The sequence below is a fragment of the Camellia sinensis genome, chromosome 9 (assembly GCF_055761805.1).
Source record: "Camellia sinensis isolate YWXY chromosome 9, ASM5576180v1, whole genome shotgun sequence".
Classification (NCBI taxonomy): domain Eukaryota; kingdom Viridiplantae; phylum Streptophyta; class Magnoliopsida; order Ericales; family Theaceae; genus Camellia; species Camellia sinensis.
The window spans coordinates 146,765,118-146,837,206 of record NC_138969.1 but is presented as its reverse complement, the minus strand read 5'-3'; the positions used below and the strand labels follow the sequence as shown (position 1 = coordinate 146,837,206).

The window sequence follows — 72,089 nt, the reverse complement described above, 5'->3', positions numbered from 1 at the left end:
TTTGATAATGCATGGATTTCTTATATGTACTTATTATTGATATTTGAGGGCCATGGACCACAGGGAAGAAAATAAAAATTAATGTGAGAAAGTTTAAAAATGTGAAATTTATTGCAAATTAGTATTATATATATGAAAAGTATTATGTGAATTAGTGATATATATTATGTAGATGCTTCATAATTGTTCAAAATTATTATTCTTCAATCAACTAACAAATTAAAACCACTCAAACTGCGGTTTGATTATTTACCAATCTGTCATTCTTGAATTGGTTTATAACTTTACCATCAAACCACACCGAACTGAATCATATTTGTATTCAAATCACATTTGTAAATATGAATTTAAGAATAAAATTAAATATAAATGTAATATGACAAAATAGTTATTGATATCAGATCAACTTAATTTTTGACAAATATATTATACTTGATATATTGTAAAATGTAAGCAATTTAGGTTATTCAAAATAGAACCAGAAGTAGCCCAAACCGCGGCAGCACAACAGTGACTACGTGATGTATAGTAGCCACTTGATTCCCATTTGTTAAATGGGAAATGATTTGTAGCCCTAAAAACCTCACCCCTAATCCCCCTAATTTCCATTTTTGGCAACTTTTTCCTTTTTTTTTTTTTTTTTTACTTAATATGGAAATTAGGGGGATTAGGGGGATGTTTTTTAGGGGGATGTAGCATGACCCTTGTTAAATATGCTATTTGTTATTTAATTTTTAGGGAGTAGCTTCCCTCCAGTTGTAGATCAGACTGGAAGGTGTTGTTGGGCCTGTGGGGGTCCACTATGGGTCCTATTTCGATAATCCGAATTGTCAATGTATAGAACTCGTTGAGTACTATATATCTGTGAAAAATCACGTTGGTCGGATATCGATAGCAATGTGATCAAATCAATTTTCTAAAAAAAAAAAATGAACAGTGAACAAATTAACGGTTGATAGAAACCTGATCCGATGAGATAACTATCGATATTCGATCAACGTGATTTTTTACAGGCGTATAGTACTCGACGAGTTCTACACATTGAACGGTTCGGATTATCAAAACGGGACCCGTGGTGAGCCCCCACGAGCCCAACATCACCCTCCAGTCCGATCTCGGACTAGAGGGAAGCTGCTTCCTAATTTTCATAAGGTTAATTAGTGAAAAGTCTCTACTTATGGGACCATATGTTATTTGATTTAAGACTTAATTTTTTTTGGTGATAAAGACTCGCGTCATCGGTGGCCTGATAAAGTCACTCAAAAGTTGTTGCCACCGCCAACTAGAAGTGGACGGATAGGTGACATTAGATAGATAGGTGATACATATACAAATAACTGACATTTTGACAAAATAAATAAATAAGTTTTGGACACGTAAATGTCTTTTTAGACAGATCAATAATTTTTTGGCCCCAAAAAATTTAGCTATCGACCCAAAAATATTAGAAACAAACCTCCAGTACCCATTTTTATGCGGAACAAGTTTCTCTCCGGTCCACAAAGAGGATTGAACGGTACTGTTGGGTCGGTGAGGCCCACCACATAGCCCATTTCGATAATCCAAACGGTTCAATGTATAGAGTTTGTTGAGTACTTTATCTCTATAAAAAATCACATTAATTGGATATCGATAGCCCCTTAATCATATATATTTTTGCAACAATTTATTTTTAAAATTATATTAGCCATTGAAAAAAAATATGATCTGGTCAAAGGGCTATCGATATCTAATCAACTTATTTTTTTCACAGGGATAAAATATTCAACGAGTTTTACACATTTAACAATTCAGATTATTAAAATAAGGCCTATGATAAATCTTACAGATCTAATAATACTGTCTAATTCCCTTTATAAATTGGAGAGAAGTCTTATCCTTTTTATATTATTACTACTTTAATTGGATCAATTTATAATCAGCATTGATTCAATGCTCTAAATTTGCAACATTAATGTCAACTCTTATGAGCTAGTAGTACAAGAAAAAAAAAATAGATACCAAACTATCACATCGATAATGAAATCCACTTATTAGAGCTCCGTTAGAGCTCATTGTTTACTGGCTGTGAACATTTTTCATTTATAATTGACACTCTGTTCAACCTTGAAACTATGGCACTATTATGTGATGTGACAATGTCAAATTATAATATCGCTTTTTTCTATTTCATCCCACCAATTTGTTTGATCTTTTTGTGTTAACACCATACACTGAAATGGTAAATATTCAGAAAAGTGTCCAAATTTTAATTTTACGTGCAAATTAGATTATTTATTGTGAGTTAACTTCAGAATTAATTTGATCCTTTGAACACTTAAGTATATTTTCTGAGTATGTAATATTTTAAAAGAAAAAGAAAAAATCTAAACTACTCTCCAAGAATTGTATATGCATTATGAAAAATGTCATACATAAAATAAAGTTCTTATTTTATTTTTATCAATAAACACAAAAGTATGTATCCTACATGCTATTTTTGTGTCTACTAATATATATATATATATATATATATAATTTTGTAAGAAATTTATTTATGTTTATCGATTTCATTACTCATGCATCCTCAAAATTACTAACAATAATGTGAATTATTACTTGTTAATTTTTTTATTGATTTAAAAATCAAACACATAATACTCAAATCATGTATACTAATAAATAAAGTAAAGGCCATAGTTAGGAGTGAATATGGTTTGGATTGATTCAATTTAAGAAAAAATCAGGATTAATCTGTTGTCTACGATTCCATAAAAATTGAAATCAAATCAATCCACTTAAATAATGAAACCAATTCGAACCAAATCATTTAAACATAGTTTGACTTAGTTTGGAACCTCCGTTTCACATTCAAAAAAAAAAAAGCATTACTTCAACAAAAACAAAAACAAAAAGCATATAACATTTTCAAAAAAAATCAACTTATCATAAATTGGTCAACATTAGTCTTCTCATGATTCTTCAAAACATTACTTAAACAAACATAATATCTAGTAAATAAACATATTGTTCAACATGTAGCGAGTATAAAACTTCTATCAAACAAATATTTTTTCGGGGCAACAACAATTACAAAACTAAAATTATGCTAAATAATTAAAACAAAAAGCAACAAGAATAGCATCAGTGTTTTATATATAAGAGGGTAGGATTGCATGTATCGGTGTATATAGTATGTATATGGTTTAAGTTATATATGGTCTAATTCAGTTCAAATCCAGAACCGTGAATTCAAATCCAGAACCGATTTGCGGAGACCTGTTCCCTAATTTTCCAAACCAAAACTGAACCACGGATTCAAAACAAAGTCCAAACTTTGGACTGGACAAGTTTGGATTATGGATTTTTCGGATTCCTTACTCAACCCTAGCCACAGTTGTCACAATTTGTGTTCATGTTTAGTGAATTTTTTTTTTCATATTTTAATTAATTTTTTTTGTACTTTTAGTTGTCCCTAATCTAGATACATCTATAAAATAAAATAAATTGATTAAAATATTAAAACAATTTACTAAAAATAAATGAAAATTTGAATAAAAAATTGTGTACATTTTTGTTCGGATTTTCATTTGTTTATATTTTTTTTATAGTTCGTAATTGTTTTATTTTATTTTTTTGGATAAATTACATTTACCTCCCCTGAGATTTCTGACAAATATAGGGACCTCCCCTGTGGTTTAAATAATTACAGTAACCTCCCCTGCTTTACTTGACAATGCCAAGATTTCCCCCTTCTATCAAATTGTTCCAAACGGTGTTACTTTTTGTATAGTAAATTACCTTATTGCCCTTCCTTTTAAAATATTAAAAAATGTTTTTGGATTGGAGGACAGGTTTGGAAGAAACAAACAGTGTTTGGAACAATATTTTTAGATTTATTTTTTTAAAATATTAAAAAATGTTTTAAAAAATTATTTTTTTATTTTAAATATATAACTTTTACTTAAATATTTTTAAATATTTTATTTTATTTCGTAAATATTTTAATTTTTTTAATTTTAATATTTTAAACTCAAAACACAATTTCACACTCAAATCGTAACCAAACACATAATTTAAAACTCAATTCAAAAATTATTTTCAAACCTCATAACCAAACACATAACTCGACACTCCACACTACTCTCAAAACTTTACACTCAAATCATAACCAAACACATAAAAAAAAGTTGAAATATTTAAAAATATATTTATAAAATAAAATAAAATATTTTAAATAAAAATTATATATTTAAAATAAAAATAATAAAAATTTTAAATTTTTTTAATATTTAAAAAATATATTTAACATAAGTTTGTGTTTGGTTATGAGTTTTGAAAATAATTTTTGAATTGAGTTTTGAGTTATGTATTTGGTTAAGACTCTATGAGTTTTGAAAAGATTTTTGAAAATTTCTAATTGGAATTGTGATTCTAAAAGAGAACCAAACATGTTTCTAAAAAAAATCTTTTTTCAAAGCATATTTTTACTCAAAACTCAATTCAAAAATTATTTTCAAAACTCATAACCAAACACAAACTTAAAACTCAATGCAAAACTCTTTTCAAAATTCAAAACCAAACTTTTTCAAAAACTCTATTTTAAAAAAAAAATATCAAAAAAAATTTATTTTATTTTTTAAAATTATTTTTAGACTCATGATTTGAGTGTGGAGTCATATTTTGAGTTATGAGTTTTGAAAAGAAAAAATTTGTTTGGTTTTAAATTTATTTTTTTACGGTAGATATTTTATATTTTAAATATTTATTTATTTATTTAAATGTGCATTATATTTCATACATCCATGTGTTGTATTTTTTTCAATATTTTAAATATATTTTTTAAATATTAAAAAAATTAAAATTTTATTTTTTTTATTTTAAATATAAAGTTTTATTTTAAATATTTTATTTGATTTTATAAATATATTTTTAAATATTTTAATTTTTTTGTTATGCGTTTGTTTACAATTTGAGTGTAATAATTTTTGAATTGAGTTTTGAGTTGTGTTTGGTTACGATTTGAGTGTGAAGTTGTATTTTGAGTTTAAAATTAAAAATTTAAAATATTTACAAAATAAAATAAAATATTTAAAAATATTTAAATAAAAATTATATATTTAAAATAAAAAATAATTTTTTAAACATTTTTTAATATTTTTAAAAAATTAATCCAAAAATACTGTTCCAAACACTGTTTGTTTCTTCCAAACCTGTCCTCCAATCCAAAAATATTTTTTAATATTTTAAAAGAAACGACAATAAGGTAATTTACTATAGAAAAAGTAACACCGTTTGGAACAATTTGATAGAAAGGGGGAATCTTGACATTGTCAAGTAAAGCAGGGGAGGTTACTATAAATATTCAAACCACAGGAGAGGTTCCTGTATTTGTCAGAAACCTCAGGGGAGGTAAATGTAATTTACCCTATTTTTTTTTTAGTTTTTAGATGAATCTAATCTTGATTTATCTACAAAGTAAAAAAAATTGACTAAAGTATGAAAAAAGTTCAGTAAAAATAAATGAAAACCCATTTAAAAATAATTTATAAACATTCAAACTAAACAAACACTTTGTATTTCCAAAATGCCTCCAATTTTTCTGCCTGTTTGGTATGATTTTTCAAAAACTATTTGTTAGATTTTTGTAATTAACAATCCGTGTAACAAAATTCCTTATAGTTGTAATTTTATTTGCTATTTTGTTTCAGTGGGGATGTAAGTATTTAGATGCGAATCCAACTTGAATTATGCTTATGCAGAGGAGTTTATGATCTTGAGTTTTTTTTTATGTTTGTTACTTCGTTAACTATGTATGAGAATCAAGCTGCCTAGTCAGCTCGCGGGGGTCGAGGGGGTAGTGCCCCATGGCAGGGTCGAGGGGCAGCACCCTTAAAGCAAAAAATACAGTCAAGTTGTTTGACCGCTCAAGCGGTAATTTGTTCGCTCGAGCGGTGAAAAAGAACATCCAGTATCTCTGTCTGCAAACTGAATTTCTAGGAAAGATGTTTCACCACTCGAGTGGTGAAATATATGCTCAAGCGATCGGCCCATATGTTTTGTACCACTTTTACTCACACCGTTCGAGTGGTGAAATGTGCGCTTGAGCAGTTTTCGCGATCCTGTTTACTATAAAATACGCCGTTTGCTGCTTTTAGGGTTCAAGCTATCCAAATTCTGGGAGAGTAGAGCTACCAAGGTTTTCTATGTTGGAGGCTATTTTTATAAGTGTTCTCTTGATGATTTGAGAGTGATCGGTGAATCTACGAGTTTCATATTGACATCATCAAATGATTTGTCTTTATTCTTTTATTCACAAAGAGAAAGGTGTTCTTCAATAGATTTCGAAAAAAATAGGCCTGAAACTTTGGTAGATTCTGAAGTGGCTCATCGTTGTGGAATCAACATTAGCATTGTACATTCAACGTTGGGTAAGACAATTCTGTTGTAAAGACGGTGGTGGAAGAGACACATGGGGTTTGGTTCAATTTGGTCGTGGATTCGTTAGATAATTGAGAATACTCTTATATAATTTTTATTTTTATTTTTTTTTGTCTTCTTAATGAAGTGTTTTGTAATTTTAGCCTGTGATTTTTTTATCACAATTTGAGGCACTCCAATTGTGATTTTTTCCACATTAAATCGTTGTATCAATTTGTTATTGGTTGTTTGATTGGGATTGATATTCACAATTTAAAATTGAAATATAATCACAAATCAATAGTGTATTTCGGGATTTTAGATTTTTCACTATTTTTCAATGATTTTTTGTTCGTGTTTAGTTAATTTTTTCCCTTCATATTTTAGTTTAATTTTTGTACTTTTTGGTTGCACTTAATCTAGATATATCTAAAAAGTAAAACAAATTCACTAAAATATTAAAAAAATTGACTAAAAATAAATGAAAATTCAAATAAAAATCTGTGTATTTTTGTTTAGAATTTTATTTGTTTTTATTGATTTTTTTTTATATATTTAGTGAATTTTTTTTAAAAAAAAACTTTTTAGATGCATCTAATCTTGATATATCTGCAAAGTTTAAAAAAAAAAAATGATTAAAGTATAAAAAAAGTTCAGGAAAAATAAACAAAAGCCCTTTTAAAAATAATTTCTAAAATTCAAACCAAAAAACAAACACTTTGTATTTTCCAAAATGCATCCAACTATAGTAATTGCTTTAAACTTAGTCTCTTATATCCAATTGCTTCATAAATCTAACTGCTTCAAAACCATAATTATTAATGCAATTACAAATGACCAATGCTCTAATGCTATGTTGACTTAAAATTTTATTAACAATTCTAATAGGGTGCGTTTGTTTTTAGAGGCAAAATAGAGGGTATTATTAGTGAAGGAACTATTAGTAAAGAGATTGTTAGTGAAGAGACTGCTAGTAAGGAAACTAAGCCCCTGTTTGTTTAGAGAGTTAGAGGGGAGATTGAGATTGGTAGTGCGGTGGGACCCACTAATATTGTGTTTGTTTTGAGAGATGGGAAGGGGATTGATAGTGAGTTTCGGATTAGGATGGGCCTCCCCAAGGGGATTTAGATGGGCCTCCAGGACTTGGTATTAGAAAAATAGTCTTGCGGACTAGAAATTTTTTATTTTTATTATTTTTTATTTTATTTTTTACATGTTGGGCATTTTTTTTAAACATTAATGTTTAATTTTTTGTATTTTTTATTAAGTAAAAATCATTATTTTATTTGTTTTATTTTTTTCTGAATTTTTTTTTTATTTTTATTTTTAAAATTTTTTTACATGTTGGGCATTTTTATTAAAACATTAATGTTTAATTTTTTTGTATTTTTTTTATTATTTTATATAAAAATAATTTGACAATCCCTACACTAACAACTAAATTTTTTATTTTTATTTTTATTTTTTAAAATTTTTTTACATGTTGGGTATTTTTATTAAAACATTAATGTTTAATTTTTTTGTATTTTTTTATTATTTTATATTTATTTTATATAAAATAATTTGACAATCCCTACACTAACAACTATCATCAAAACAAACACAATTTTACTTAATCTCATCACTATCAATCCCCTTACTAACAATCCCCCCACTATTAATCCTCTCACTATCAATTTCCTCTATTCTATCTCTGAAAACAAACGGGGCCTAAGAAAAAATTATATTTGTTTGATAACCAATGGACTAGTAATAGTTCATGTTTGTTTTGAGAGATAGGAGTGTGATTAATCATGTAAAATTACACAAATATCCTTAGGGTGTGTTTGTTTGGACGGACTAGATAAGGGGGAATTGTAATCCATCGGACTATTAGTCCCAAGATACATTGTCCCCGGACTATTTGGTTGGACTGGATTTGTATCCTATGTTTGTTTAGTCATGGGATTATATGTCTGGATTGGACTATTTTTAGGGAATCCAATGTTTAGTTAGACAGACTAGATAAGGATAAATGTTCAAAAGACTATTTTACCCTTGTAATTTATAATTTTTATTTAATATATAATTTTAAATTTGTAATCTATAATTTATAATTTAACAACACTAAAAAAATTTAATTTATAAGGCCATAATTTTTAATTTATTATTTCAATTAAATTAAATTTATAATTTATAATTTATATCTTTTATTTAATATATAATTTTAAATTAACAACACTAAAAAAATAATTTTATTTCATATGTAAATTTAATTTTTTAACAACACTAAAAAAAATTTAATTTATAAGGCCATAATTTTTAATTTACTATTTTTAAATAAATTTAATTTATAATTTATAATTTATAATTTATATTTAATATATAATTTTAAATTAACAACACTAAAAAAATAATTTTATTTACTATGTAAATTTAATTTTTTAACAACACTAAAAAAATTTAATTTATAAGGCCATAATTTATAATTTATTATTTTTAATTAAATTTGATTTATAATTTATAATTTATAGTTTAAATTTTTTATTTAATATATACTTTTAAATTAACACTAAAAAAATAATTTATAAATGTTGAAAAGACTATTTTACCATTTTCTAATTGTTTACTAAGTAATAGCATGGAGAGTAAAATGGACATTTCACAAAATAATCTCATTTTTTATCCCACGCCCCCCCATGGGATAGGAAGGTCCCATATTTGTGGAACTAATAGTCCGGAGCAAAAATTTTCAAACAAACAACGGACTATTATTGTAACGCCCTCAAAATAACAACATTAAACCCATCAGATAAGACAAGCATTTACATATTAACTAACCACATTCCTTTATTTCATTGAGTTTCATTACATAAGTATTACATGTTAACATCAAAACAAAATGCCCTACGGGCTTACAGCTTTCCAAGTTAACACTTGGTTTCAACAAAAGAGTACTAACTCGTTTACACATTAAGCCCTTGGCTTGAAGTTACATGTAATACATCAAAAGTAAAACAACTACACTATGCCCGCCTCTAGCCTTCCAAGCTATGTCCTTGGAGGTGGCATGCTTCCTGTACCTGAAAATGATATTCCCATATAGGGTGAGCCACAGCCCAGTAGAAATACACTAAACCAACCATGGACAATGACTAAAACATTAGCAATTGATAGTTGGTCACCACTGATTCAATCACATAAATTACATATTTATGTCAACGACTTACAAGTCCCAATTACTTTTCATTTTCCCTTTTTCAACAGATAAGCATGCTAGCTCTATCATCATTTCCACAGATATGTATAAAAACTATATCTCACATTCAGATAAGCATAAAAGCTATATCCACATTCTCAACAGATATGTATATCAACAATATCCACAGATAAGCATACAAGCTGTATCCATACTTCACAACAGATATGTATATCAACAATATCCACAGATAAGCATACAAGCTGTATCCACACTTCATACTTCACAAAGATAAGCATATGAGCTCTATCTTCACTTCTCTAGACAAGCATATGAGCTCTGTCTACGGAGTACATCCCCTATCTCCTCCAAATACCTATCCGGTTTAGAGGTCCATCCCCTATCTTCCCCTAAACCGCGGAGTACATCCCCTATCTCCTCCTCTACACATAACATATATAAACACATTGGTTCTATATACAATCACACAATACAAACAATTAATGTATTCTAGCAACTGTCAAGTTCCATAACACATTCCATTGATTAGTTTCAGTTTGCCTAATCAACATACATTGTCTACAACAATCACGACTATCCTCCCCCGATAGCCCAAAGCAGTTATTTCTAAAACAGAAAATAAATGCACAAATGGATATTCAATCAACATTTCATTTCCTCATTTCTCATCAATTAATTATCCCAATTAATTAAACAATGTAATTAGGCCATTTTCCATAATTACCATTTCAACCCTTAGGTCCCATTTTCATCAATGATCCAACAATCATTCCATTTTCTTCATGCCAAACATGCATCTAGGTTTATTATGAATGAAACCCCAACCTTTGTAAAATTACACAAAAGCCCCAAACTTTCACAAAATTACTAAACCAAGCCCAACATCTCAAAATACCAAAATTTAAAGACAAAACCCATAGAGAGGAGTAGGTTATCCCTACCTCAAATTCGGAGCCCCAAAGGAGATGAAGACCAAAACCAAAATGCTCCAAACCTCAAAATTTTCAGATTAAAATGAAGCCCTCGACGATCAACAACTTTTTTGTAAAGGCCAAAGGTGAGTAGATCACTCCTACTAGATCAAAACCTAGAGAGAAGGTAGTATCTAGAGTGAGAGGCTCAACAATGGTGATTTTGGAAAAGTAAGAGAGAGAAGAGAAAGCAAAAAGTGATTTGGAAAGTCACAACTTCGGGTCTTTAACCCAGGTCTACGCTCGAGCGTAAAACACCCCGCTCGAGCGGCCACTCACAGACTTACGCTCGAGCGGCCAACCTCCCGCTCGAGCGCAGAATGCACTCGCTCAGCACTTTTGCAGAAACAGACCTACGCTCGAGCTCCCAACCCTACGCTCGAGCTCACAACACTGCACAACAAGATACTGGATGGATGTATTCCCCGCTCGAGCGCCAACACCTCCGCTCGAGCGTACAGGCCAAAAATCTGGGCAACTAGTTTTGGTTTCTAAACTCAACCAACCTGAAACAAACCTGCCCAACACATCCCATAACTCAAATACTAAGTAAAAGGATGCAAACAAGATGATAGACAACTACCAACATCCACAGACACATGTCCGGATCACTATACAACAAGGGTAAACCCGGGATCGCTATAACCTCCCCCCCTTAAAGAATTTCGCCCCCGAAATTAAGCACAAGTTGCAAAACAAGCTTTCCTCCATTTTAAATAGTGTTACACTAGAACAGTCAACAATTCGACCCATTACCGGTCATCCCATCCCTTTAACAAGAGACATATCACAATATGTAAACAACATATGTACTTTCAACATGCATCAACATTATGCACTATCCTTCCAATTTTAACAATATATTCAACAGATATAATGTTACATTCAACTCCCATATGAGGCAAGTTCCAAAACATACCTTCAATAAACCAAACATTTTCAATGTTTCACAACTTAAGACATATATAAAAGCTCTTAAGTTCAACAAAATGTAAAATTCAAATACAAGATCACATATCAATAAACAAGTCCGGATATTTCTCTCGGACTTCCAACTCACGTTCCCAAGTGGCTTCCTCCACTCCGTGATGTTTCCACAAGACTTTCACCAAAGGAATGGTCTTGCCACGCAGGACCTGATCCCGCCTATCCAAGACCCGAACCGGTCTCTCCTCATACGAGGCATCCTCATCTACCTCTAAATCAGTCCAATCCAACACATGTGATGGATCTGGCTCATACTTCCGAAGCATACTCACATGAAACACGTCATGCACTCCGGACAACTGCGGCGGTAAGGCTAACCGATAAGCAACCTCACCTATCCTCTCAAGGATCTCAAAAGGACCAATAAACCGAGGGGATAACTTCCCACTCTTCCCAAACCTCATCAAACCTCGCCTAGGTGATATCTTCAGAAAGACATGATCACCTACCTCAAACGCCAAAGGCCTCCTCCTACGGTCGGCATAACTCTTTTGTCGACTCTGGGCTGTATCAAGCCTCCTACGGATAAGCTCAACTTTCTCCGTCGTCTCCCTAACCAACTCCGGACCCAACAAAGGTGCATCACCCACCTCGGCCCAACACACTGGAGACCTACACGGTCGGCCATACAAGGCCTCAAACGGTGCCATACCGATGCTAGACTGAAAACTGTTGTTGTAGGCAAACTCTACCAATGGCAAGTGCCTCTCCCACGTCCCACTGAAGTCCAGGACACAACCCCGAAGCATATCCTCGAGGATCTGAATAGTACGCTCGGACTGCCCATCAGTCTGAGGATGATAAGCCGTACTAAAGGTCAACTTAGTGCCCAAGGCACTCTGCAAACTCTGCCACAACCTAGCAGTAAAACGAGGATCTCTATCTGAGACGATCGTCACTGGGACCCCGTGCAATCTCACTACATCCCGAATATACAAATCGGCAAGATGATCTACCGAATCTCTCACGCGCATAGGAATAAAGTGCGCCGACTTAGTCAACCGGTCTACAACCACCCAAATAGCATCACTACCCCGCTGAGTCCTCGGAAGACCTACAACGAAGTCCATAGTGACATGCTCCCACTTCCACTCGGCAATAGGCAAGGGTTGCAACAAACCCGCTGGCCTCTGATGCTCGGCCTTCACTTGCTGGCAAGTAAGGCACTTCGATACGAAAACAGCCACATCTCTTTTCATACCCCGCCACCAAAACTGGCGACCCAAATCCCGATACATCTTAGTACCTCCCGGATGCACCGCAAGGCGCGAATGGTGAAACTCTCGGAGTACCTCCTCTCGGCAAGCCTCCGGTACAAACAAACGGTCTCGGTATCTCACACTCAGGTCGGGATACACCGTCAAACCCTTCTCAACTTTCCCACTGGAGATCTTCTCTCGGAGGGATTCTACCTCAAGGTCACCTCTCTGTGCCTCTAACACTCTAGTCACAAGTGTAGGCTGCGCAACAACAGAAAACAAGGCCGCAGCCTCAACAGATTCGCCCAGTAGCAAATCAAACTCGCCAAGTGCTCCCAACATCACCCATTCCCGGATGGCTATACAAGCTACATCACTAATGGTTTTCCTACTAAGGGCATCGGCCACAACATTGGCCTTTCCCGGATGATAATGCAACTCAAAATCATAATCCTCGATGAACTCCATCCATCTCCTCTGCCTCAGATTCAAGTCTCTCTGTGTAAACAGATACTTCAAACTCTTGTGATCCGAGAATACCTCGAATCTCTCACCATAAAGGTAGTGCCTCCAGATTTTCAAGGCAAAAATCACTGCTGCTAACTCTAGGTCGTGTGTGGGGTAATTTTTCTCGTGTATTTTCAACTGACGTGAGCCATAAGCTACCACTTTCCCCTCTTGCATCAACACACAACCCAAACCCTCTCGTGAGGCATCACAATAAACCGCATAACCCAACCCTCTCTCCGGAATAATCAACACCGGAGCGGTGGTCAATCTAACTTTCAACTCTTGGAACGACTTTTCACAAGTCTCACTCCACACAAACTTGACTCCCTTCCGAGTCAGTCTAGTCAACGGTGACGCTAACCTGGAGAAATCTTTCACAAACCGACGGTAATACCCAGCTAATCCCAGAAAACTGCGGATCTCAAACACACTCTTAGGCTGTGCCCAATCTTGCACTGCCTCAACCTTGGATGTATCAACAGACACCCCTTCCCCGGATACCACATGGCCTAAGAATTTGACTTCCCTCAGCCAGAACTCACACTTCCCAAACTTGGCATACAGCCTATGGGCTCTAAGTAACTCAAGCACCACTCTCAAGTGTTCCTCGTGCTCTTCCTCAGAAGACGAATAGATAAGGATGTCGTCCACGAAGACAACCACAAATCGGTCTAAGAACTCCCGGAAAATCCGGTTCATCAAGTCCATAAAGACTGCCGGTGCATTGGTAAGCCCGAATGGCATCACCAGAAACTCGTAATGGCCATACCGCGTACGGAATGCCGTCTTAGGAACATCTTCCTCCCTGACCCTCAACTGATGGTAACCCGATCTCAAGTCTATCTTAGAGAAACAACGGGAACCCTTCAACTGGTCAAACAAATCATCTATACGGGGCATAGGATACTTATTCTTAACCGTAGCCCGATTCAACTTCCGGTAGTCTATACACAATCTCAAGGCACCATCTTTCTTTTTAACAAAGAGGGCCGGTGCTCCCCACGGTGAAACACTAGGGCGAACAAAGCCCTTATCAAGCAATTCCTGGAGCTGAACTTTCAACTCAACCAACTCTGCTGGAGCAAAACGGTAAGGTGCCATAGAAATCGGCGCCGTACCAGGCACTAAATCAATAGAGAACTCTATCTCTCGGTGAGGTGGCAAACTAACAAGATCTTCGGGAAAGACATCCGAATACTCACAAACCACCCTCGGTAACACAACCTGGGTCTCACCACTCTCACCACTCTCAAAACTAGCAAGTAGACTACTAAGCTCACTTCGCCCTCGCGAATCATACCCCGGTGGCAAAACACTACCAACCCGGTCTCCCAAGAAATGGAACCATTCCCCGCTCAAGGTACACAATGTAACCCTCTGGCGGTAGCAATCAATAACAGCCCGGTATGACGATAACCAGTCCATACCCAAAATAACATCAAAACCCTTCATGGGCATGACAACAAACGGAAAAGGAAGCCTATAGTCGGCGACCTCTATATCACATCCTCTAACACCCTGTTTCAGAATCAACTCACCACCCAAAGGTGATACCACACAAATAGGAGATGCTAACTGTGCTAACTCCAATTCCAAAACAGATGCAAATGCAGCAGATACAAAAGAATGAGATGCACCCGTGTCTATCAACACATTAGCAACTGAGTTGCAAAACAGAAAGTACCTCTCACTACTGATGGAGCCGGTACTAAATCCTGCGCGGTAACAGCATACACGCGCCCCGTAGGCCCCTGGTCTACCTGCTCACCTCTCGGAGCAAAAGACTGCTGCACAGACTGGGATGACGAAGCTCCCGGATTGGCCCTCGAGGCCTGCACAGACTGAGCTGGCTGGAAACCCTGCGTCTGCCTAGAACCAGACGCTCCCGAAGTGGCACTCAACTGTGGGCAAAACCTCTTCATGTGCCCAGGTTGTCCACACTGATAACAAATCAAGAGCTGCCCCCTGCCCAAACTCTGACTCTGCGGTCTAGCTGAAGAAGAAGCAGCTTTCTGACCCCCACCCTTCTGCGGGCAAACAGAAACCTTGTGACCCAGCTGGCCACACTTGTAACAAGTGAATTCTCCCTGACTGCCTCTCCCCGAGCCTACACTAGGCACTGGAAAGGTCGATCTAGAGACTGCACCCTGAGACTGCTGAGGGTTATAACCCTTCTGTCTCCTGCCATCACTCTGACTATCCTGGCTCCTCTTGGAGCCTCTCTGACTCTCATCCTCCTCCTGCATCATAAGCTCCATATGAGCTGCAGCATCCACTAGGTGTCTATACTCTCGAATATAAGACCCACCAATTCTCAACTTGAGGCCCCGCCTCAACTTCCGCTCAAACTCATAGCAACGGCGTTCCTCAGACGCCACCAGTTCTGGTGCAAACCTAGACAGACTGGTAAAAGTAGCCTCAAACTCGGCCACTGACAAGCCCTGCTGATTAAGCCGGCTAAACTGATCCCTCAGCTTTTCCCTAGCTGCTGCTGATAAAAACCTCTCCTGAAAAGCATTCACAAACGCCTCCCAAGTCCCACCAACACGAGCCTTCTCGTATTTCCACCATTGACCCGCATCTCCCTTCAGTTGGAAAGATGCCAAGGTCACTTTCAGTGCTCCGTCCTCGATGCCAAGCATCTCAAACGTCTTCGTTGTCTGTTCGAGCCATTCATCTGCCTTAAGCGGCTCTTTAGGATCCCCGATAAACTCGTCCGGATTACACCGGAAGAATTCCCTCTTCAAGAAAGAAGGCCCTGCCTCAGCTGCCTGATTCCCAGCTCTAAGAATACCCAAAGCTCCTGCTATCTCTCTGGCCAAGGCACCCATAGCCTGCTGACCCACTGGCTCGGCCACATTGGCCTGCCCAACTCCCTCCTGCACTGCCGGAATCTCACCCTGTAACGGTACTTCCTGCCTCGCAGGTCTACCACGCCTAGCACCTCTTCCTCGTCCTGACATCCTAATAAAGGCAACACAGAACGTTAGCACATTCATAGGTGTGCCGAAACTAAACACTCACGTCCTAATGCATGGACAAGTGTAATTCACTCCACATAAGCACATAAACACATAAGCACTTACGAATTTCATTTCCGGATAATGATAGTCCCAAGACGTTACTAGAGTTCCGGTTAGAAATAGCATTGATCAAGTGCCTTTCCAACAAGACTCCCAGAAACTCAAGGATCCAATCAACATCCTAGAAATTAAATCCCATACCCACATAGTCACATAAGCATGTTATCACTTAAGCACATAGCATATGATACCACATCTAAGTCTCTATCAAGCGAGACAAACCCATTGTGATCCTAATCACTTCCCACGTACCCAAAGTATTCGAACCCGGTACGCTCTGATACCAAGTTGTAACGCCCTCAAAATAACAACATTAAACCCATCAGATAAGACAAGCATTTACATATTAACTAACCACATTCCTTTATTTCATTGAGTTTCATTACATAAGTATTACATGTTAACATCAAAACAAAATGCCCTACGGGCTTACAGCTTTCCAAGTTAACACTTGGTTTCAACAAAAGAGTACTAACTCGTTTACACATTAAGCCCTTGGCTTGAAGTTACATGTAATACATCAAAAGTAAAACAACTACACTATGCCCGCCTCTAGCCTTCCAAGCTATGTCCTTGGAGGTGGCATGCTTCCTGTACCTGAAAATGATATTCCCATATAGGGTGAGCCACAGCCCAGTAGAAATACACTAAACCAACCATGGACAATGACTAAAACATTAGCAATTGATAGTTGGTCACCACTGATTCAATCACATAAATTACATATTTATGTCAACGACTTACAAGTCCCAATTACTTTTCATTTTCCCTTTTTCAACAGATAAGCATGCTAGCTCTATCATCATTTCCACAGATATGTATAAAAACTATATCTCACATTCAGATAAGCATAAAAGCTATATCCACATTCTCAACAGATATGTATATCAACAATATCCACAGATAAGCATACAAGCTGTATCCATACTTCACAACAGATATGTATATCAACAATATCCACAGATAAGCATACAAGCTGTATCCACACTTCATACTTCACAAAGATAAGCATATGAGCTCTATCTTCACTTCTCTAGACAAGCATATGAGCTCTGTCTACGGAGTACATCCCCTATCTCCTCCAAATACCTATCCGGTTTAGAGGTCCATCCCCTATCTTCCCCTAAACCGCGGAGTACATCCCCTATCTCCTCCTCTACACATAACATATATAAACACATTGGTTCTATATACAATCACACAATACAAACAATTAATGTATTCTAGCAACTGTCAAGTTCCATAACACATTCCATTGATTAGTTTCAGTTTGCCTAATCAACATACATTGTCTACAACAATCACGACTATCCTCCCCCGATAGCCCAAAGCAGTTATTTCTAAAACAGAAAATAAATGCACAAATGGATATTCAATCAACATTTCATTTCCTCATTTCTCATCAATTAATTATCCCAATTAATTAAACAATGTAATTAGGCCATTTTCCATAATTACCATTTCAACCCTTAGGTCCCATTTTCATCAATGATCCAACAATCATTCCATTTTCTTCATGCCAAACATGCATCTAGGTTTATTATGAATGAAACCCCAACCTTTGTAAAATTACACAAAAGCCCCAAACTTTCACAAAATTACTAAACCAAGCCCAACATCTCAAAATACCAAAATTTAAAGACAAAACCCATAGAGAGGAGTAGGTTATCCCTACCTCAAATTCGGAGCCCCAAAGGAGATGAAGACCAAAACCAAAATGCTCCAAACCTCAAAATTTTCAGATTAAAATGAAGCCCTCGACGATCAACAACTTTTTTGTAAAGGCCAAAGGTGAGTAGATCACTCCTACTAGATCAAAACCTAGAGAGAAGGTAGTATCTAGAGTGAGAGGCTCAACAATGGTGATTTTGGAAAAGTAAGAGAGAGAAGAGAAAGCAAAAAGTGATTTGGAAAGTCACAACTTCGGGTCTTTAACCCAGGTCTACGCTCGAGCGTAAAACACCCCGCTCGAGCGGCCACTCACAGACTTACGCTCGAGCGGCCAACCTCCCGCTCGAGCGCAGAATGCACTCGCTCAGCACTTTTGCAGAAACAGACCTACGCTCGAGCTCCCAACCCTACGCTCGAGCTCACAACACTGCACAACAAGATACTGGATGGATGTATTCCCCGCTCGAGCGCCAACACCTCCGCTCGAGCGTACAGGCCAAAAATCTGGGCAACTAGTTTTGGTTTCTAAACTCAACCAACCTGAAACAAACCTGCCCAACACATCCCATAACTCAAATACTAAGTAAAAGGATGCAAACAAGATGATAGACAACTACCAACATCCACAGACACATGTCCGGATCACTATACAACAAGGGTAAACCCGGGATCGCTATAATTATTCCGGTGGGACTAATAGTCCAATCCCGCACCCTAATCCTTCAAAACAAACACACCCTTAGGGTGTGTTTGATTGGGGGGATAAGGGGAGGGGAGATTATTTACTGTGCGGATTGTAATCTGCACAGTAAATCCAATCCGATGTTTGTTTTTTTTTTTAGTCCGCTAGACATGGAGTCCGGTCGGACTCCTTATCTCCCATATGGGGGATTATATTATCCTAGGGAGGGTGTGGGATAATTTTGGGGGGATTATTTACTGTTGAGATTAGGTGGTGAAATGACCATTTTGACCCTCTACTATTTAATTATGTATTATATTTAATAAAATTTAATAAAATTTAAATGTCTCAATTTAAAAATAAAATAATTTTATTTAACTTTTTATTGATGTTTTATTTATTTATTTTTAAATAATTTTTTATAGATATTTTGTTGATGTTTTATTTTAAAATTTTGTTTATATTTTATTTAATTTCATTATTTAAATGTTAATAGATGTTTTATTTAATTTCATTGTTTAATTATTATTATTTTTAAAAACAAATTTATTTAAAATTTTAATTAAAAAAATAATATAAATTTTTATTGATATTTTATTTATTTATTTATTTTAAAAAAAATAAATTTATTTAATTGTGTAAAAAATAAAATAAAATAAATTTTTATTTAATCTAGCTAAAAATAATTAAAATATTAAAGATATGTTTAATATTGCTATTACTTAGTAAACAATTGAAAAAAAGGTAAAATAGTCTTTTGTTCATTTATTCTATCCAATTCGTTCAATCAAACGTTGGATTCACTAAAAATAGTCATTTCTAGACATCTAATCCCATGAAAAAACAAACACACGATACATATCCAATCCAACCAAATAGTCCGGGGGATTCACAGTCCCAGGACTCAAGTCCGATGAATTCTAATCCCCCCTTATCCAGTCCGTTCAATCAAACACACCCTTATTGTATTAGTATTAAATTTAAACTTATAGCAACTAATAAATGCATTACCCAATTAAACTATTCAAAAAATAAAATTAAAATTACATAATTAAAAATAATAAAGAATTCAACTATTAATCTATTTATTATTATTATTATTATTATTATTATTATTATTATTATTATTAAAGAAACCAACCAATGATTTCTTCAAAACCAATCTATGGTTTTGAAAAAGGAAAATCCCATTGTGGACTTGGCCTTCTTGTGCAAAAATCCTGCTCTCTCACTTAGGTTTTTTTTTCTACCTCACGTGTCTCTCTCTTGCTCAAGCTTTGCCATTAATGACCACAACTTTAAGCTAATTGGAGCTCTATCAGGGACACGATCTCAACCTTCATATTCATCAACAACGATGTTGACCTTCAAATTCAAGGAGAGGCGAACTCGATGAAGACCAGTGTGCTGGATCAATCTTCCCTCTTGGTGATTTTGTTGATTTTGAGAACTTCTTGGATGATATTTGTACTCTGTTTGTAAATTTGTTGATTTTTTTTGTTATTATTTTTTGATATTTGTAATTTTGGAAATTTGTTCAAAAAAATTTAAAGCAGTTGAATTTTTTTTTTTTTTTTTTTTTTGGAAATTATTGATTGTTTCTGAGTGTGGATAAAAATTTGGAGGAGGGATCTGTTTTCTCTGTTTGATGATATGGTGGACAGTATGGTCATTTACATTGTAATCCCAACGGGCTTCTTTTTTCAATACCAAGTCTCAAGAGGGATTGTTAATCCGTTGGTTTGAGGGGATTCATAGTCCATTTGGACTATGACTCCGGTATAACATTGTCAAAACAAACAGGAGGTATGTACACTGTTCATCATTCATAATCCACTCCGGACTGTGAAAGAGAAAAACAAACGGAGCCATAAAAGCATCCATATTCAAATATCATTAAGTTTAATTATTATTATTATTTCACAACCAATCACATTTGACCATTTGTATGTGGAGTAGGGACCTCTAATGAAATTGTGGAAAATTTTGCTTCAAGATTAAATTGTACCTACCAGAAGCTCCCATTGAAGTATCTTGGAATGCTATTAGGGGCCAACCCATAAAGGAGAGCAACATGGAAGCCTGTGGTGGAGAAATTTAAGGAGAAACTAACAATTTGGAAGATGAGGGTTCTATCTTTTGCAGGCGGAGTAACACTAATCAAATCTATCATATCTTCATTACCTGTATGTTATATGTCTTTGTTTAGGTTGCCTAGAAGTGTGGCAAAAGAGATTGACAAGAATCAAGTAGCTTTCCTATGGGGAGATTCTAATTTGAAGAAGAAAGTCCACTTAGTGAAATAGAAGGGTTTAACCAAGGATAAAAAGCAAGGTGGGCTTGGGATAAGAAACTTAACAGTTGTGAACAATAGCCTACTTGCTAAGCGGTGGTAGAGATTTGGGAAAGAAGACAACTCACTGTATAAACAACTCATTTGCAGTACGTACAAGTCATAGATAGGTAGATGGTTTTCCTTTTATGTGGAGGCAAATAATATGTCAAGATTGTGGAGTGACGTTCTATTTGTTAATGAATCTAATAGCAGCTTGTTCTACTATTATTTGGACAATGTTGAAATTAAGATTGTCAATGGTGAAAGAATTAGTTTTTGGGTCGATAATTGTTTGGGAACCAACTGTTTGAGGTCCCATTTTCCTAGACTTCACTACTTATTAGTGGAAAGAGCCATATCTTTGAATATTTAGTTGACTAGGGTGAGAAATTAGAATAGCTGGGAATTCAACTTCAAAAAACCCTTATTGGCATGGGAGGAAGATGAACTGCAAAGACTACATGATGTTCTAGGTGAGCGCCCTGCATTGAGGTTGGGATCAAGTGATAGTATTTGGTGGAAAGCTGATACTTCTGGTATTTTCAGTGTTAAATGTGTTGTTAACTAGTGTGAATCATTAAATGGACCTGCTCTGAAACTTCTTGACTTGATTCGGCATAATCCCTCTCCACTTAATGCTCAATTCTTTTATTGGTTGGCCTGGAAAGGGGAGGATAAAGACCTCTGATTATTTACATAGAATTGGCATTCTAAGTGATGAAGTTAGCTATGAGTGTGTGTTTTGTCACTCTAAGATTGAATCACTCAATCGTGTTCTGTTGATTTGCCCGTTTACTTGGAAAGTGTGGTTCACTATAATCAAGTGGTGGGGTTTGCAATGGGCCTCCCCTAGTTCAATGGATATGCTAATGCACTGATGGATGGGTTAGAATTTTAGAAAAGGGGAAAAGCAACTGTAGAGATTAGTTTTGATTGTTGGGTTGTGGTCCCTTTGGAAATGTAGGAATGATTGTGAGTTCAATGAGCTGTAGCCTATCTGTGAAGATCTCTATAAGTTAATTATGTTGGAACAATCTTCTGTGTAAATAAAAAAAAACTTGAAATAAATTCAAACAAAATAAATAAATAACATACCAGATTTATTTATCGAACTGAATAAAAATTAAGACCAAGTCGAGTGTGTGACACTCTGTCCTTAAGACAGATTCGCCCCGATATGGTACTTACGGATGAGTGGCGTCTATCCCCCAGGATACAATGATCTTCGCAAATTGTAGTAGTACTCCAAACAATTTCTTCGGCGAACCAAACCTTGTGTTCTAATACTCTCTTTAATTTATTCTAAAACTAAAATGAAGAATAATGCAAAAGTAGAAAATTTTGGACAACAATGGGACAAAATTTCAGACTATTTATCTGACACCCCCGACTGATGGAATCAAGGCTGAATTTATAGGCAAATTTCCAAAGCCTCAAACCGGTGTAAAAGTGATCAACGTGTACCTTATTCAAATGAACAGATCTGTTTGCAAAATGAATCTGACCATTGCTTATTTTCAAGCAAATTGAAAAAGGTTCCGAAGACGGAACATTACCTGTTGGAACTGTTGGGATAAAACATTAAATAATTTGAATAGTTTATTCAAAAAAGCTAAAGGGGAAAAGTTTCTAAATAAATGGAATACTAATATTAAACTATTTGAAATAGTTTAATCATTTTTTAGGAAATCATTTTAAAAAACCAAAAATAAATTTATATTTAAATTAAATTCCCACAATAATTTTTATTGAAAAATTCAAATAAATTTTGTCTAAAAAATTAATGTTAAACTCGAAAACGACGTCAACTTCCCATTCACTCATAAATGGTTTTGACGTTCCGTCTTCACCGTGTGACTTGCCACGCAGCAAGGAACACGTCACCTCTTCGAACCCACCCCAAAAGACGTTTGGGACCCACTCAATTTTGGGCTAAAAAATATGCCTATTTAAACCATTTTTCCAACAATCCCCCACATGAATGGAATTTGACGGAGAGAAAATGCAACAACATGATCTAATCAGAGAGTACAGAAATTAGAAATATTCTGCAAAGGATAGGTAGCTTTTGGCTTTCAACCTTCCCTTGTGAGACACTATCGGATTTACTAGCTAACCAGGAACATGATGTCTTGAACTGTTCCGCCGTTTGTGTAAACCAAGACAATAGAACTCACACAGTATATTCCCAGACACAGTTTAGTTCTCACTATTGTGTTCATTTTGGCCCTGAACAACCTGGTCTTTCATGAGTGCTCTAAAGACTTGTAGCCCTTCACAAATCTTATAGAACCGGCCCAGTTCACACTCACATAGGTGATTCTTATGAAAAGTATCCTGCCATACTCCACTAGGTTTACCTAGATATAAGAATCATTAAAATTTTACTTAACCTCAAACACTGCAGACATCACTTATTTTATCATAGAAATGGGTAGGAGTTGGACTCCACAGTGATCCTTCTGAGTCAATCACAACTCGGTTGTCCCTTTGAACCTAGATCTTGGGATCTCTAGTCAACTAGGTTGGGTTGTCGTTGTGGTAACTCTTATTTAATAGGCTTTAGTCCCATTCCCCTCGATGAATTCTCAACTAACTCTCTTGCTAACCCTTTGGTTAGTGGATCCGCTATGTTGTCTTTAGACTTAACATATTCTATGGAAATAATTCCATTAGAGAGTAGTTGTCTTACGGTGTTATGTCGACGACGAATGTGTCATGACTTACCGTTATACATATGACTCTGTGCTCTACCAATTGCTGGTTGACTATCACAATGTATGCATATAGCAGGCACCGGTTTTGGCCATATTGGAATATCTTCAAGGAAGTGGCGAAGCCATTCTGCCTCTTCCCCTGCTTTGTCTAAAGCTATGAATTCAGATTCCATAGTAGACCTAGCAATACAAGTTTGTTTGGAAGGTTTTCAAGATACAGCTGCCCTACCAAGAGTAAAGACATGCCCACTAGTGAACTTCGAGTCTCTAGTATCCGATATCCAATTTGCATCACAATATCCTTCAAGTACTGCTGGATATCTAGTATAGTTAAGCCCAATGTTACGAGTAAATCGGAGATATCTTAGAACCCTTATCATTGCTTTCCAGTGTTCGACTCCCGGATTACTCGTATATCTACTTAATTTACTTACTGCATAAGCTATATCTGGGCGGGTGCAGTTCATCAAGTGCATTAAGCTCCCAATAATTTGGGCATACTCTAATTGAGAAATACTTTCATGTACATTTTTAGAAAGATACAAATTAACATCTACAGGAGTTCTAGCAAGATGATCATCATCTTTGCTGAATTTGTCAAATATTTTCTCAATGTAATGAGATTGTGACAAAGCATATCCTTCTGATGTTTTGGTAATTTTTATACCAAGAATTATATCAGCAATGCCCATGTCCTTCATGTCAAAATGTTTATTCAACATTTTCATGGTAGTTTTAATCATATCATTATTACTACCTATGATGAGCATATCATCTACATAAAGACATACAATAACATAACCTTTATCTGTGTTTTTAATATAAACACATTTGTCACACTCATTAATTTTAAATCCATTTGACATCATTGCCTTGTCAAATTTCTCATGCCATTGCTTTGGCGCTTGTTTTAAACCATATAATGATTTAACCAATTTACACACTTTCTTTTCTTTCCCTGGAATAGAAAACCCTTCTGGTTGTTCCATGTAAATTTCTTCATTTAACTCACCATTTAAGAAAGCGGTTTTAACATCCATTTGATGAATTTCTAGATTGTATAGAGATGCAATGACAATTAGCATTCTAATGGATGTGATTCTAGTAACCGGTGAGTATGTGTCAAAGTAATCTAGACCTTCTTTCTGTCTAAAACCTTTGACTACAAGTCTTGCCTTGTATTTATCTATTGATCCATCCGCTTTCAATTTTCTTTTGAAAATCCACTTGTACCCAAGAGGTTTACAACCTGGTGGCAAGTCCACTAATTCCCAAGTGTGATTTTGCAAGATGGATTCAACTTCACTGTTGACAGCTTCTTTCCATAAAAGAGCTTCAAGACTGGACATAGCCTCTTTAAAAGTTAAAGGCTCATTTTCTAACAAATATGTTAGAAAATCTGGACCGAAAGATTTTGAGGTTCTAGCACATTTACTATGCCTAAGTTCCTCTTCCTCATTTTGATCTAACTCTTGTTCTTGATCATGTTCTTGATCCTGACTAATAATAGCATCAAAAGATCTTTTATTAGTACTAGTCTCTTGTCCAGTCTTCTTTGGAAATACATGTTCAAAGAAAGATGCATTCCGAGATTCAATAATAGTATTTACATGCATTTCGGAATGTTCTGACTTATGAATAAAAAACCGATATGCACTACTATTCTTGGCATAACCAATGAAAATGCAATCAATGGTCTTAGGACCTATCTTAGTCTTTTTAGGATTAGGAATAGCCACTTTAGCCAAACACCCCCACACTTTTAAGTATTTGTAGGATGGTACTCTTCCATGCCATAATTCATAAGGTGTTTGATTTATTTTCTTTCGGGGTACTTTATTTAAAATATAATTAGCAGAAAGTATTGCTTTCCCCCACAAGTTCTGAGGTAATCCAGAACTAATTAACATGGCATTCATCATTTCTTTTAAAGTCCTATTTTTCCTTTCAGAAATTCCATTTTGCTAAGGTGAGTAAGGAGCGGTGGTTTGATGAATTATTCCATGTTCTTTACAAAACGCACCAAAAGGTGATTCATATTCACCACCTCTATCACTTCTAAGTTTCTTGATTTTCTTACCAAGTTGATTTTTAACTTCATTCTTATATTGAATGAAAGTTTCCAAAGCTTCATCCTTGGTTCGAATTAAATAGACATAACTATGTCTAGTATAGTCATCTATAAAAGTGATAAAATACTTTTTCCCACCTCTAGTTTGAATTGATTTAAAATCACAAATGTCACTATGAATTAATTCAAGTGGTTCCGTACTTCTTTCAATTGAATGAAAAGGAGTTTTAAATAATTTTGCCTCAACGCAAATTTCACATTTATGATTTGAATCAATGTTAAATTTAGGTAAACATTCCATATTAATTAATTTACGCAAAGATCCATAATTAACATGTCCTAGTCTACCATGCCATAAATTTGAAGACTCAAGCAAGTAAGAAGAAGATGTAGTATTATTAATAACTGAGGGTACAACGGTCATTACATTTAACTTGAAAAGGCCATCAGGCATGTAACCTTTTCCTACATACATCCCATTCTTAGTAAGTACAAATTTATCACTCTCAAATACTAACCTAAACCCATTCTTACTCAATAAAGATCCGGAAACAAGATTCTTGCGAATGTCCGGTACATGCAGCACATTTTTGAGAGTGAGTTCCTTTCCAGATGTCATCTTGAGTACAATCTTTCCTTGTCCTTCAACTTTGAAAGTTGAGGAGTTGCCCATAAAGAGTTGTTCACCATTATCCTCTGTAGAATAAGATGTGAATATCTTTTTGTCGGCACAGATATGGCGAGTAGCACCAGTGTCCACCCACCATTCTTTAGGATTTCCGACAAGATTTGCCTCGGAAACAACTGCAGAAAGATTGATGTCATCAACACCATTGGAAATATTGTCCACTTCGGTCATATGGGCTTGAGTAGGCTTCTTGCTTGTTCTTCTTTTGCTTTTGCCTTTGCTACGGCAATCTTTGGCCCGATGTCCCTCTTTGTCACAGATGTAACATTTGCCATTAAACTTGTACTTTTTATTTTCCCCCCCTTTAGAGCCTTGTGATGAACTTTCTCCAAAAGACTTTCGTTTCTTGGTTTTTGAAGCATGTTCCACCACATTTGCCTTAGACTCCATAGGAAGCTTACCAGCCCGCTTTTCAGAATTGTGGTTGTCCTCCTCAATCCTCAAACGCACAATTAACTCGTCCATAGAAATTTCTTTGCGCTTGTGTTTGAGGTAGTTCTTGAATTCTTTCCAGTCTTTTGGTAATTTTTCAATTAAGGTTGCAACTTGAAAGGATTCACTGAGAGACATACTTTCTGCGTGAATGTCATGCAGGATGAGTTGGAAATCTTGAGCTTGGCTGATCACAGTTTTTGAATCAACCATTACAATATCCAAGAATCTGCCAACCACAAATTTCTTTGAGCCGGCATCTTCCGTTTTGTACTTTTTCTCCAACGATTCCCAAAGTTCATTTGTAGTCTTGATTGGACTGTAGACGTTATATAATGTGTTGTCAAGTCCGTTCAAGACGTAATTCCGGTAAAGGAAATCGGCATGTTTCCAGGCATTAACCGCAGCAACCACTTGCCGGTCGGTTTCATCCTCTTTCAGGATAGGAGCATCTTCACGGAGGAAACGAGCCAGGTTCAGAGTTGTAAGATAGAACAACATTTTCTGTTGTCATCTTTTAAAGTCAGTTCCTAAGAACTTCTCTGGCTTTTCACCGTGATTTACCGATACTGTTACAACAGGAGAGGGGGTTGGCGTCATTGCAGCCACCACAGTAGTAGTTGTTTAGGCATTTGTTTCAGTAGCCATCAATTCTAATATATGAAACAAAATTATAATTAGAATTTACACTACACAGAAAATTAAACCAAATTCACAGAATTAAATTCTGTAAAAATAAAAGAAACAAGAATGTAACTTTTATGTTCCAATTAATTTGAAAATAAAATAAAATTTTATTTAAACAAATTAATTCCACACAGAAAATTAAATTCTGTAAAACAAAAGAAATAAAAACTATAACTTTTATTTTTCAATTAATATGGTAATAAAATAATATAAAATCTTATTTAAACAAATTAATTCCATACAAGAAATTAAATTCTTAATTAATGAAAACTCAGAAAAATAATTTCTAAAACCCAAAATTAAAAATTAAGACCAAGTCGAGTGTGTGACACTCTGTCCTTAAGACAGATTCGCCCCGCTATGGTACTTACGGATGAGTGGCGTCTATCTCCCAAGATACAATGATCTTCACAAATTGTAGTAGTACTCCAAACAATTTGTTCGGCGAACCAAACCTTGTGTTCTAATACTCTCTTTAATTTATTCTAAAACTAAAATGAAGAATAATGCAAAAGTAGAAAAATTTGGACAACAATGGGACAAAATTTCAGACTATTTATCTGACACCCCCGACTGATGGAATCAAGGCTGAATTTATAAGCAAATTTCCAAAGCCCCAAACCGGTGTAAAAGTGATCAACGTGTACCTTATTCAAATGAACAGATCTGTTTGCAAAATGAATCTGACCGTTGCTTATTTTCAAGCAAATTGAAAAAGGTTCTGAAGACGGAACAGTACCTGTTGGAACAGTTGGGATAAAACATTAAACAATTTGAATAGTTTATTCAAAAAAGCTAAAGGGGAAAAGTTTCTAAATAAATGGAATACTAATATTAAACTATTTGAAATAGTTTAATCATTTTTTAGGAAATCAATTTAAAAAACCAAAAATAAATTTATATTTAAATTAAATTCCCACAATAATTTTTATTGAAAAATTCAAATAAATTTTGTCTAAAAAATTAATGTTAAACCCGAAAACGACGTCAACTTCCCATTCACTCATAAATGGTTTTGACGTTCCGTCTTCACCGTGTGACTTGCCATGCGGCAAGGAACACGTCACCTCTTCGAACCCACCCCAAAAGACGTTTGAGACCCACTCAATTTTGGGCTAAAAAATATGCCTATTTAAACCATTTTTCTAACAAATTAAAGTTAGAGTAGCCCTTTGGATGAAAGCCACTCATTTGGGCAACGGTACGCGGTGGATGATTTTGTCTTCAACATCCAACAAGTTAAAAGATGCATATAGTGTCTCTATTAGGTCTGTGTGCACTGATTGGTGTGGTTTTTGTTATGTTCCCTCTTCCTTGTTGGTTTCTCACCAACTCTCTTGGCCTGGGATAGCACATGATTGCGTGATCTTCTTAGTGTCAACCTAGTTGAGATTATGAAGTTTCACTATGATACTTTTTGCTCTTACCTCTTTTATTGATGTAATTCATATATGTTTCATTTTATTTTCATCAACAAAAGCCTTTCTTTTGCTGATAAATAAATAAATAAAAATAAAAATAATAAAAATAATATGTGTAGAATTATTCATTACAATTGGACACGCATGTCCACATCTAGTACTATTATAAAGAGAATGTTCAACTTTATGTCTCATTTAGCAATTAGGTGGATAGTTGTATCCTAAATTCTGACTTTTTTTTTAATTATAAAATTTTTAATTATGATTTGATATTTTAAATTCAATCCTACAATCTATAATATTATTTTTCTAAAATAAATTAATTGTATTCGCACGCATCACGTGTGCCGTTCTGATTTACAACATATTTAAAGGTGAATTAGGATTTATGGTAAGAGATTCATAACACTTGATTAATTACATGGAAGTAGCTCTTCTATAAAATAATTACATATTTACCAAAAAGTATATAACTTTAATAATTGGTGTTCATAAAATTTAGGAAAAGATTACTATGTGCACCCTTTTTTGGGTGCATATTGTATGCATCTTATGTCCACTTTAATTATACATAATTTTTTAGTGTATATCATAATTTTATCATTTATAACTTTTATCATAAAAATTGTGTAACTTTCATTACAAAAAAATTCATAATTTTTATCATAAAAAAAGATTACTTTTCTTACAATGTATAAATACACATTATAGCATTTTCCTAGAACTCATTGTTGGAAAAAATGATTTTTGTTGACTTTAATTAAATATTAAAGTGTGGTGACTTTAATTAAATATTAAAGTGAGTCCCAACCTTTTATTGTGTTAGGTCCAAGTGAGCCAAAAGCCATTGGGTTTTGAATAAGAAATTGCCAAGAAATTGCCTCATGATGTTAGATTCATGATTAGGAGTTTAAAGAGTATTTAAATCCTTTTTCTTGGTTAAAGGGTGTGAATCCTTTGGGCATCCAAACTTTCATATTTTTGGAAAGGGGCTATAGATGCTTGGTGTTTTAATGACCAGCCTTAAAGGCTGGAGGCTCTTCTTCTCTCCCCTTTACATGTATAAATTGAGATCCTCCTATCAAGTTTCAAATAGAAATTTTTTACTTCTATTTTACAAGTCAGTTTGCCAAAAAGTTCCTACATTGAGAGAGTGTTGCCACTGTTCTTGTTCGCTAAGTTAAACAGAAAGTGCTTCTACCGTAGCTGGTTTTGACCGTCGAATCCTAGGAGACAGACGCCGGGATTCCTCAAGCACTCGACCCGTGAGGCGGCGAAATCTGTTTTAAGGAAACTGTTCACATTATGAAATTGATCGAATAGATTTATATAGACTATTAGGTTAGCTTTGTATAATGTTACTAGGAATTGTTGCGGAATTGCTCACTATTTCAATGATTGTAAATTATGCAATGGTACTCTCTAATTGCTTAGTTTAGTTAGAATTCTCTATCATAATTTGCATGAATTTTAAGGTTATAAAATATAATTTATGGATGTTGCAATTTTGACATGCTAATTCTATTCTAGTTTTAATTTGTTACATGATTATTATTTTCTAGACTAGATTACATAATTTAAGGTAGAGAGCTTTTTTAGTAAATCCATTATCTAAGAGTGTTGTTCCATGAAACCCATACTGTTTTATAATATTCCATTAGGTCCATTTTATACAAAAAGACCAAAAAAGCCCTAAAAAAACACGCGCCCCTCTCTCTCTCTCTTTGAATCTAATAATCGTTTCTCTTCCCCTCTCTATTCTTGCGCAAGAAATCACGCACAGTACCTCTACAGTCCAGAAATCCAAACCATATTCCACATCGCCTCGACGCCCCGAAGACTGTATCCCTTCCATCGTTGCATCGTCGCATCGTCTCATCATCTTCTCTCCATCCCTACACCGAGAAGCCTGTCTTCGTTCGATCGTCACATCGTCTCATCATCTTCTTCGCCGTTCGTACGCCCAGAAAACTGTATACGTTTCTTCGTCGAATCGTCCATTCGTCTCAACATCTTTGTTGTCGAAATGGGCAAAAAACGTAAGCATTCATTTATTCTGAACCCCTCAATCGTAATCCCTAAATTTTTTCATTTTTGCACTCAAAAACTTTACACTTGCCATTACATTGTGTTCACAACTGTCAACAATCGAAAATGTTCTGGTTGTAGTTGTTGTTATTGAAAAATGTGAACATTCACATTGATTGGAAATGGTTTGATGATCAAATTATTCCAGATGTTACTCCGTTGTTGTTCAATGCTGTAACCATTCACATGGTTTCAAAAATTTTTTGGCCAGTTCTTTTTTTGTTGCTGTTGGTAACAGATATGAACATTCACATTGAGTTAAAATGTTTGCGTAATCAGGTATTAATGGTGTTGTTGTTGTATGCTGTGAAAATTCACAGGCATTGACACACTTTGGCCAATTCTGTTGTTGTTCTTGTTGTTGGAAGATGTGAACATTCACATTGCCTGAACATTGTAGGACAATCATATATTATTGGTTTATGTTGTTATAGGCTGTGAACATTCGCATTGCCTGAAAATTTTTGGACAGTCAGATATTTTTGGTGTTGTTGTTCTATCCTGTCAACATTCACATTTGCTGGAAATTTTAGGAGAGTCAGATGTCGGTGGTGTTAATGTTCTACGATGTGAACATTCACATTGCCTGAAAGTTTTAGTTCAATCAGATATTATTGGTGCTTTTGGGCTAGGCTGTGAACATTCACATTGTCTGGAAAATTTGCCTGAAAATTTAGGACATTCAGATATTATTGGTGTTGTTGTTCTATGCTGTCAACATTCACATTTGCTGAAAATTTTAGGAGAGTCAGATGTCGGTGGTGTTAATGTTCTACGAGGTGAACTTTCACATTGCCTGAAAGTTTTAGTTCAATCAGATATTATTGATGCTTTTTGGCTAGGCTGTGAACGTTCACATTGTCTGAAAATTTGCCTGAAAAATTTAGGACATTCAGATAGTATTCGTGTTGTTGTTCTATGCTGTCAACATTCACATTTCCTGGAAATTTTAGGAGAGTCAGATGTCGGTGGTTTTAATGATATACGATGTGAACATTCACATTGCCTGAAGGTTTTAATTCGATCAGATATTATTTGTGCTTTTGCTCTAGACTGTGAACATTCACATTGTCTGTAAAATTTGCCTGAAAATTTTAACAATTCAGATATTATTGGTGTTGTTGTTCTATGCTGTCAACATTCACATTTGCTGGAAATTTTAGGAGAGTCAGATGTCGGCGGTGTTAATGTTCTACCATGCGAACATTCACATTGCCTGAAAGTTTTAGTTCAATCAGATATTATTGGTGCTTTTGGGCTAGGCTGTGAACATTCACATTGTCTGTAAAATTTGCCTGAAAATTTAGGACATTCATATATTATTGGTGTTCTTGTTCTACGCTGTCAACATTCACATTTCCTGGAAATTTTAGGAGAGTCAGATGTTGGTGGTGTTAATGTTTTACGATGTGAACATTCACATTGCATGAAAGTGTTAGTTCAATCAGATATTATTGGTGCTTTTGCTGTAGGATGTGAACATTCACATTGTCTGAAAAATTTTAGTTGAGTCAGATATTATTGGTGCTGTTGTTCTATGCTGTCAACATTCACATTGCCTGCAAATTTTTGGATAGTCAGATATTGTTGGTGCTGTAGTTCTAGGCTGTGAACATTCAAATTGCTTGAAAATTTTAAGAGAGTCAGATTTTATTTGTGTTGTTGTTCTATGCTGTGAACATTCACATTCCCTGACGATTTTAGGACAATCAGATATTATTGGTGCTGCTCTTATATGCTGTGAACATTCACATTGCCTGAAAATTTTATACATGCTCTTCAACGATGTTCATGGTTGTATAAAAATGCATTGTTTACCACACACTGACACGATATGTTCATTGTGTTTGTCGTGACACAGTCGAAATACACATTCATGTACCTATGTGAATGTTCACAGCCACACACAAACTCTGGTGATTCACACCCACGCACACAACTGTGAACATGCACATCAGTGGAAATGTTGTGAATGTTCACATCTGTTCCACTATGCTAATCACATGAGCCTTCACTTAATTTTTTTTAAATGCTCCATTTTGCAGATGTCGCACACAAGAAAACCGGAAAGAGAAAAAGAGATGAGTCCCATGTGAAGGAAGAAACCCCAAAAACAAATACTTGCACCAATGTCGACAAGCGCCATGTGAACTACAGATCTAATATGACCGGACTGGTCAAATTAATGAAAACCACCAAGTTCACAGAAGCACAGCTTCGGTGCCTTCGACAAACACCTTTTTGGAATTTGTTTGATGCATTGAGAAATAATCAAATCGACCTGGATAAATGCATCAAGTATGATGATGTTGTTGTGCATGTACTACAAATGTACCAAGCTTCAGAAGATGCCTTCTACATTGGGCAGAAGAAGATGAAAATACACAACAGCGACATCAAGCTGATTTTTGGTGTGGACTGTGGCAGCAAGCCAATGGACATAACATACGGTGCGAAACCAAAGACTGGCATTGTAAACAGAAGATGCAAAAACGTCAGCCGGTTGACTTCAAAATGGATACAAACCCTTTTGACCGAGGCATTGAAAGGAAAAAAGAAAGATGACAACGAAGAAGTTGCCCGACTAGTGTGCATGTATGCTTGCCAGAAGCTTTTTTTCTCAACAAGTGGAGAGACAATAGGATGGGGCTACTACGCACATATGGTCCCACTGGAAAGCATGCAAGAATATGATTGGGCCATGCAAATTAGGACAATGTTGACATCGTCTATTTCCCAAAATGACAAAAATCCAGCAAAAGTCACCGGCTGTGTCATGTTATTGATGGTAAGTACCAATGTTTTCCAATAATAACATTGAAATGTCCTCCAGTGTTTTTCATCTAAGCCAACTGTCAACATTGGCATCTGCACCTCTGATGTGAATGTCCGTAGGCAATTATATTTCACAGATGTGAATGTTCACATCTGAACCACTGATGTGACCGATCACATCCACTCATAACATACTACTGTGCATGTTCACAATAGTGCCACAGCACTTATGTTTCTGTCATCATTCACATCAGTGATTCAAATGTGAACAGTGTGAATGTTCACATTCAATGATAATGTACCACTCTGAATGTTTACCACACTGCTCTGTAGGCAATTATGTTTTCACTACTGTGAATGTTCACATTTGAAGCAGTGAATGTGACTGATCACATTGACTCATAACATACTTCTGTGAATGTTCACAACAGTGCCACATCGCTCACGATTCGCAGATGTGAATGTTCACATTCAATGATAATGTACTACTGGGATGTTCACAACAATGCCACTGTGATTAATGTTCACATAGGTTGCCATTACTCTGCAAATGCTAAATAACAATATGCGTTTCTTCTTTTATTGAAGTACTGGTTGTGTGAGCACACAACCGTCCTCCAACCTCACAGACCCAATGCTTTTCCTCGCTGTGTGAAGTGGGATCTGACTGCTTTGCAGAAGAAGATGAAAACCATCTCCTTAGCAGATTTGGGTTTTAATGAGGTAGGGCCTTCAACTAGTGATCAAAACATTCACATTATAACACCACCCAAATATATGCGTTAATTAACATAATTTTTTCATTTTCAGGTTAATGCCGGTGAACTCTTTGCAATCCCAACAGAATTACAAAAGTTCAAGCGTAAAACATTGAAGATGGAGCCTGAAATTTATGAACCAGGCAGAAAATCTCCCAACATTTCTGACATCAAGGGAGAACAACACAGTGGCAGCAACTCCCACTTTTCTGGGGATGGGGTAGACCTGAAGGATAGTGATGAGGACATTCACATTCCATTTAGCAGCCAACATTATGACAGAGCTATTGTAATACCAGACACAAACCAACCTGATATCATTGATGTGCTTATCCAAGAAAATCGGAAGGCTTGGGGCGTCATAAGGCAATGGGAAGCAAAGTACAAACACCTTCAATTTTCATGGGAGTTGAGGGCAAGAGTCATAGCTGATCTTGAACATAGATTGTTTAACCAGTCCAGCTCGCCCAACATGAATATCGAAATGAAGAAGTCCATGGAGCAGAAGGATCAAGAAATCAAACGCTTAACGCAGCTGGTCATCGACTTAGAATGCGATAAAACAATTCTTCAGGATCTTTACGATGACCAGTCAGTCCACATTGTCACACAAGCTATGTCAGAAAGGCAACCCCCTAGCCTAATGCAACACAATATCAGCCCACCTTCTAGGGTCAAGCGTATAAAGGAAAAAGATCGCAAAGAACATCGCCTGCCTGACTTCCAATACCCAGACTTACCTGGCCAAAAGCAGCCCCATCCAGTCGAAATGGTTGAAGATGTGGAGGAGCACCCACCAGCGAAGCAGCCAAAAAAATTATCCTTTACCAAGAAGTTCAAAGTCTGGGCCAAGATGTCCAAACATGACAAACAAAAGGTCCAAGCTTTACAAAAAAATGGAGGCGATGAGTAAGTGACTGTGCAAACATACAATGTTAACATTCACATTCCGTAATAGTCTATATTCCTCACTGTGTTCAGTTTTTTTGGGTTGTTGAGATATATGCAATGTGAATATTTACATTGGTTTGTTAATAATGCACAGGCTGTTGGTGTGGAAAGGAGATTCGAAGGCTACACATGTGTATTTTGATGACATTGTCAACCTTATCAAGGAGGAATCAATACACAGCAATGTATGCCATTACAAATATAATTCACTCTTCATGCATATGCACACACAGACACACACACACTCACATCCACAAAATCTATATAATATGACCCCATGTTTGTGCAGCTCATAGATGCATATGCTGAACTGTTGCATGAACAACAAGAGGTGGTCAACCCAACTTCAGATGAAGCCTCATTGATCTTCACGAGCATGTGTTTGGTAAAATCTATCATTCCATTACTTGTAATGTGACTGTGAAACTTCACAGTCCATTAATTATTTGTCAAATGTGTACAGAAAGTGATACGAGAGTACCATCCTCGCAAAAGGAGTAAACACATTGACGCACATGTCAAAAACTACCAAGGAGAGAGATACCTACTATTCCCATTGCATCATGAGTACCACTGGACGATAGTTGTGTATGATGCTAAAGAAAATTTGTGGAAGCATTACAACTCGTTGCGCCCAAGAACAGACATACATGACCCGCATATCGACCAAGCACAGGAAATTGTAAGTGGCTATTTTTCAACACAAACATGACTTGTTCTCGTGCATTAAATGACTGTACACACACATATGTTTGTTGGTCCCTAATGTGAAATTCCATACACAGAGGAACTACATTGAGCATGTTGTGACCGTTATTGGCAAGTCATCACCGCTACACACTAAGTTAGCAGGCCAAAATCCAGCACAACCAACCAAAAGTGTTGATGTCTGTCCTCAGCAAGGCGACGACTCGTAAGCCTCACTAAATTTTTTTTCAAATCTCCATAACCATTATGCAAATATTCCTGTCAACTGCTAATCAAAACCATTTCACATTTACAGAGTGGACTGCGGACCTGCAGTATGTTACATCATGTGGGCGCACGTATATCATGAAGAAATTGTGGGCAGCCTCAGTAGTGCAGAATGGTGTGGACTACGAGATTTGTTAGTGCATAGTTTTTTGAATCATAAGAAATCAGAGCTTCCTTAAAACCTATAGGTGGGAGGTGTCCACCTACGAACTAACCAACAGTCGATTTGAATGTTAATATGGAATGCGTTGATATTTTGACACAGCAACTGATTGTAAAACAGTGATACAACATCTGTTAATAGGAAAAAGGCAGCTGCGAATTTTGAACTACTTTTGGTGTTGTTATGTTTTACATATGTGAATGTCCACAGTTGTACCACTAATGTGAATGTTCACAGTCACGTACGATATGCATATTGCTGTGTTGTTGTGAGAAAAATTTCTGCGAATGTTTGAACCTGACTGTTGTTTAGTACACATACTTTGTGCAGGAGTGTACACTTGGTCTACGTGACATAATTACGGATCACATACATATGTGTGAATATTCACATTTGTGGTTGCTCTTAGCAATTGTAAACACTGATGTGAATGTTCACACTCACGTATGATATTCATAATGCCGTGTTGTGATGAGCATTCACTTATGATATTCATATGCATATGCACTAATGTTTACAGTCACTTACGATATTCATATGCACTAATGTTTACAGCTATGACTGTTCACAGTTTCAACACTGATGTGAATGTTCATAATCACTTATGATATTCATAATGTCGTGTTGTGATGAGCATATTTGATGCAATTTGTGGAACCAGTTTTCAATGTAATACACATACCTTGTGCAGGAATGTACACATTGTTTGCATGACATCATTACGGGTAACATGAACAGGTGTGAATATTCACATTTCTTTACATTCATAACAGTTGTACATGTTCACACCATGTCAATCTTCATGCATGTGAAAGTTCACATCACATCTTATATTCATGTCAACATTGACAACAATAAGGTAAAAACGTCCAACCCATGTGCAGGTTTTCACATAATATGATTCGTTTACGTAAGTGTGAATGTCCACATCATGTATTTATCATTACAACTTTAACAAAAAATCAGCTTCATACAGAAAAAGAAAATGAAAAGGCACAAATGAAATACTAAGTTTGCCAAACCATTATTTTGCTTGCCAACACAACACAATCTTATTTGTGAAATGAATATAAGAATCCAATGTAAAACACAACGTTAAAATGAAAAATGTACATCCTATATCGGCTCCTTGCATGACTTCCGATTATGGCTCCCCAGCTTATCACATCTCCCGCACCTTATTTGCTTAAGTTTCTCACCCCTTGATGGGATCCTATTCTTTTTCGGCCTTCCGGGTGGTCTTTTCACAGTTGGCGGGTATATAGTGAAGTCTATGGGATCAAAAGGCGGCTTCTCCACCGATGGTATAGGGAATATGGCACCCGAATACGCTCCACGATATGTCTGTACATGAAAGTAATGTTCCACACAATCATTGAGATTGTAGTGGCTCTTCTGAGTGGCAACAACAGCATGGTCACATGGGAATCCGTTGATTTGCCATTTGAAGCACGAACATGTACGCCTCGCAACATCAACAGTGACAGATGGTATCGAATGAACTTCAAACACATTCTCATTGGCTTTGCTAACTTGCCAAGACCTGCTGTGATTGAACGAATCCATAAGCCTTGTTTCAAATGTAGGACAAATAAGCTCATTCCATTTGTTTGCTTGGTCACGCCGTGCAGACATTTGCCGCATCAACTGAGTACGAATTGTGTCCACCATTTGAGTGATAGGAAGATTACGCGCTTCTTTAATCCAGTTATTAAATGACTTCACCGCATTGGAAGTCATCTCCCCATAACGCATGCCCCTGCACAATATCACAAACATTTTACAACCCGAAAGTTAACAGGTTTGAACACTCACGTTGACTGATGTGAACATTAACACCATTCGCAGCGAACATTAACATCAACTTACACGATGCACAGATGTGAACACTAACATCAACTTAAATGACAGAATGATGTGAATGTTAACAACAGCAAAATATGACAACGGATGTGAACATTCACATCATTCAAATCAATCGTTACTATCAGATGTGAACATTCACATCACTGACATTGAACATGAAACACAATTGGAAGATTTTTACAAATCGTAACTGATAATTCACATCGCTACCATTCTGACTTGCCCAATGGAACACTTTATGAAACTGTTATTACCTGAAGTATGAATTTGCCCAGTGCTCAGGTGCCAAGTCCTTGAAAAAATCATGTGCTCGTTGTTTACCCTCCTCTTTTAATTTTGCAAGCTTTTCATGGAACCCTACCACAGTTGGCTCATAAGCACAATCACCCAAACTACTTACTAGGTGATCCCTGAAGCCATTATCAATTCCTTTCATCCGGTCTCTTAAATTGCTCTTCAAGTGTTGTAAGCAATAACCGTGATGAGCCGATGGGAACACCTTCGGCATAGCTTCTAACAGGCCAAGATTACGATCCGAAATAAAAGTAATCTGCCGGTTACCATCAACAACCTTCCCAAGTTCATGCAAGAACCACGACCAATTCGCCGTGGTCTCCGAATCAACAACCGCAAATGCAACAGGAAACAGACCTACAACACAACACCAATACACAACTGTTCACGGTATTCCAAAATGAATAGAAAACAATATAAACGAAACAGGTCATGTGAATGTTCAGCAATTGATAATGTGAACATTCACATTAACGCCCATCAATAATTCATTTTTGATTGTTCAGCAATTGATAATGTGACCATTCACAGTAATGTTCATTAACGGATCAACTGACAGTAGTATACACTGATGTGAATGTGAATGTTCACATAACTATCATTAGCGGGCACAGATGTACAATACTGTGAATGGATCAGTGTAAAATAATGTGAATGTTCACATTACAGGCATCAGCAGACACAGATGTGAACATTCACATCAGTGCATACTAATGTCAATGTTCACAGTACTTATAATTTCTCCATCACTCATTTGTCCATACTATGCATGTCAATGTGAATATTGACATGAATATAGAGGTAAAAAAATTACTAACCATTGTTTCCGTCTTTTGCCGTTGCCGCCAGTAGCTGACCTTTGTACTTTCCTTTGAGGAATGTTCCATCCAAGAATAATAAAGGCCGACAAGAATTGAACCCAGAAATACACGGAGCGAATGACACAAAGAAACGACGAAACTGTTGACTACTCGCATCATAGTCAATATTGACATAACTCCCCGGATTGTACCGCATCACCGCATCCGAATACCACCGCAGCTGGTCAAACGATAATGAGTGATCTCCATGAATACCAGCCTTTGCTTTCTCCACAGCCAACCATACGACATGGTAACTCACATCTAGCCCATAATCCCTCTTCAAAATAGTCACAACATCACACGGCCGAGTCAACGGCTTGTCCCTCACAATTTCAGATATGGTACTCGACACCAAATCCGAACTAACTCGCGGATTCTTCGATGTTCGGACATCCGTACCACATGTATGCACATCACTAAAACTCTTGATGTAGAAAAAATCATTTGCTCGTTGTGCTCTACAATGTATAGCCCACAAGCAGCCCCTCTCCTCCTGCATCGCACACACAGCAGTAACTCTTGTTGTCTCGTTCTTCACATATGTAAACTGAAACCCACATTGGATGGCGTACTTACATAAAACATCACGAAATTCTTGTGCACCTCCAACAAACCGTTGTCCCACATGCGTAATACCATTTGCCCAAGGGGCTGACAACAACACCTTCTCGTTATGGTGGCAAAATCTTCGTAATGCATCAATTTCTTCCTCAACCCCCACACGCACCAATCCCAAACTAGTTGACTGAACAATACCACTTTTCAACTCAACCACAACTTCTACATGTTGTACCCCCATTGATTTAGCAAGCAGTAACATGTTCTGAAATTCTTCCTCATTGTCCAAATCACACTTCCTAATCCCAGGTAGTTTACAGAACAGTGAAATAGAACCAGCAGACAACTCATCCCATTTCTCACACAAACACTCCACCAAACGAGAATAACACATTGCGCGGGCAACATTTATTACAGTTGTACTACAACCATATGTACACACCAACAGCATAAAGGTATCCATCTCCTATAAAAACACAAAAAACACAACAATGAACATTAATAAAAATCAATATGAAAATTCACTTTGTGCAGAAAATGGATGAGAACGCGTACAGTTGAAGTGCTAAATCCATACTTCAGAATACGAAGATGTGAACATTCACATTGTTGTTAACAACATGTCAACATTAAGCAAACATCAAAGTAAAATGACAAAATCAACAATCTTCACATCATATTCGCACGATGTGAACATTTACATTGAAACAGACACTCTAAATTATATGACACACACACAGCCTCATTCAGCAAACATCAATTTCAAATGAGAACATCCGCATTCTTCACATAATCCACATTAACAAAATGTTAACATCCACATTGACATATATACTGATAATCAAATCATCTACAGAGATCCTCATTACGCATGCGTCCAAGTAAAATGAGAACTACACATTTAATCAAAATCGACATGAAAAATCACATTGTGCAAATAATCAAAAATTACTACGTGTACAGTTCAGGTGCTAAATCCATAATTCACAAATACAAAGATGTGAACATTCACATTTATATTAACAAGATGCCAAAATTGATAACATCAAAGTAAAAATGAGAACACCAACAAACTTCACATAATATTAACAAAATCTGAACATTTACATTGAAACATACACTCTGAATTATATCACACACACAGAGCCTCATTAAGTAAACATCAATTTAAAATGAGAACATCCACATTCTTCACATAATCCACATTAACAAAATGTCAACATTCACATTGTCATATATACTGATAATCAAATCATATACACAGATCCTCATTACGCATACAACTAACTAAAATGAGAACTAACACTGTTCTTCACATAATATGAATGTACTCCCCTCCACAGGACCACGTAAGAAGCATATAATTGAAAAACCAGCGCATCCAATTCATATCAATCCAAAAACAGAGCATCTGCTTCATCATACAAATGAACTGAACATTTATTCACAATCAAATTGATACTAACCTTAACCACGCAATCCTACAATCCTCCAGAAAGTCGAACACAACTGATTCGAACTACTTAAAGCTCGGAAAATGTGACAGCCGAACAGCTACCTCTTCGTCATCTTCACTCGCAAACCACAGAACCAGAACCAGAACCAGACTAGAACACCAACAATGAAACCCTAGCACCACCAATCCTTCGAACGAGTATGCAAAACATAAACGTATCTCTTGGAATTGGATTGATGAAGAAAAACGTAAAATGGAAACTGCCAAACTGAATCACCGAGGAAACAGCCACGTAAACAGGCACGTAATATGTAAATACGTATAACACTGTACACATACATATATATATATGGGGGCAAAATAGTCCAGGAAAATATGTTAAATTAGGAAAATGGACCTTATGGAATAAAAAGAAAAGTTTATGGGACTAATCAGGTTATCATATTCTTTTGTGGACCTAATGGGTTATAACAACTCTAGAATGGATTTATCAATAAAAATCTCTTTAAGGTATTTTGGAGATATAGAGTTTTTTATTTTTATTTTTATGAATTGTGTACATGATTAATGTGAATTATTTAATTAGGTGCACTAATCTGAATTATCTAATTGGGTGCATTAATGTGAATTATGTAATTAGGTGCATTAATCTAAATTATCTAATTGGGAGCATTAATCTAAATTATCTAATTGGGTGCATTCATGTGAATTATTTAATTAGGTGCATTAATCTAAATTATCTAATTGGGAGCATTAATCTGAATTATTTAATTGGGTGCATTAACTTTGAATTTAACTTATTTATTTGGAGTTAATAGTTTAAATGTTTATTATGAATTAATTTCATTCATAACCCATGAGTATAGAACTTTATTTTAAAGTTTTAATTTAATTGGCATTTTAATGCATTGGTTACTTATATAATTAAAAGTTGTCTAGATGGTTTCATTTAATTTATTAAATTTTTTAGATTATTTGTTTGTATTTTGTTGTGGTTTGCTACTAACTTTCTTTGTAGGGATACCAATGCGAAAAAAAAATATAAAACCAAATGAATAGTATTTGGGATGTAAAAACAAAAATGTTTGGACTACTAACTTTTGTGTTGAACAGGAATACCTAAGCGTGGAAAGGCTTTTGGACTAAATAGAATCCTTATGGATTGGTTATTTTATTTAAATATTTGAAGCATGTTTGCTTGAGATGTAGTTGGTTTGTTTACCAATTTTTAGTAGCAAGTTTTATTTGCTTATATTGGTGTAGCAATCATTTTACATTGCTTGTAAAAATTTTGGACCTTAGTTTGTTTTAACCTAGTTCATCTCTAAGAAAATTTAATTCTTAAAATTGTTTATCACAGATTAGGAGTCAACATGCTCTTAAAAGTTTTGTCAAAAGGTTAACTGGATTTTAAGTGGGACTGATGTGACCCCTCTAGTCTTCTTAGGAACTTTCTTGACCATGTTCGATTCTAGGTTTTGTGGTGAGACTAATTCTTGAATTAGTTTTTCTTCTAAGGGATTTTCTAAGGGTTAAGTTTAATTTTTGGAAACACAAAAGTGATATTCTGGTGTAATTTTCAGAAAATGTCAACTATCACTGCTGATGCTGCTACTGCTAATGTTGGTGGGGATTTGAACCCCAGGGCAACTGGATTACCAACCCCTACTGCTGTGACCTCTGTGGTCAACCCTGGCGTTACTCCGGCGGTTCTAGGAGGACCGCTTAGTCACCATGAGCGCCTAGAAAAGTTTGTTGGGAAAAATTTTAAGAGATGGCAGCAAAAGATACTGTTTTACTTGATCACGCTTAACCTTGCCAAGGTTCTGAGCGAGGATCCTCTAGTCGTGGCAGAGAATGAGCCTGACAGGCAGAAAGTCATGGCGCTTGACACATGGAGGCAGACAAACTATTTTTGCCGGAACTATGTGTTCAACAGCTTGGCAGACTCACTCTATAGTGTGTTTTGTTCCAAGAGCTCAGCAAAAGAATTATGGGAATCTCTGGACAAAAAGTACAGGACTGAGGATGCCGAGGCAAAGAAATTTGTGGTTGGCCAGTTCCTTGATTTTAAAATGGTAGATTCTAAAACTGTGATAAATCAAGTCCAGAAGTTCCAAGTGATCTTGCATGATATTCATGCCGAGGGGATGACTTTGAACGAGTCATTCCAAGTTGATGTGATCATTGAGAAACTTCCCAATGGTTTGAAGAATTTCAAGAATAACTTGAAGCACAAGCGCCAGGAAATGTCAGTTAAAGAGCTGGTTGTCCGACTCCGGATTGAGGAGGATAATAGAAAAAAAATGAGGGAGTACCTCTTCAGTAAAGGCCAATGTCGTTGAGCATGGAAAATCTTCTGGGATAAGGAAGAAGTCCCCTGTGAACAAGAGCTCTAAGCTGGGGCCAAGGGGTGGTGTTGCAAAGAAGCCGGCTTACAAGCCGCAGGAACCAGGTTATCGGTTCTTTGGGAAGTGTTATAACTGTGGTAACGAGGGGCATCGGGCTAGTGGCTGCCGCAAGCAGAAGAAGCCATACAAGACCAAACCTCGTGCTCATATGGCAGACTTACAAGAGCACTCCCATGAGGAGGATGGTATGCACTTGTTTGCCGTTGTCTCTGAGGTGAATCTGGTGGGTTCAAACCCAAGAGAATGGTGGATTGATACTGGGGCTACACGCCACATCTGCTCCGAGCAGAAGCTGTTTGTAACTTTAGAACCGGTTACTAACGGTGAGAAGTTGTTTATGGGAAACTCTGCTACCTCGATTGTTGAGGGGAAAGGAAATGTGGTGCTGAAGTTGACGTCAAGAAAAGAGCTGACCTTGAACGAAGTCCTGTATATTCCGGACTTTCGTAAGAATCTTGTCTCAAGGTCTTTTCTCAATAAACATGTTTTCGCATGGTTTTTGAGTCCGACAAGGTTGTTCTGACGAAACACAAGTGTGAAACTTGTGTTGAAACGAGGTGGACAAGACACCGTATGAGTTATGGAAAGGCGTTAAGCCTTCTTATAAATTCTTACGAATGTGGGGGTGTCTTGCAATAGTGGCGATTCCTACACCCTAACGGGTTAGGATAGGCCCGAAATACGTGGATTGTATATTCATTGGTTATGCACGTAATAGTAGTGCATATCGATTTCTTGTACATAAGTCTGAAATTTCAGACATCCACAGGAATACCATCACAGAGTCAAGGAATGCATGTTTCTTTGAAGACATTTTTCCTTACCGAACCCATGAAGGGGTTCTAAGGTCTTTGGAGCAATTTGGTGAGCTTGCTAGTGAGGATGATCATGTTGATGATTCAGGTGATGATCAAATTGAGGTTTTAGATGAGCCCAGAAGAAGTAAAAGGGTTAGGATATCCAAATCTTTTGGTCCAGACTTCTTAACTTATATGGTTGAGAACGAACCTCAAACTTTCCATGAAGCTGTGACTTCTCCTGAGAGTCCTTTATAGAAAGAAGCGATCAAAAGTGAGATTGACTCCATCTTACAGAACCACACCTGGGAGTTGGTAGATTTACCTCCAGGTTGCAAGCCTTTAGGCTGCAAATGGATTTTTAAATGAAAGATGAAGGCCGATGGGTCAATTGACAAATATAAGGCGAGGCTCGTTATCGAAGGGTATAGGCAACGAGAAGGCCTGGATTACTTTGATATGTACTCACCTGTAACTAGGATGACATCCATTCGCATGGTGATTGCGATAGCAGCTTTGCGCAATCTTGAGATACACCAGATGGATGTAAAGACAACTTTCTTAAATGGGGATTTGAATGAAGAAATCTACATGGAGCAACCTGAAGGGTTTTTAGCTCCAGGACAAAGCAAGAAAGTCTGTAAACTTGTCAAATCTTTGTATGGTTTGAAACAAGCGCCTAAACAATGGCATGAGAAGTTTGACAATGTAATGTTGTCAAATGGGTTTAGAATCAACGAATGTGACAAGTGTATTTATGTCAAAGACACTGATAGAGGTTATGTCATTTTATGTCTATATGTTGATGATATGCTCATTATAGGTAGTAACGATAAAATGATCAAAACTACAAAGAAGTTGTTAAACTCTAAGTTTGACATGAAGGATATGGGCATTGCAGATGTTATTATGGGAATTAAGATTACCAGAATCTCTGGCGGAATTGTACTATCTCAGTCTCATTATGTTGATAAGTTACTTGAGAAGTTTAGTGGATCAGATACGAGTGTGTCATCGACACCTGTAGACTTAAGTCTACATTTTACCAAGAATAATAATGAAAGTGTCTCACAGTTAGAATATTCTCGGGTAATTGGAAGTTTAATGTATCTGATGAGTTGTACTAGGCCGGATATATCTTACTCGGTTAGCAGGCTTAGTAGATACACAAGTAATCCCGATGCTTCTCATTGGAAGGGCATTGTGCGGGTGTTAAGGTATTTACGCTACACTCGAGATTATGGGCTGCATTATACTCGATATCCAGCAGTGCTTGAAGGATATAGTGACGCGAATTGGATATCAGATATAAAGGACTCAAAGTCCACTAGTGGATATGTGTTCACTCTTGGTGGGGCAGCCGTGTCTTGGAAATCTTCCAAGTAAATGTGTATATCTAGATCAACGATGGAATCAGAGTTTATTGCTTTGGCTAAAGCAACGGAAGAAGCAGAATGGCTTTGCCATTTCATTAAAGATATTCCACGTTGGTCTAAACCTGTGCCAGCTATTTGTATTCATTGTGATTGTCAATCTGCAATTGGTAGGGCACAGAGTAATATGTATAATGGAAAGTCTAGACATATCCGTCGTAGACATAATTCCATACGACAACTACTCTCGAATGGAGTTGTCTCTTTAGACTATGTAAAGTCTAAGGACAACATTGCGGATCCGCTAACCAAAGGGTTAAGTCGAGTGTTAGTCGAAACGTCGTCAAAAGGAATGGGGTTGAGTCCTTTGGAAGTTACCGGAATGGAAACCCAACCTAGTTGACTGGAGATCCCAAGATCTAGGTTCAACGGGACAACCTAATTGTGTGTAACGGTGGCATGTCACTGAAGAGGTTAAACCTCCAGCCATTCCTTCTATCAATGATACCTGCAAGTGTAGAGGTTAAACTGAGCTTTTAATGACTCTTGTGTGTTAAGATGTTGAGCTGAGTATTGCAGGATACTCAAGTAGAGTCACCTATGTAAGTGTGAAGTGGGGCTGCTTCTAGAAGAATTGAGCAGGCCAAGATTCTTTGAAACCACTCGCTGAACCAGGCTAGTGTCCAGGGCCACACAGGGCACACCAGTGAGAACAGAATGGTGGTAGGAGTAATTCCCGTGTGAGATCTATTGTCTTGGTTTACATAAACGGTAGAGCAGTTCAAGATGTCTTATTCACTGATCAGCCAGTAAACTCGATAGGTTTTCACTAGGAGAGGTTCAAAGCCAAAAGCTACCTTCTCTGATGTCGGGGTTAGTTCGTTGCACTCTCTCTTCGAGTCATTATTGTTGAACGATGTCCGTTTGTTGAGTCTTTCGGTCAATTTTTATTCATGTGGAGGATTGTTAGAAAAAATGATTTTTGCTGACTTTAATTTAATATTAAAGTGTGGTGACTTTAATTAAATATTAAAGTGGGTCCCAACCTCTTATTGTGTTAGGTCCAAGTGAGCCAAAAACCATTGGGTTTGAATAAGAAATTGCCAAGAAATTGCCTCATGATGTTAGATTCATGAATAGGATTTTAAAGAGTATTTAAATCCTTTTTCTTGGTTAAAGGGTGTGAATCCTTTATGGCATCCAAACTTTCATATTTTTGGAAAGGGGCTATGGATGCTTGGTGTTTTAATAACCAGCCTTAAAGGCTGGAGGCTCTTCTTCTCTCCCATTTACATGTATAAATTGAGACCCTCCTATCAAGTTTCAATATAGAAATTTTTTGCTTCCATTTTACAAGTCAGTTTGCCAGAAAGTTCCTACATTGAGAGAGTGCTGCCACTGTTCTTGTTCGCTAAGCTAGACAGAAAGTGCTTCTGCCGTAGCTGGTTTTGACCGTCGTATCCTAGGAGACAGACGCCGGGATTCCTCAAGCACTCGACCCGTGAGGCGGCGAAATCTGTTTTAAGGAAACTGCTTCTGTACAGGCTTCGGTTTCGTCTCTTTACCCTTTTATTGTTTTGTGTATTTCTGTTGAAATTTAATTGTAATTATCAGCATATGTTCTTGGTATATAATTTGATTTCTTCATAAATCTATTTATTTAATTTCACAATGTGAACCCAATTAGATAATTCAGATTAATGCACCTAATTAAATAATTCACATTAATCATGTACACAATTCATAAATAAAAAAAAATACTCTATAACTCCAAAATACATTAAATTATGTAATTTAATCTAGAAAATAATAAGCATGTAACAAATTAAAACTAGAATAGAATTAGCATGTCAAAATTGCAACATCCATAAATTATATTTTATAACCTTAAATTCCATGCAAATTATGATAGAGAATTCTAACTAAACTAAGCAATTAGAGAGTACCATTGCATAATTTACAATCATTGAAATAGTGAGCAATACCGCAACAATTCCTAGTAACATTACACAAAGCTAACCTAATAGTCTATATAAATCTATTCGAACAATTTCATAGAAAATATATATATATATATATAATCTGTTTTAAGCTTGTTGTTCAAATTGTGAAATTAAGTAAATAGATTTATGAAGAAATCAAATTATATACCAAGAACATATGCCGATAATTATTTAATTAGGTGCATTAATCTAAATTATCTAATTGGGAGCATTAATCTAAATTATCTAATTGGGTGCATTCATGTGAATTATTTAATTAGGTGCATTAATCTAAATTATCTAATTGGGAGCATTAATCTGAATTATTTAATTGGGTACATTAACTTTGAATTTAACTTATTTATTTGGAGTTAATAGTTTAAATGTTTATTATGAATTAATTTCATTCATAACCCATGAGTATAGAACTTTATTTTAAAGTTTTAATTTAATTTGCATTTTAATGCATTGGTTACTTATATAATTAAAAGTTGGCTAGATGGTTTCATTTAATTTATTAAATTTTTTAGATTATTTGTTTGTATTTTGTTGTGGTTTGCTACTAACTTTCTTTGTAGGGATACCAATGCGAAAAACAAATATAAAACCAAATAAATAGTATTTGGGATGTAAAAACAAAAATGTTTGGACTACTAACTTTTGTGTTGAATAGGAATACCTAAGTATGGAAAGGCTTTTGGACTAAATAGAATCCTTATGGAATGGCTATTTTATTTAAATGTTTGAAGCATGTTTGCTTGAGATGTAGTTAGCTTGTTTACCAATTTGTAGTAGCAAGTTTTATTTGCTTATATTGTTGTGGCAATCATTTTACATTGCTTGTAAAAATTTTGGACCTTGGTTTGTTTTAACCTAATTTATCCCTAAGAAAATTTAATTCTTAAAATTGTTTATCACGGACTAGGAGTCAACATGCTCTTAAAAGTTTTGTCAAAAGGTTAACTGGGTTTTAAGTGGGACCGATGTGACCCCTCCAGTCTTCTTGGGAACTTTCTTGACCATGTTCGATTCTAGGTTTTGTGGTTGTAGACACCCCATTTTTGACCGTCCTCAAGGCTTGGACATCATCGTTTGAACACGCGATGATTCTCCATGCTTGTGTTTGTTTTGAGTTTCGAAAAGTCTTGGCTGCGCGCCTTGCCTTAGAATCTCTTAGGTGCCGTTTGGTAACACTTACGTTTTCAGTTTTCTGTTTTCTGTTTATATTTATAAAAATTTTAAAAACTCAAATAAAAACTTGTTTGGTAAAATTTTTGATTTATAAATCAGTGATCTCAGTTTATAAATTTGGCCAAAAAATGAAAACACAAAAAATGTGTTTTCATTTTGAGTTTTGAGTTTTTTTTTTTTTTAACCACCCAACACTAGCCACCACCCGCCACCATTTTCCACCACCGTCTTCCGCCATCACCACCCACCCCCCACCCCCACCACCACCTGCCACCACTACTCACCACCCACCTGTCACCACCACCCACCACCCGCCACCACCACCACCCACCTGCCGCCACCACCTACCTGCCACCCACTCGCCACCACCACCCACCCCTTGCCGCCGCCGCCGCCGCCACCACCCCCACCACCACCACCACCACCACCACCACCACCACCACTACCACCCACCACCCACCTGTCATCTACCACCCACCACCCGCCACTACCATCCACCGCCCGCCACCACTACCCGCCACCTACTTGCCATCACCACTCACTACCTACCTGCCACCACCATCCACCACCCACCACCACCAGCCACCTGTCACCTACCCACCCACCCACCTCCACCACCACCACCACCACCACCACCACCACCACCACCACCCACCACCCACCCGCCACCTACCTGCCACCACCACCCACCACCACCACCACCCACTCGCTACCACCTACCACCCGCCACCATCACCCACTCACCCATCCACCACCACCACTACCCGCCACCTACCCGCCACCACCCATCACCACTTGCCATCCGCCACCCACTTGCCACCACCACCAACCACCCGCCGTCACCACCGCCACCACCACCACCACTACCCACTCGCTACCACCCACCACCATCACCCACCTAACCACCATCACCATCCACCACCCACCCACCACCACCCACCACCACCCGTCATCCGCCACTCACCTGCCACCACCACCCACCACCCGCCACCGCCACCACCACCCACCACCCGCCATCGCCACCACCGCCACCACCACCACCCACTCGCCACCACCCACCACCCGCCACTGTCATCCACCCACCCACCCACTACCAGCACCCGCCACCTACCTGCCACCACTCGTCATCCGCCACCCACCTGCCACCACTACCCGCTACCGCCACCACCACCACCCACTCGCTACCACCCACCACCCGCCACCGTCACCCACCCACCCGCCACCACCCACCACCACCAGGTACCCACCACCCACTGTCACTACTTTCCACCACCCGCCACCGCCACCACCACCGCCGCCACCACCACCACCACCACCCACTCGCTACCACCTGCCATCGTCACCCACCCACCCGCTACCACTCTCCACCACCAGCTACCCACCACCCACCGTCTTTCGCCGCCACTTGCCACCACCGTCTTTCACCGCCACTTGCCACTACTTGCCATTTTTCACTCTTTTTTATATTTTTTAAATTTTGTAAACATTTTGTCAATTACCAAACGCGTTTGTAGTTTATGTTTTTCTAAAAATAAACAAAAAATAAATAAAAATCAGTTTATAAAATTTTTGTAAATATAAACTGAAAACGTAAACGTTACCAAACACACCCTTACCTTCTCTGTTTTGTGCTTGGTTGCTCCAAGAGCTTGTGGATGTGTTCCTGAGGGAAGGGGGTAGCCTGTCGACCAAGTCTCCTGCCCACCGGCAACCTTGATTTTCAATCGGCCAAATGTGATGGCCGGCCGGCCAATTTGACTGCCGGTCGACCACTTTTATGGCCGGCCGGCCAAGTGTGGTTTTCAACAGATATCTCTGTAGACAGCTGGCAGCTGTCATTCCAGGCCATACCCCAGCCCATGCCTGGACGTGGGACTGCTGAGGAGCTGCAGATTGATATATTTCTATATCAATCAAGCTCTCTTACAAGAGGAGAAGGAGATACAACTTGAAAAAAAGAAAAATTTTCCTCTCTCTCTAAAATTCTCAACTCTCTCCCTATCTCTCTCTTCCAAACCCTTAAAACCCTAAGGTTCTTGCCCCATTTACACTACCACTCATAGCCTACAACCTCCATACTCCATTCCAGCAACTTGAGGCTGTTTTTCAGAGCTTAGGAACACCATTTCTCGGACCAAAAGCTGCTGGAAGTTTGGACTACAAGGATGAGCCTCATTTCTCGCTCTTTTTGTTCTATTTTGCATGCAATCTTAGCCTTTGTTGCTTACATTTTTGGGCTCCGACCTGAACTATAAATAGTCATATTTTGAGCTCCTTTTCATGTTGAATCAGGGACCTCTTGCTGTTTGAGGCCTCCTCCTCCCCGTTTGTGTTTAAACTCTCTTTTAGGCCTATTTTTGAATGATATTTTAGGCTTATTTGTGAGCTGTTTTGGACTTGGTCATAAACTGCGAAATGTCTTGTTTTGATTCCCTCTTCAACTTTGTTGAAGGGTTCTCCTCTGTTTGAGGTCATCTGCTATCACTTGCCTCTTTATCCCTCTTTTAGGCCTTTTTCTTGCATGCTAATTTAGCCTCACTTTTGTTCATTTTTGAGACTTTATGTAAACTGTAAAGTGCTTCACTTTGAGCCCCTCTTCAACTTTGTTGAAGGACTCTTCACTGTTTGGGGCCACCTGCTGTCCCTTGTCTCTATTCTCTCTTTTAGGGCCATTTTTGCATGATAGATTAGCCCTATTTATCTTCATTTTTGAGACTTGTTATAAACTGGAAAAAGGCTTGTTTTGACATCATATTCATGTTTTATTAAGGGCATTATTTTATTTGAGGCCACATGCTTCCTTGTATGCTTGATTGTCCCTTGTTTTGAGCGTTACACCTAAGCCCCAATTGCATGCTTTCTTTGGCCTTCTAGCCATTGAAATCCAAAGGATTTTCAGTGGCTAGAACACTATTTTGAGAGCCAAGATTAGAGGGGGGTGACCCCCTCTCTCATTCTCTTGTTTGGTGGCCTTTTTGGCCTTCCAAAGAGACCTTACCTTGCATGCTTCGAAGTCACTTTCCAGGGTCAATTTGGTGAGTTTTAGGACTACCATATTTGATTTTCATAATTTTTTATGCCATGCTAAATGTCTACCTTGCATGTGCTTAATAACTCCTTGCATGGCCCTCCAAAGTAACTCATTATTTTTGCATACCATGGTTGCATATCAGTGGTTATTTGGACCTATTTTCACATGATTTATTCACTGATTTTTGCTAGTTTGGTGAGATTACATTTGCTTCATATACTTTCCATGTAAACCATGATTGCTAGTCAAGATTGCATGCTATTTTGTCCACCACGCTAGCATCTTTTGGCCATATTTTGAACTGGAAATGTTCATATTTTGGGACTGCCTTGGCTCTGTCTTCATGCTTCATGATCAAATAATGCATGCTTTGTATAGCTATAAGTCATTCCATGTGCCTAATTTCGAATTTCGGATTTCATCTCATGCATCGGGTGCCATTTTCCATGTTTTGGGGCTGTTTAGCATCATATTTCAGTGCTGGAATTTGTGAGTTTTCATGCCATCTTGCATCCCTTGCCATGTCTTGTTAGAGTTACATGTTATGCCTTAGGTTCGGTCCTCGGTTTGCGTGCATGCGTGCACGCATTTTGAGAGTCTCATTTTCACCTAATGGCTACTAATGCGAGTGTGGCTGAGGTCCATTCATGTTAGTGTAAGTCCACCCTGCATTGTGTATGCCATGTTTCAATGCGTTGTGCATGTTATGTTGTTAGCATTGTGTGTGCCATATAGTTGCATTGCATGTTTGTATGTTTGCTCACATGCTTAAGTCGCATGTGCATCGTTGTGCATTGCCTCACCTCTTGATCAACCATGATTGAGGTTGGGTCCCTTGTATGTTTTGCGTGTATTGCATTTGACATTGAAATGCATACTTGACTCTTCGGCCATCATGCATCGAAATGCGCAATTGGTGGCCCGAGGGTCAAGGGCCATGCTCCCTTGAGTCCATTGCATGATAGGGGGTGTGGCCATGCATACATTTTCCTGAAAATTCCATGCCATACACTGCTTGCCCTTTGCTGCTGTCAATTGCAGGTTCTGCAGGAAGCTTTGGCCGGTCGGCTAAATATAGTGCCGACCGGCCAGTAATCTGTGGCCGACAGGTTAAAAGGCGGCCGGTGATCATCCTATTAGGCCAGTGGTGTTTCTACTTGGTCGGTGGTATTCCCCAACATCCAGAGAGCATACCCTTGGACTTTGGCAGTCCTCAGAGGGGCAAGGCAGTGTAAACAAAGGCAACAGTGGCATGGTACGGATTTTCGGGCAAGACGAGTCAAGCATGCATCATCCACGCATTTTGAGGCGGGGGCTGTGGCCACTTTAATTCTGCGTTTAATTTGTTAGTTAATTAGAAATTCTGTAATAATTAATTTGGTGTTATTTATTCGGACTGTAATATTTATTTGGACCCTCCGAGCGAGGGCAATTGTGTAATAAGTGTGCGTGAGTGTGTGTATGTCTTCCAACCCCACGTCTTTCTTCCCTTTTATTTACCCGCTTATGATGGTAGACTAGGGCATATTTAAATTAGCATACCTTATGCTATGCATGCGTGCATTCATACATTTGTCTTGCGTACACCAAGCTCGGCACATCATGCTAACTGCATTGTGTTTCAATTCCAAATTGAATACGTGTTAGTTGTAGCATTTCACATGCCATGTTTAGAATAGCCGAGCCCATTTCTAGTTGCATTTCGCATGTGTTGCATTAGCCATCTTAAACTAGGATCATGCATATGATTACTAACTAGTTTCTGTTTTGGCTTGGAGTACTCGGTAAGCATTTATGCTTTAGCATACCGCATGCGTGTGAGTGTTGCCATAACAGCATGATTACCATGAGGCTAGTTACTTATGTGATATAACTGCTTGAATGCCTGTGGATGGAGGTTGAATTACCTAAATTGGAATAATGCATTAAACCTGTGAGTTTTAAGCCCACTAGATAATGGCAAAATCATCTTTTCTAAAAGCCCACTCAAGGGTGGCAAAACCTGCATTTTAGCCTACTTGCGAGTAGCAAACCATCTTCAAAACGAACATGCAATGTTTTGTTTCAATTTAGGCGATTTGGTCTATACTTGTTTGCTGCATGCATAACATAGTAATTCTAGGCTAATAAATGGAATAAGAACACATAACGTTTTCAAAACTGGATATCATGGTTAGTAGAGGCCGATCTTCGGATCGGGCGAGAGGGGGTGCTCATAGCTGACCTTCCCTAATCGTACCCAAGCTCCCGAGCCGAGACAACTTTGGTGATGACGGACATGTGGCCTTTGGTACCGAGTCAGGGTTTCCTAAATTCTCCCATAAAAAATATTTAGGTGGCGACTCTGTATCTGGCAAAGCAGTTCATGTTTGGCACTTCTTTTCTAAAAATCTGTTTTTCTCAAAACGATTTGCTGGATTTGGACTCTTTGGTTCAGATTAAGAACCGTGACAATTTGAGAGTCCTGAACTGTAGCGAACCCAAAACGAACAGAACGGGGGCGGATTCCCTCCTGGGGCGTTCGGGGACGTCTACAGTTTCTGGCAACTCTACTGGGGACTTAAAGAGCTTGACTCGAACTCGTGATATCCTGTTTTGATTTCATTTATGTGTCTCTTTGCATTGCATGTGCATTGGAGCGCCTAGGACACTGTGTTTGCCATCTGCCATTCCTAAACGGTTTGCCGGAGGCCTGACTTTGTCAAAGCATGCCATAAGGCTGACCGGTTGTGGGCTCTGACAGTATGGGAACACAAACCCTGGTTTTACCGAGGCACCATTTTCGACCATTCGACCTAGTGCATATCGAAATCCATAATGACTATTCCAAACTAGGACATGTTGCTTACCCGATGTTAGGTTGTTTGAAAACTGCTGCGTGCATAGTGAAACCCTAGCTCTTGACAAAAATAGGACAGGGAAACCCTACCCCAACTTAGGGGTGTTTTTGGCTCTCTTTTACTTGCTACGTGTTTTTAGAGTGTATCTATGCAGGGAACACACATATCAGTTCGCAAGTCTGAGTGTCAGGCCTGCGGGCATCAGTGTTTTTGGGAATCAGTCATCTACGGGTATCAGATTCAGACTTTGGGGCAACGATTTGGAAACAGTGATCACTGATTAAGGAATAGTACATTCAGCTTGTTGGCAATTTGTTGTGATACCCAGCTGTGAGCACAATTGCTTCTGACCCAGTAGATATTCCCCAAGCACTCTGGATTAGAGGTCATCGACTCCATCGATCTAAGGATCTGGTAGACGGACAACCAGTGTACCACTCTCTACCCCCAGTTACTAGACGGAGGACAGCTAGGCAGAGGGCATCAGTTCAACAGTCAGTACAGAGGGCTTTATCTACCCCACCTGTGTACAGTAGGGATCAGGATTCTACTTCTCCCATAGAAAGGGAACATATACCGACAATTCAGTCAGAGCAGAACAGTATGGCCAATTTAGAGGAGATGGTGCGCCAGTTCCAAGAGAGTATGAAAATGATGCAGAAGGATGCTGTCCGACAAGCAGATTTCGCCAAGCAGCAGGCCACGGTTATGAATGAACAAGCAGAGTTAATCGTAAGGTTACAGCAGCAAACCGGAGCATCTACTTCGCAGCAAGTTCCTCCCCCGCCAGGAATTCCAACCCCCGAGGAAACAGCTAATGTTCAGAATGATGCGGACATTCCCACAGGACCACCTCTACCCCCGATCTTACCCCAAATCCAACCCTAGTTATCCAAAACACCTACCAACCTACCGGACTCTCCCTTTGAGTTCGAGACAGATCCCACAGCATTGAAGTTGAGTAAGCTCGAAAAGTTGTTCAAGAGATCCTAGGGAGTCAAGACCATCCCTGACATCGAAGATAGATATACCGATGCAGCTGTGACGCTGCCTGACAGATTCAAAATGCCGCACATTGATCAATTTGATGGGTCCGGGGACCCCATGGTGCACCTAAGATTGTTTTCAGACATCTTAAGGCCAATGGGCCTCAGCAGGCTTCAGAAGCTGTCTCTGTTCGGCCGAACCCTGTCGGGTATGGCGGCCATATGGTATGCCAAATTAGAAGATGATGTCAAGAGAAACTGGGACGAGATGGCCGAGGCCTTCATTACGCAATACTCATACAATACACAAATTGAGATTACAACTCGTGATCTCGAGACAACAAGGCAAGAGCCTAAAGAGAGTTTCTCAGAATTCGTGACTAGATGGAGGGCCAAGGCTTCGATGATGACCCTAAGGCCTACAGACAAAGACCAGATTCGGATGATTGTGCGCAATCTTCAGCCAAAGTTGATGCAAAAGATGATTGTACTCCCCTTCCCTACCTTTTCTGATCTACATGAAATGGGGGTGCAGATTGAGGATGCCTTAAAGTAAGGCTTAATTGATAATGAACGGGAACAACCCCGAAGAACTTTCAACCGCAACACTAATGCAGGCCCGAGCGGAACTACAACTACAAGAGCCTCCGAAGTGAGCATGGTCACCACCAACCCCCCTCCAAGAACCATGGCAGCTGCACCATTCTCTGGCGCGTCCGGAAGCCATACCCAAACAGCCAAATACCCAACCAAAAACACAAGAACCTTCGCTCCACTGTATATGCCCTTATCCCAAGCTTTGGGGGTTTTAATTAGAAAAGGGCATTTGAAGCCCCTAAAACCGCGGCCCTTACCAAAAAGACTTCCCCCTACCCACAACCCAGCCAAATATTGCGCATTTCACCAACAGCACGGTCATGACACCGATCTGTGCTTCCGATTACGTCATGAGATTCAAGATCTCATCGATAACGGGGTGATTCTGCCTCCCGAGAAACCCAATGTTACAACAAACCCTCTCCCCACGCATAACCAAGCTCCACCGCCTAAAAGGATCAACTTCATCCAAACTGGGGTCGTGCCTTACGATCGTAGCATCTATATCACTCCTTCCCACCTGCCTAAACCGGAGGTACTCCTTCCCGACTGCACCGACTTGTGCATGATGGACATCTCCATGACCCGACCTAAGCCAACGGTGGTGACTATCGAGAACAAGAGAGAGGAGATCCCAAAGGAGAAGAAGGTTGTTGAGTCAGAGTCTGCAAAATCTGGGAGTCATGTTGAGAAGACATATAGTTCGGGTGACTACATTTCATCAATAGGCCAAGATAGGCCAGATGTGGAATTGCCAACAGGGGGAGAACTGTGTGTGATCCAAGGAGATAGTCTGGGACAGGGAACAGATGATTTAAGGGCTGTGGAAGAAGACCTTGCCAATCTCTAGTTTTACAGTGACCAAGATCCAAGGGGCGCAGCAGTCAACTGGTTTGATTATGAGGAATCAGCAGAGGCTACTGGGTGGTTGGATGATCAACCGGATGTGGTAGAAAAGTTCCAACCAGGACAGGGTCCGGCAGGGGCACGAATGTCGGTGACAGTCGAGGGAGTCGAAAATCAGAATCCGTCACCGGGGAGCGCCGGTGTTAAGAATTTCGCTCGGGATTGGAGTATTCTGAATACAGGAATTATTGAGCAACCAGTTGTGTTGATACGGTCGGAACAGGAAAGATTTGAAGATCCCACGAGAATCAGAAAGGCAAAGGCCCATGTGGGGACTGAAACTGCTGTGTGCCCTGGAACAGAGAATGCTGCGAGCATAGGGATGGAAGGTACCGCGAGTACGAAAACGGTCATACCAGAGCCGGACAGGTGTCTGTCGGCTGTTGATGGAATGTGGTGGGAGGATGATGATCTATGTCTTGCCTACACAGACGAAGATTGGGGGGGAAACCAACCCGATGACACCTGGTACCTTGGAGAAGTCGACCACATGACGAGAAGCGGACGGTATTTCAAGCCCCCACACCTAGACCAGCCGGAGGCATCTGGGAAAGATAAGGAAGCTAAGAGACAGAAAGAGAAGCAAGTCGAAGAAGAGGCTGTACTAAAGCAGTTAAAAAAGATACAAGCAGACATCTCCATCTGGGGATTGCTTATGGCATCACGAGTGCACAGACAGGCTGTCCTATCAGCCATGGACAAGGCAAAGCTTTCGATAGAAACTACGCTAGAACAGCTAGTAGGCTTAGTTTTTCCGGGAGGAGCTACCCCGATGTTGACCTTTTCTGACAAAGAACTGCCACCTGAGGGTGCGAACCACAACAAGCCACTCTACATCTCCGTGGAGTGCAGAAATAAATGGGTACCCGTGGTGCTTGTCGACACAGGGTCCGCCATCAATGTGTGTCCAGCAAGGACTGTCTATGCAATTGTCTTGAAGACTGCGGACTTTGTGCCAACAGCCCAGGTGATTCGGGCATACGATAACACAAGTAGAGAGGTCATGGGGACGGTGAAAATTCAGACTAAAGTTGGGCCAGGATAGCATGAGATAGATTTCCATGTCTTAGAAGTGCCGGCAACTTTCAACCTGCTTTTGGGGAGGCCGTGGCTGCATCGAGTGAAGGCCGTCTCGTCCACTCTGCATCAGATGGTGAAATACCCCTATGAAAAGGGAGTAGCCATTGTTTTCAGAAATTCATCGATCCACCTACCTCCAGAGGTATCTACACCAGTCTTAGAAATTGAGCACGGCACGGAGGACGTGTTTATATCAGGTTTCACCCTTGCTGAGGCTCGGGTTGTACAAAATATCTTGGCTATTAACGAGGGGATATATGTCAGTGCTCAAGCAGTATACTTCATGAACAAACTCCAACACATCCCCAGGATGGGGTTAGGAAGGAGCGGCCGGAAGGGTGTCGCAACATTGGCCGAAGTGCCACATAACCCTCATACCTTTGGCCTGGGTTATCTGCCCACCAAGGAGGATTGGGTAAGGAAAGGAAAGGAAATGGCTGGAAGAGCCAGAGCGAAACAGATGGGGAAGCCTTTTGAGTTGATGCACCGGCCCATCCAGGGTACCCTAAACGGACGCTTCGTCCGGGAGGGGGAAGATTTTCCATTATGTGGTTTTCCGGAGCTATGGCTGAACGCGGAGAGGAAGCGCGTACCGGGATTCGAGATTTTCTTTGACCTACAATTACCTATGGACGATGTTGCCGAAGAGCAGACAAACCCGACAGTCGAGGCTGAGCATAGTGGGGAAATGGAGTCTGAGGATACCGAACTTGAAATGGGGGTAGCACTGGCATGTCTACTGTCAGATCCTCCGATCAAACAGAAGTGCTTGGGGGATAACTTTTCGGTGTCCATGATCGGGAACGAAATGGCTACGGGCCTACCATCAACTATTTTGGATGCATCCATCGCACCCTCTCTCATTTGGCAATACGAAGAGGGATTTTTATCAAGCAGCACCGGGTCAGGTAGTGAGCCGGAATCTGATTCCACCGAGTCTTGTGAGTCGGAATCAGGTTCCAGCTCAACTGAGCCTGAGTCCGGTATTCCTGGGGGTGATAACCCGGATGCCACAGTCCTGTTCAGGTCGTCTTTTTCTTTCTCCTTTGAGTCTGTTGTAACAGAAGAATCAGACGGTTTGGAAGTACTTAATGAGAATAATGTGGATGTGGTTTCCGAGTACTTTTTTGTGCCTTTGATATATTGCTTAAATCAAGACTTTCAAAATTTTGACAAATGACGAGGAAGAAATTCCTCCAGTTTTACAATAATTAATTGATCAAGAGCAAGAAAGATTTGTTAAACCTTTAGTTGATGAAATCACTACTGTGAATATTGGTACTGAGAAGGACCTGCGGCTGGTCCAGATCGGGTCCACGTTGTCTTCGGAGGAACGCGAGCGCTTAGTCGCTTTATTAAAAGATTTCAAAGATGTTTTCGAGTGGTTCTACGAAGACATGCCTGGAATCGATCCTGAGATTGTACAGCACTGGATCTCTCTTGACCCTGAGGCCCGACCTGTCAAACAGAAACTCAGAAGAATCCGCCCTGACTGGGCCATCAAGATTAAGGAAGAGGTCACCAAGCAAATCGACGCAGGCTTCCTGCTGGTATCCGAATACCCAACTTGGTTGGCTAACATCGTTCCAGTGCCAAAGAAGGATGGCAAGATCCGAGTATGCGTGGATTTCAGGGATTTGAATAGAGCTAGTCTGAAGGACGACTTTCCTCTACCGCACATTGATGAGTTAGTGGACTTCACAGCGGGACATGCTTTGCTTTCGTTTATGGATGGCTTCTCAGGCTACAATCAGATAGTGATGGCACCAGAAGACCGGGAAAAGACTGCCTTCACCACCCCGTGGGGGACATACTGCTACAGAGTGATGCCGTTTGGGTTGAAGAATGCTGGAGCTACATATCAACGGGCCGCGACCACAATATTGCATGACATGATCCACAAGGAGGTTGAGGTGTACATGGACGACATGATTGTCAAGTCCAAAGAAAGGGAGGGCCACTACACTGCCTTGCAAAAGTTCTTCCAAAGGATCAGAGAATTCCGGCTGCAGCTGAATTCTCAGAAGTGTACGTTCGGTGTTACGGCGGGAAAAATGCTAGGGTTTTTGATTACACAAAGGGGCATCGAAGTCGACCCTTCCAAAATCAAGGCCATCCTAGAAATGCCACCACCAAGGACTGAAAATGAGGTGTGAGGCTTTTTGGGTAAAGTGCAATTCATAAGACGGTTTATCTCACAATTAACCTTGACTTGTGAACCACTTTTTGGTCTTTTAAAGAAAGGAAAGAAATTCCAATGGGACGGCCGATGCCAAGCTGCTTTTGAACAGATCAAGGAATACTTACAGAACCCGCCTGTGTTGTCACCACCAGAGTTGGGGAGACCGTTGATATTGTATCGTTCGGTAACCGAGACCACAATGGGCTGCATGCTCGCGCAAGAATTAGAGGACAAAGTGGAAAGAGCCATCTAATATCTGAGCAAGAAGATGCTAGAGTATGAGACTCGCTACACACTGTTGGAGAAGGCTTGCTTAGCTTTTGTGTGGGCTACCAGGAAGCTGCGGCACTACCTGTTAGCTCACTCCGTGATGTTGGTTTCACGACTCGATCCCATCAAATATCTTTTTGAGAAACCGGCACTTACGGGTAGGCTGGCTCGTTGGTTGCTGTTGCTTTCCGAATTCGATCTAAAATATGTGACGCGCAAGTCAGTCAAGGGAAGAGCAGTGGCAGAGTTCTTAGTCGATCATCCAGTGGAAGGGGGTGAAGCAGTTGAGTACTTATTCCTAGACGAGGCCATTTGGCACATCGAAGATGAAACTTGGACGATGTATTTTGACGGAGCGTCAAACCAGTACAGGTATGGGATAAGAGTGTTGTTGATAGCGCCCGACAACTCCCGTATTCCTCTAGTCTTCAAACTCCGGTTCAAAGTCTCGAACAACGAAGCAGAATATGAGGCATGCATTGCTGGTCTAGAAGCAGCCCTGGAACTAGGGGCAAGACGGTTGGACGTCATCGGGGACTCGAACCTTGTTGTGTCTCAAGCAAAAGGAGACTGGAAAGTCAAAGAAGAAAAGATGATGATGTATCACCGGACCTTGGACTTGTTAATTCCTCGGTTTGAGAAGCTAAATTTTGCTCATCTACTAAGAGAGAACAACAGGTTTACAGATTCTTTAGCAACTCTATCTTCCATGATAGACATCCCGTCCGGAGTCCGGATGCGTCCCGTCATCATTAACCAGAAATTTGCACCAGCATACGAGTCAATTGCTGCTATAGATGAGGTTCAAGACGAAAACCCCTAGTATTACGACATTTCGAATTTCTTGGAGAAGGAATCATACCCGCCAGGGGTAAATGCCAAGGATAAAAGGGCAATCAGAAGAATGGTCGTTCAGTTCATCATCTGCGGAGGTAAATTATATAAGAGAGGTCATCTAGGAATGCATAAGCTGTGTGTAGAAGCTGAGGAATCAAAGCGCCTGATGGAGGCCATCCACGGAGGAGAATGTGGGGCACATATGAATGGGGTAATGCTAGCGCAGAAGATCCTCAGACAGGGTTACTACTGGTCCACCATGGAGGAGGATTGTATCGGCTTTGTTCGGCGATGCCACAAATGCCAGATCCATGCAAATCGCATGAATATTCCACCATCGAAGCTGTACAATATGACTTTGCCATGGCCATTTTCAGTTTGGGGAATCGATGTGATCGGGGCTGTTACTCCAAAGGGGTCGAATGGGCATGAGTTCATTCTGGTCACGATAGATTACTTTACGAAGTGGGTCGAGGCCCAATCTTATGCGGTGTTGAAGGCTTCACATGTTGTGAAATTTATTAGAAACAACATCATCTGCCGTTATGGGGTCCCAAACGAGATTATTTCAGACAATGGTTCCCATTTCAAGAAGGAGGTGATTGATTTGTTAAAGAAATACAATGTGGCTTTTCATAAGTCGTCCACATACCGGCCGCAGACCAACGGAGCAGTTGAGGCCGCCAACAAGAACATCAAGCACATACTGCAGAAAATGGTGAAAACCTACCGGGATTGGCCAGATAAGCTGTCGTTTGCTTTGTGGGGATACCGGACTTCAATTAGAACTTCTACTGGGGCGACTCCATATTCATTGGTTTATAGGATGTAGGTCGTTCTACCTATCGAAATTAAGGTTCCGTCTTTGCGAGTATTGGCTGAGTGTCAAATAACCGAAGCAGATTGGTAGCAGAGCAGGTTCAAGGAACTCATGCTCTTTGATGAGAGAAGACTGAAAGCACTGTACCATGTTCAAGGTTATCAGCGCAGAATTGCTCGGGCTTCCAACAAGAAAATTAAGTCTAGGAATCTAAAGGAAGGAGATTTGGTGCTCAAGGACAACCGAGCTCCCATCCACAACCCAAGGGGCAAATTCAGACCTAATTGGACTGGTCCCTACATCATCAAGTCAATCTGGTCAGGTGGAGCTGTCATTTTGATGGACTTAGATGGCCTAGAGTTCTCCCAACCGATCAACATGGACAAGTTGAAGAAATATTATCCCTAAGAGGCTCGCTAGGCCAAAAACCCGAAAGGGCGACCTAGGCAAAAGTTAGAGCATTTAAAAAATTGAAAAATATAAAAACTGAGCTCGCAAGGTTGAAAACCCGCAAAGGGCGGCCTTGGCAAAAATTAGAGCGTAAAAGGAGAGTGAAAATACTTGAGTGAACCTAAGCCTGAACTACGTAAGGCTTGATTCCATCTTTGGGATACGTAGGTAGCTTCATTCTGAAGTTTAGCCATAAACTTTTCCCCGATCAGCTTTGTCCATTTGATCATCTCGGTCATCTTCGTCTATTCAGCATTCAAGAGTTCGGTCATGATCTCCGGTACAGTGTTTTTTTTTTCAGACTAGGGGTAACTTTCCGTTGCCATGCAGTGCTGCGGTACTATTCATACTAGGGGCAACTTTCCAGTTGCTGGGATCCGGGGTTTGTGCGTCTCAGTGACAGATCTCAGGCGTGTCCAGTTCTGATCCATATCGAAAATAGTTTTGAAAAGTTTTGATAAAAGTTGACTTTGTTCAAATTAATCTTTTTACAACTAAGACCATCTTTAGACCAAAACGGGAAATTTTCAGTACCACAACCTTCAAGTTCATTGATTTCAAGTACAGAGTCCTCCTGCTCTTGCATACAAATTGAAGTTACTTTTTATTACATTCATAAGGAAAACTTGAAAGTAATAATAAAGCAATAAATCCGGGGCATAGTCAAGTCAGGAGTTCCTGCGCCCCCTCCCAGAACTGGTCGAAGCCCCTGGTGCCAAGCTAGGCCCGATCTGTGCCTCCTCATTAAGCCAATCTATGCACTCATCAGACAAAGTACAACTGAAAGTAGGAGCGGGGGCTAGGAGTTCTCTTGTCCTCCACACTGTGGCCTGCCGAACAAGCTGCGCACCTCGAAACAGAAAGGCAGCTGGATATTCTATCCCCTCTGCGGGGCAAATCTGGTCATAGCCGAACTAGCGTCGGAACCGAAATGGGAAATAGAACACACAGTGAGTAAAGCCAATCAACTGAATCCCAGTCTGTCGGGACATGCTGTAGCCCATTGCCGGTAGATTGAGCCAAGGGCACCGCCAAGCAATGATGTCGGCAGATAAATTGCACATCTAGTCGAACCACCAACCCTCATCAAGGGCGTCAACCAGACGTTGCCTGAAGAAGTAGCCGCGAGCTGAATATGCTGGGCAAGAGTCCACAACCCGCAACTTGTCCATCAACCACACTTGGGAAGGGATGAAAAATGAGAGAATAAAGAATAGAGAGAAGTACGATGAGAGAAAAGTGAGAAAAAAGGATTTTTTTGTGAGAAAAACCGAGCTTGAGGGTCGAGTGACGTCAGCAATACATATGTAAGATTGGGTGGGAAACATTACCTGCAGTAGCAGTGGACTCCCCGCAAATCTGGTCATCTCGATGATAAAAGGCGTCTAAGCCCATCAACGTCTCTGCCAGAGTCATGGCAATGCAACTCTTTCCCTCCTTCAAGCCTAGGGCAACCTCGATCAATTGGACGCTAGATCCCCCGGAGCCTGAGGAAAACAGAAAATGAGATAGTATGCACAAACAGAGGGCATGTCGTCGGAAGCCTTGCCAATGATGGTCGCCGCGGTCACCGGTATCCGAAAACCGATGAATAAAACTCGGAATATCTAGCATTCCGTCACAAATCAGAGATCGAGCGTCATACGTAGTGAGTCCACACATTCGCCCTAAGGTCTGAACATGACCAAAGTTAAGCTGGGGTAAGATCTCCTCGTCACGCTCGGATTCCATTAAAGCTTGAAATTCTTCGAAGGTAGGGCATACCTCTTGCCCGCTAAAGCTAAAGACATGAGTCACCGGGTTCCAAAACCTCGCTGCGGCATGAAAAAACGGAAATTGCAGCGGAGTGCGACTCAGAGTGAATAGTGCATTTATGCCGAAACTCTGAAAATTCAGCTTTTCCGAGCCATCCAAGTCGTTAATCCAGGACGAGAGATTCTGGGCAAGAAATCCCTCCATTTCGAGCAAATCAGTATTGAATTGAGTAGAACTACGAAGCTGGGGCATTTTGTAGGGGATAAGATTGAGTGGAGGACAGGTGTCAACATTCTGGTGATTCTTTCATTTATGGCCGGCCGGCTAAATATAGTGCCGACCGACCACCACTTTTGGCCAATAGATCAAAGATTCTGGCCGATGGCTGTTTCTTGAGGCCGGTGGCTTTTTCCCGTGGCCGGTGGTCTTCCTCTTTGCTCCCTGAGCTGTTTATATGTTGAAACATGCTGAGAATTTGAAGAATGCCACCACTTCCAAGGCCCTCCGATGATGGATTTTGTGGCGTCACGCCCATTTTTTTATCGAGTTGTTGTAAATTTGCTTATCGAGTTGTATTTCACTCTTTTCAAGTCTTTGTTGCTTGTCGAGTTGTACTCGCACTTGGCTAGCTTATTGAGTTTCCTTGCTTTGCTTATCGAGTTGTAAGTCAGTTCACTACCTGATTATTACGATGCGAATGCTTAATTTTCAAACCAAGTTCAATTTCATTCACATTGTTATGTGATACCATGCGATGCGATGCATAGGAAGCACAAATGTAACATCATTTTGAACAAAATGGTTGTTTCATTTCCCTCATGTGTTTTGCAAAATACACATTTTTTGAAAAGGTAAAACCTGCCTAAGGCAGTGCAATGTGTTTAAACTACTAGTAAAAAGGAAAGTAAAGCAAAAAGAAGAGCGGGGCAGCAAAGTATTTGAATTGATACTGGTAAACTCGCCTTGTGGTCAATGCACCTCCCGCGTCCTTGTTCGGGTCAACTATGTGGTTTGGCACCTTCATTACTCGAGACAGTGCAAGGAAGTACACTTTCGGAACATTAGCAGGCCTTCGAGTTGACCTCAAGCCGTGTCTTCTATGAGCGATGCTCGGTACGCACAAGGAATGTCCCTTCCCGTATCCTTTTCGTATCTTGTGAATTCCACAAATTGCTTCAATTATACCATGTTACAGTGCTTGGCATTTCAACATCATGAATAACTGGTCCTTACCATATTTCAAGTTTCTATACACATTGCTTGCGTAGACCGCATGCTTTACTTACATGTGTTCAATTTCAAGTTCCTTTCTCTACACATTGCTTGCGTAGACCGTATGCTTTACTTAAATGTGTTCAATTTCAAGTTTCTATACACATTGCATGCGTTGTCGCGTTATGCTTTACTTACATGTGTTCAAGTTCAAGTTTCTATACACATTGCATGCGTTGTTGCGTTATGCTTTACTTACATGTGTTCAAGTTCCTTTTTATACACATTGCTTGCGTAGACCGCATGCTTTACTTACATGTGTTCAATTTCAAGTTCCTTTTATACACATTTCATGCGTTGTTATGTTATGCTTTACTTACATGTGTTCAAGTTCCTTTTTATACACATTGCTTGCGTAGACCGCATGCTTTACTTACATGTGTTCAATTTCAAGTTTCTTTCTCTACACATTGCTTGCGTAGACCGCATGCTTTACTTACATGTGTTCAATTTCAAGTTCCTTTCTCTACACATTGCTTGCGTAGACCGCATGCTTTACTTACATGTGTTCAATTTCAAGTTCCTTGCTATACACATTGCTTGCATAGACCGCATGCTTTACTTACATGTGGTCAATTTCAAGTTTCTATACACATTGCTTGCGTAGACCGCATGCTTTGCTTACATGTGTTCAAATCTCTTCATACACATTGTGCACGTTGTCACGTGTTCTTTACTTACATGTGTTTGTGCCTTCACAGCATTGTTATGCGTCCTACTCAACTTGCGTTGTCACTCACTTTCAATTGCATGTTATGCATATTGCTAACGATATCTGTACCTGTTAAGTTTTCTTTCTCTTTCAGGCACGATATTGTATGTACGGTTCATTTGAGGCTGGTGCAACCAGACGAACCGCACAGGTATTATATTCTCCGAGTGAGACGTATCGAGAATTGCATAATTCTCTTATATCCTTTCTGCATTGTAGTGTAGTTTGGTGTATGCTAGCTTAAAACTGTCGCATGTTATGCTTCGTTACAGCTTTCTTTGCATGATCATAAGTTATGTTCGGCTCCTTGCATTGTCAGTTGCATTTTGCCTCTGCCTTCGGGCGCATATCTTTTCTTGTCTTGCATTTTTGTCTAAGTCTTCGGCCTTGTCAAAAATGGGTCGTCTCTGGGCTTTGACATTCACTCCCGTCATTGTTATGACTTTCGAGTTCTGTCAAAGAGGGGCAACTGTAGACACCCCATTTTTGACCGTCCTCAAGGCTTGGACGTCATCGTTTGAACACGCGATGATTATCCATGCTTGTGTTTGTTTTGAGTTTCGAAAAGTCTTGGCTGCGCGCCTTGCCTTAGAATCTCTTAACTTCTCTGTTTTGTGCTTGGTTGCACCAAGAGCTTGTGGATGTGTTCCTAAGGGAAGGGGGTAGCCTGTCGACCAAGTCTCCTGCCCACCGGCCACCTTGATTTTCAATTGGCCAAATGTGATGGCCGACCAGCCAATTTGACTGTCGGTCGACCACTTTTATGGCCGGCCGGCCAAGTGTGGTTTTCAACAGATATCTCTGTAGACAGCTGGCAGCGGTCATTCCAGGCCATACCCCAGCCCATGCCTGGACGTGGGACTGCTGAGGAGGTGCAGATTGATATATTTCTATATCAATCAAGCTCTCTTACAAGAGGAGAAGGAGATACAACTTGAAAAAAAGAAAAATTTTCCTTTCTCTCTAAAATTCTCAACTCTCTCCCTATCTCTCTCCCTATCTCTCTCTTCCAAACCCTTCAAACCCTAAGGTTCTTGCCCCCTTTACACTACCACTCATATCCTACAACCTCTATACTCCATTCCAGCAACTTGAGGCTATTTTTCAGAGCTTAGGAACACCATTTCTCGGACCAAAAGCTGCTGGAAGTTTGGACTACAAGGGTGAGCCTCATTTCTCTCTCTTTTTGCTCTATCTTGCATGCAATCTTAGCCTTTGTTGCTTACATTTTTGGGCTCCGACCTAAACTATAAATAGTCATATTTTGAGCTCATTTTCATGTTTGATCAAGGACCTCTTGCTATTTGAGGCCCCCTCCTCCCCCTTTGTGTTTAAACTCTCTTTTAGGCGTATTTTTGCATGATATTTTAGGCTTATTTGTGAGCTGTTTTGGACTTGTTCATAAACTGTGAAATGTCTTTTTTTGAGCCCCTCTTAAACTTTGTTGAAGGGCTCGCCTCTGTTTGAGGTCAGCTGCTACCACTTGCCTCTTTATCCCTCTTTTAGGCCTTTTTCTTGCATGCTGATTTAGCCTCACTTTTGTTCATTTTCGAGACTTGATGTAAACTGTAAAGTGCTTCACTTTGAGCCCCTCTTCAACTTTGTTGAAGGGCTCTTCACTGTTTGGGGCCAGCTGCTGTCCCTTGTCTCTATTCTCTCTTTTAGGGCCATTTTTGCATGATAGATTAGCCCTATTTATCTTCATTTTTGAGACTTGTTATAAACTGAAAAAAGGCTTGTTTTGACATAATATTCATGTTTTATTAATGGAATTATTTTATTTGAGGCCACATGCTTCCTTGTATGCTTGATTGTCCCTTGTTTTGAGCCTTACACCTAAGCCCCAATTGCATGCTTTGTTTGGCCTTCAGTGGCTAGAACACTGTTTTGAGAGCCAATATTAGAGGGAGGTGACCCCCTCTCTCCTTCTCTTGTTTGGCGGCCTTTTTGGCCTTCCAAAGAGACCCTACCTTGCATGCTTCGAAGTCACTTTCCAGGGTCAATTTGGTGATTTTTAGGACTACCATATTTGATTTTCATAGTTTTTTATGCCATGCTAAATGTCTACCTTGCATGTGCTTAATAACTCCTTGCATGGCCCTCCAAAGTAACTCATTATTTTTGCATACCATGGTTGCATATCAGTGGTTATTTGGACCTATTTTCACATGATTTATTCACTGATTTTTGCTGGTTTGGTGAGATTACATTTGCTTCATATACTTGCCATGTAAACCATGATTGCTAGTCAAGATTGCATGCTATTTTGTCCACCACGCTAGCATCTTTTGGCCATGTTTTGAACTGGAAATGTTCATGTTTTGGGACTGCCTTGGCTCTGTCTTCATGCTTCATGATCAAATAATGCATGCTTTGTATAGCTATAAGTCATTCCATGTGCCTAATTTCGAATTTCGGATTTCATCTCATGCATCGGGTGCCATTTTCCATGTTTTGGGGCTGTTTAGCATCATATTTCAGTGTTGGAATTTGTGAGTTTGCATGCCATCTTGCATCCCTTGCCATGTCTTGTTAGAGTTACATGTTATGCCTTAGGTTCGGTCTTCGGTTTGCGTGCATGCGTGCACGCATTTCGAGAGTCTTATTTTCACCTAATGGCTACTAATGTGAGTGTGGCTGAGGTCCATTCATGTTAGTGCAAGTCCACCCTGCATTGTGTATGCCATGTTTCAATGCGTTGTGCATGTTATGTTGTTAGCATTTTGTGTGCCATATAGTTGCATTGCATGTTTGTATGTTTGCTCACATGCTTAAGTCGCATGTGCATCGTTGTGCATTGCCTCGCCACTTGATCAACCATGATTGAGGTTGGGTCCCTTGTATGTTTTGCGTGTATTGCATTTGACATTGAAATGCATACTTGACTCTTCGGCCATCATGCATTGAAATGCGCAATTGGTGGCCCGAGGGTCAAGGGCCATGCTCCCTTGAGTCCATTGCATGATAGGGGGTGTGGCCATGCATACATTTGCCTGAAAATTCCATGCCATACACTGCTTGCCCTCTGCTACTGTCAATTTCAGGTTCTGTAGGAAGCTTTGGCCGGTCGACTAAATATAGTGCCGACCGGCCAGTAATCTGTGGCCGACAGGTTAAAATGCGGCCGGTGATCATCCTATTAGACCGGTGGTGTTTCTACTTGGTCGGTGGTATTCCCCAACATCCAGAGAGCATACCCTTGGACTTAGGCAGAACTCAGAGGGGCAAGGCAGTGTAAGCAGAGGCAACAGTGGCATGGTACGGATTTTCGGGCAAGACGAGTCAAGCATGCATTATCCACGCATTTCGAGGCGAGGGTTGTGGCCACTTTAATTCTGCGTTTAATTTGTTAATTAATTAGAAATTTTGTAATAATTAATTTAGTGTTATTTATTCGGACTGTAATATTTATTTGGACCCTCCGAGCGAGGGCAATTGTGTAATAAGTGTGCGTGAGTGTGTGTATGTCTTCCAACCCCATGTCTTTCTTCCCTTTTATTTACCCGCTTATGATGGTAGACTAGGGCATATTTAAATTAGCATACCTTATGCTATGCATGCGTGCATTCATACATTTGTCTTGCATACACCAGGCTCGGCACATCATGCTAACTGCATTGTGTTTCAATTCCAAATTGAATACGTGTTAGCTGTAGCATTTCACATGCCATGTTTAGAATAGCCGAGCTCATTTCTAGTTGCATTTCGCATGTGTTGCATTAGCCATCTTAAACTAGGATCATGCATATGATTACTAACTAGTTTCTGTTTTGGCTTGGAGTACTCGGTAAGCATTTATGCTTTAGCATACCGCATGTGTGTGAGTGTTGCCATAACAGCATGATTACCATAAGGCTAGCTGCTTATGTGATATAACTGCTTGAATGCCTGTGGATGGAGGTTGAATTACCTAAATTGGAATAATGCATTAAACCTGTGAATTTTAAGCCTACTAGATAATGGCAAAACCATCTTTTCTAAAAGCCCACTCGAGGGTGGCAAAACCTGCATTTTAGCCTACTTGCGAGTAGCAAACCATCTTCAAAACGAACATGCAATGTTTTGTTCCAATTTAGGCAATTTGGTCTATACTTGTTTGCTGCGTGCATAACATAGTAATTCTAGGCTAATAAATGGAATAAGAACACATAACGTTTTCAAAACTGGAAATTATGGTTAGTAGAGGCCGATCTTCGGATCGGGCGAGAGGGGGTGCTCATAGCTAACCTTTCCCAATTGTACCGAAGCTCCCAAACCGAGGCAACTTTGGTGATGACGGACACATGGCCTTTGGCACCGAGTCAGGGTTTCCTAAATTCCCCCATAAAAAATATTTAGGTGGCGACTCTATATCTGGCAAAACAGTCCATGTTTGGCACTTCTTTTCTAAAAATCTGTTTTTCTCAAAACGATTTGCCGGATTTGAACTCTTTGGTTCAGATTAAGAACCGGGACAATTTGAGAGTCCTGAACTGTAGCGAACCCAAAACGAACAGAACGGGGGGGGGGGGATTCCCTCCCGGGGCGTTCGGGGACGTCTACAGTGGTGAGACTAATTTTTGAATTAATTTTTCTTCTAAGAGATTTTCTTGGGTTAAGTTTAATTTCTGGAAACACATAAGTGATATTCTGGTGTAATTTTCAGAAAATGTCAACTATCGCTGATGCTGTTGCTACTGCTAATGTTGGTGGGGATTTGAACCCCGGGGCAACTGGATTACCAACCCTTACTGCTGTGACCTCTGTGGTCAACCCTGGTGTTACTCCAGTTGTTCCGGAAGGACCGCTTAGTCACCAT

The 72,089-nt window shown here is 39.1% G+C and overlaps 1 protein-coding gene and 1 long non-coding RNA gene across 2 annotated transcripts; one reads left to right on the top strand and one right to left on the bottom strand.

Annotated features, from left to right (window-relative positions):
• Positions 1 to 30,638: 30,638 nt before the first annotated feature.
• On the top strand, positions 30,639 to 35,732 carry LOC145799199 (uncharacterized). The gene is made up of 2 exons (XM_082888736.1): positions 30,639 to 34,638; positions 34,726 to 35,732. Exons 1-2 carry the CDS (start codon positions 34,600 to 34,602, stop codon positions 35,584 to 35,586), a joined length of 900 nt encoding a protein of 299 aa, XP_082744862.1. The 5' UTR covers positions 30,639 to 34,599; the 3' UTR covers positions 35,587 to 35,732.
• A 3,240-nt stretch (positions 35,733 to 38,972) lies between these two features.
• Positions 38,973 to 39,846, bottom strand: LOC145799198 (uncharacterized). Its single transcript, XR_014341225.1, has 2 exons — positions 39,741 to 39,846; positions 38,973 to 39,279 (listed from the first exon to the last, which is right to left on the bottom strand). It is a non-coding gene; the product is annotated as an uncharacterized LOC145799198 (long non-coding RNA).
• Between the last annotated feature and the right edge of the window lie 32,243 nt (positions 39,847 to 72,089).

What these genes read in the sequence shown, in the direction of transcription:
- LOC145799199 (XM_082888736.1), top strand. Translation starts at nt 34,600, where the DNA reads ATGAAAACCATCTCCTTAGCAGATTTGGGTTTTAATGAG. An exon ending in CAGATTTGGGTTTTAATGAG is followed by an intron (nt 34,639 to 34,725) that starts GTAGGGCCTTCA and finishes TTTCATTTTCAG; the next exon opens with GTTAATGCCGGTGAACTCTT.